The 72,089-nt window shown below is 36.6% G+C and overlaps 1 non-coding gene across 1 annotated transcript in view; it reads right to left on the bottom strand.

Annotated features, from left to right (window-relative positions):
- The window catches only part of LOC18428700 (transcription factor GTE7), a 2,369-nt gene extending 2,166 nt beyond the window's left edge, over positions 1–203 (bottom strand). Inside the window, exon 1 of the transcript XR_016053978.1 lies at positions 1–203. This exon is cut by the window's left edge and continues 1,784 nt beyond it. This is a non-coding gene — a transcript (transcription factor GTE7).
- Between the last annotated feature and the right edge of the window lie 71,886 nt (positions 204–72,089).

Here is a 72,089-nt window from a genome sequence, read left to right on the forward strand (position 1 = left end):
TCGATTGGGCTCGAGGTCTTGACGTAGTTTTGTCGAACTTTGTGATGTTTTATATTTACTAATTGTCAAGCTTCTTGTACAGAGGGCCGGGTTTCAATGCCTTTGGCGATGCACTTTTTTAAGTGCATTTCTCTTCCAAATTCCATTTTAGATATTGATTTTAGTAATAATTTTACCACGGCGATCAATTTTTAAATTTAAAACTAGCACATCTGAATTCTTTTTTGCACTGTTCATCTTACTTCTTCATAGATCCGCATCATTTTACCATTTCCAGAGCTGCAAAAGGATGAATCCATGCAAGAATTGTATTCCCCGTTATTTACGTCGTGTACTACGATTGTGCTCTAAAACCCAAATTCGTGAAAAGCTGACTCGTGTCATCCTAATGCATAAATTACATAAAGGAAGTGGTTTTTACGAGTCCTAGGACTCTTATGCAGGCATGCATCGCCTAGATCCGTTTTTCAGATGGATTTTTAACGAAGTGTACTATCTAATATGGAGACCATGAATTTGGGAAAATAAATAAATAAAAAGAAAGAAAACAAGTAAATTTTAAAACTAAAACTGATAATCTTTTTAAAAAGGTTTTAAGCACATGTATTTATCCTCTCTTGGAGATGCTACAATTCCACATTCATTTTTCAGATGCACTTGTAATTATATTGTGTTGGGAATCGAGATTATACTCTCTTTCGGTGAATCCCCTACGACATTAATACCTTGAAACTAACTCACATATTCCCAAAAAATTGTACATCCAAGGACCCTATATCATGTAATACATTTAAAAAAGAAGAAAGAGATGAAATTAGTAGAAGTAAAATGGGAAATCAAACGGCTTGCGCTTGATTGGTTAGTAGTAGACGTCAAGAAATTTGCTACCTCTCAAGTTGGATTTTTACCCATGAACAGCCAAATAAAATACCCATGAACAGCCAAATAAAATAAAATAAATAACCAATCACCATTAAGCACACAAGTACAAATGTTTCACCCTAAACCAGATTACAGAAAATGTTTTATTATCATAGAATAATTACAAGATTTGAGTAAATATATGGGCTACCTCGCAATCCGTAAAGCGTTATCTTATTTTCCTTTCCACTACTACAAAAGAACTATCAATTCAACCTTTATTGTCCACTCCAGGTCCATGGATCTACCTACAATTGAAAACACTGATGAAACTACCCCAAATACGACACAATGGTAGCTAATATGTTGCCGAAAATCCCCAAACTCTAACCAACATACTGGACCACATGCCCACGGCAATGTCTGTGCTCTCATGGAAGGTTTTGTACCCACGTGTCACAAGGGGAGTGAGTGAGACCGAAGCCTCATGGTGGAGGGCACCGTCCCCTACCTGACCAACTTTAGGTACTCTGCATCTCTCTCTCTCCAAGGCTTTATGAGAAAGCTTCTCTCTTAATTGTGACTTACCTTACATGATCATGTGAAATGGGATAGCAGAGCTGGGATCCTTGGGGCCACCCGTGTACGCCTTCACCTCCACCCCCATGTTGATGTGGAGGTACCTCTCTCTCTCTCTCTCCATGGTTTTTGTGCAAGGCAAAATCAGCTAACCATCCATCCCCATATTGACCTGCTGTTACCATTATTATTCCTATTTATAGATGTATTGAAATTATGGAAACCATGAATTCGTTTGGCCAAAGGAGTGTAAATGTTGGGCATTGGTATTGCATGCACATGGCGAACTCCTTTTGGGATCACTTTATAAAAGTTGCTTGCTTCATGGAAAAATAGGAATTTTACAATTGTGGTACGATCAATTGTATTATTGAATAATTGAAATTGGACATAATGCTTTTATTAAATTAAAATATTAGGAGTTTGGAAAAGTTGTGGATATTCTCCAAAATGAACTTTGTAGACATTCTATTCTCCAATATTTTTAGTATCAAACTCATGACCTGGTTAATATTTTTCTTGCTTTTATCTCTAGTCAAAAAGTCATTGTTTAAAGATAAAACTACCATTCACCTCCTTTACCCTACCCATGAAATCTCTTTTTCTCTCTCTACCGGGACAGGGAGAGAAGGTAGAGGGAGAGGCAAGTAGAGAGAGAAAGAGAGAGAGGGATGGTCAAGAGAGAGAGGACGGGTAGAGTGAGAAAGTGATGAAAATAAAATTAGAGTTTATTTATTTTTTATTTTTAATTAGGGATACGAAGAGATAAGTTGGTAGGATCTGAGTTGAGTGCATGATTTGTTTTGGAAAGGCATATCTTTGTAGTTTAGGACCTGTTTGGATAGGAAGAAATTAGGAATCTTAGATATTTGAAATCCATGGAAATCTATGGATTTTCAATATTAAGGATTTTTGTTATGGATTCTTCAAATCTCTTGTTTGGATAAACTATATACAAAATTCATGGATGATTTGCAATCACTTCTATGTCTATTGTTTAGTAACAAAACTTGATACAATTTCTCTCACTAAAATTTTTATATACTTTCTCTCTCTGAAACTCACAATTTTATATAGTGTATCTATAAAAATTTTGAGATAGTTTCTCCCTCTAAAATTTGATATGGTTTGTCTCTCTAAAATTTAATATACTTTTTATCCAAAATTTAAAATTTGAAATTGTCTATCTAAAATTTTTGAGATAATTTATCTCTCTAAAATTTTAGGTGCTTTATACTATCTAAAATTTAATATATTTTCTCTTTCTAAAATTTTAAGATACTCTTTCTCTAAAACTTAAAACTTGAGATAGTTTCCCTTTTCAATAATTTTGAGATAGTTTCGCTCTCTAAATATTTTTAAGTAGTTTCTCTCTCTAAAATATGATATAACTTTTCTTTCAAATTTTAAGATACTTTCTCCGTCTAAAAGCTAAAATTTGAGATAATTTATCTCTAAAATTTTTGCAATAGTTTTTTTTTCGAAAACGTTTTGTGTACTTTCTCTCTCTAAAATTTGATATAGTTACTTTCTTAAATTTTAAGATGCTTTCTCTCTCTAAAACTTTCAAGTTTGAGATAGTTTCTCTCTCTAAAATTTTGAAATCGTTTCTTTATTTAAAATTTGATATAGTGTCTCTCTAAACTTTGATATACTCTCTCTCTGTAAAGTTTAGAATTTAAGATACTTTATCTCTCTAAAACTTAAATTTTGAGATAGTTTCTCTCGTTAAATTTTTTTGAAATAGTTTCTCGCTCTAAAACTTTTATGTACTTTCTCTATTTAAAATTTGATATAGTTTATCTCTTGAAAATTTTAATATACTTTTTCTCTCTAAAACATAAATTTTGCGATAGTTTCTCTTCAAAAAATTTGAAATAGTTTCTCTCTCTAAAAATTTTAGGTGGTTTCTCTCTCTAAAATTTTCTATAATTTCTACTTATAAAAGTTTAATATATTTTCTCCTTCTAAAATTCAAAATTTGAGATATTTTCTTTCTAAACCACAAAATTCGAGATAGTTTCTCTCTCTAAAAACCGAGATATTTCTCTCCCTAAATTTTGTTTTTATCGTTTCTCTTTCTAAAATTTATAATAGTTTCCCTCTAAAAGTTTAAGAATACTTTCTTTCTCTACAATTTTAAGAATACTTTCTCTCTCTAAAACTTAAGATTTGATATACTCTCTCTAAATTTTTTGAGAGTTTCTATTTCTAAAAGTTTTTAGGTACTCTCTAAAAATTTGATATGGTTTCTCTCTCTAAAAATTAAAATATGAGATCTTTTCTCTCTTCAAAATTTTTGAAATAGTTTCTCTCTAAAAAAAAGATAGTTTCTCTCTCTAAAAATTTACATGTACTTTCTCTCTCTGAAATATGGCAGTTTATCTCTAAAACTTAAAATTTGAGATAGTTTCACTCTCTAAAATTTTGAGATAGTTTATCTCTAAAATTTTGAGATAGTTTATCTCTCTAAAAAAATTTGGTACTTTCTCTCTTTAAAATTTGAACCGACTTTCTCTTTCTAAAATTTTAACATACTTTCTCTCTCTAAAAGTTAAAATTTGAGATAGTTTCTCTCTCTAAAATTTTGAAATAGTTAATCTCTCTAACAAAATTTGGTACTTTCTCTCTCTAAAATTTTAACATACTTTCTCTCTCTAAAATTAACATACTTTCTCTCTCTAAAATTTTAATATACTTTCTCTATCTAAAAGTTAAATTTGAGATAGTTTTTCTCTCTAATAATTTTTAGATAGTTTCTATCTTTAAAAAATTTAGGTACATTCTCTTTCCAAAATTTTCATACCTACCAATTACTCCCTATGTTTCCGGTCGAGGAAGCCAATGAGTTAAATCCATGGGCCTTAGAAATGCAAAAGAACAGGTTTTGGTGTGGAAATGAAATCATGGAAAAGAAAGTCTTATTTCCATGATTTTGATTTTCTTGATTTTAAGTATCCAAGTCATTGAACAATCCAAAAGGTGGATTTTGACAATATCCAATATATTAGGAATCTATGTACCCAAACAGGCCCTTAGGGAATAACATATAGATAAGGTAAATATCTTTTGATTTAGGAAATAATAAGTGGTAGTTATCTTTTACTCTTAGAAAGGCTAATGTGAAAGTTATAAGAAGAGAAAATAGGGATGGTACGTGAGAGAGAAAATAGGGAGTAGAGATAAAATATGGGAAAGTATGTAGAAGAGAGAATTATCTTTGTGGGTTTTTTTTTTTTTTTCTAAAGTTTATTTAAAATGGGATGTTTCTTCATAATAATTGAGAATGATCAGATATTAAAATTGAATAAAATTTGGTCTCGTGAAAAGATCGCCTTTGGGGTGGATTCCCTTGCACACCCTAGGTATATACTCTCATTGATGGTGGATTCCCTTGTAGACCGTGAGAGAAGGTATAATCTTTCGGGAAAGGTTTCTATACTTCCCCTATAGCATAGAAGATCTATGCTTCCCTTACCTTTGAGCCGTTCAATTTTAATCAAGAGAGTCACTCATTGTTTGATCTTAGATCCGATGTCTCAAAATATTTTATTTTTAGTTTTTTTATACAAATTTTATGAATATGAAATTTGGTATGTGTCATCTTCTCATTGGGGCGCACCTATAAAAAATATTAAAAATAATTTTTTGATAAAATATAATGACCAAAATACCCTTTGAATCTTTCAGGGGTATTTTGATCGTTTTATTTTATTGAATTTGTTTTTATATATATTTTTGCTAGTGCGAGTTTAATAGAGAATTGGGCATCCAAAATTTGGTGTAAAAATAGTTTATAGAAAAAAATTAAAAATAAAATAGTGTAGAGATCTTACATTGTGATATTGGCAACCTTAGCCCTCCATTCAGAATGGACGGTTGGATAAGGGGAAATATATAAGTTTTATCCTGTAGGGGAAGCATATAAAGCTTGCCCTAATCTCTCACCTACTGTTTTTTTTATTATAATTATTTTTTTCCTACATAAATTGAGATCAGAGCTCTAAGATGTTTAATCTAGTTATGGGGAGCTTCGATCAAAGATCTGATAAAATCAAAGAAGACCTAATAGAGAGTATTAACAAAGTATTACAAAAACGTCTATGAGATGTATTTCATAGATTGCAATTGGAATCAGAGTAACAAGAATACGAAGAGGTAGAGCCAAAAGACGACGACGATAACCCCAATGTGCAACAAGAATATGGAGAGGTAGATCTCGATATAGACGACAAAGATAACCCCAATCTGCAATAAATTTTAAAAATCAAAGATATGTGCAGTATTTGAAATCCAAACAAGTGAGTATATAGGAGAAATTAAGATTGAGCCTAAGATCATTGTGTTCTACTTCGAGATAAGCACAAAACATTCAATGAATTATCTTAACGAAAAAAATGAAGAAAAAGAATCGAGGCGCATGGTGGGACTACATCACTAACTTTCGAGAACGCCCCTAAAAGATTTGAGTTAGATAAGGTCGACGTAGAGCTTCTCCCGACTCGGGGAGAATGATGCAAATAAAAATTGAAGATTATCTATTTTTTTATTTTTAATTAGGGATTGGAAGAGATAAGTTGGGAGGGCCTGAGTTGGGTGTGTGATTTGTTTTGGAAAGGTATATCTTTTTAGTTTAGAAAATAACATATAGATAAGGTAAATATCTTTTGGTTTAGGAAATAATAAGTGGTACTTATTTTTTACTCTCAAAAAGGCTAATGTAGGAAAGGGGTTGGGTCAGGGTGGTAGCAACCCTACACCCAGTTATCACATCATGGTATCCATCCCTACCGTTGACACCCCCAATTAATTCTTTCAAAATGTAACTCCCCAATCTATTGAAAACAAGGGTAGGGTTAAAAAAAAAAAAAGCTAATGTGAAAGTTAGAAAGAGAGAAAATAGGGATGGTACGTGAGAGAGAGAAAAAGTAAGAGATAAAATAGAGAGGAGAGAGATAATACGAAGGAGAGATAAAATAAGGGAAAGTACCTAGAAGAGAAAATTATCTTTGTGGGTTTTTTTCTTCTAAAGTTTATTTAAAGGGAGATGTTCTTTCATTATAATTAGAGAATGATCAGATATTGAAATTGAATAAAATTTGGTCTTGTGAAAATATCGTTTTTGGGGTGGATTCCCTTACAGACACTGAGAAAGGGTATAATCTCTCATCTACTATTTTATTTTTATTATAATTATATTTTTCCCTGCATTAGAAAGAGAGAGATTTAATGGGTAGGGTAAATGAGAAAAATGGTAGCTTAATTTTTAAAACAATGACTTTTTGACTAAGGGGTCAAGCAAAAAAAGAAACAACTGAGTCATGGATGTGATATTGAAAGTATTGAGTATCCATAATTTATCTTAGAGTTTTTGATAAAGGTGAAAATTTACCAGCAGCCAACAACCGGTAAATATAGCTGCGTTTAGAGAGAGAAATATAAATTCTGAAAAAAACTGTAAGAAAGTGACACAAACATGGGGATCCGAGTCCTCCATGCACCACAAGAATAAGAGAAGATGAAAAGAAGAACAAAAAGCGAAACTCTCTCTCTCTCTATCTCTCTCTCTATTCCTTTTTTTTTTTTTTTGATTTAACCAAAAATCATCATCTTTAGAATCGGATGTCCACCCCATTTATACTACTTTCTAAACTTCCTAGTCTTTCTTTTCCTTTTCTAATAGATAACTATAAAAATTCCCATCCTATGTCAACCTTCCTACATGTTTCATATCCATGGATAAGAACGGACTTCACCATTTAACAACAGATAACAACTCATTTAAATTGAACGGACTTTATATAAAAAAAACCTTGCTAGAAAAAAACAGACTTTATTAAACTAACCTAAAAACCCAGAGTAATCATATTTCTAATAAAAAAAATACATACCCATAAAATCAAAGAAAAAATTAAGTCCCCTAAAATTTAAAAATAAAAATATTGAATCTATCCATCTCTTGATTTACATCATTTTTCTATATGGTTGGAGAAAACTTGTCCTTAAGTTTTGATAAACCTAAAAAGGATTATGCGTGAATCCTGTAACCTTCGTCAAACTGAATATTGTAAGCGCAATCATGGGACTTATGGGTTACTGCAGTAATAAAAATACATCGATTGTGCATTGAAACTGAAAAACCCTCAAAGAAAGGATCACCGTATGCCGATAGAATATATTCTTCCACATAAACTTGTTGAAATTGAATCATTTCATACATGTAACCATGTTAAAATTGTTTATGCTTAGCCTTAAAATATAACAAAAAAGCATTATGCGGAATTTTGCGCTTTGGAAGAAGGCTTAATCCTAGTTGATCAGCTACAGTGCTACCCTATTCACATTGAAAGTGACTCAGCATTGCTTGTTAATGTTATTTATGAACGCTAGTGACCTCCATGGAAGTTACATACGGTGGCAGTAAATTGTCGACAACGTCTCTCTAAGTGTGGGTGGTCAATTTCCCACATTTTTCGTGAAGCCAATTTGGTGGCTGATATTCTTGCAAAGAGGGTTACATCTTATCAAAGAGCTACTGTTTGGAGTTCTCGTCCACCGGATTTTATTTTCCTTGCTTTAACTCATAATTTGGCATAGGTGCCCTATTCTAGGGTTTTACGGTAATGAGCTGTAAACTTTCTATTTCTTAAATGAAAAACGGGTAGGGAGCTTTCTCCTCCACTGATTTACCCAAAAAAAACAAAAAAAAAAAACTTTCGGTGATTGAACCAACTTCACCTGTTGATTCTTCTTTGAGTCATTCATCTTTTTCTTCATCTGATGTTAATTCAACCACGAAATCTTAATCATCATCGTAGATCGGATCTCTTGCAAGATCTTTTTCTTCATTTATGTATGTATCAAAAATTGGTGGCAAATCCTAATCTACAACTTGCTGATTTTCAGTATGACCTAACTCAAAATCAATCTTGCTCTCCTTCAAATCATGTAGATCAATTAAATCCTATTATCTATTCTCCTGAACATGAAGCTCTCAATGCGAAGCATGTGCATACAATGGGTTCTCCAAAGCAGCTTCTCACTCACGACCATCATTATAGTGTATTGGGGCTAGGTTTTGTGCCAACCGCTGGGTCAGCTTCTCAATTTGCCTCTTCAAGTCTTATATCTCAATGTTTTAGATGACTTGTTCTCGCTGGATGGGCTCATTTCCAGTACCTGGCACCACATCAACGGCCCATAATTCCATATCGACAACGCTAGGATCTGACAGGAATCGATTGACGTTCTGATATCACCTGATGTAAAACCGGAAAATGCAGTTCGTTTAGAGAAAAAAAAAACTGAAAAAAAATCGCAAAAAGATGATGTAAACATGGGGATTCGAGTCCTCCGCCACACACCACATGAACCAGAGGAGACGAAAAGAAAAACAGAACCCAAAAGCTCTCTCTCTCTACGCTAAATCATCATCTTTATAATGGGACGTCCAAAACCTCCTAACTTTTCTGTCCTTTCGTTTCTAATAGATAATTGCAAAAATTCCTATCCTATGTCAACCTTCCTACTCCATGTTTCGTATGCGTGGATAAGAACAAACTTCACCATTTGAAAAACAGATAACAACTTTTTTCTGGGTGAGTTAAAAAATAAAATAAAACAAAAAATAACAACTCATTCAAACCAAAAAGAAAGAGTGAGGGACTGCATTATAAAAAACAATCTGCAAGAAAAAACAAAGTTTGTTATATTAACCTAAAAACTCATACGAATTATATTTCTAATAATTAACCCCTAATAAAAACTAAAAAAATAAAAATACACCCATAAAGAAAAAATTAAGTCCCCTAAAAATTTAAAACAAAAATATTGAATCTATCAATCTATGGATCTGCATCAATTTTGGATCTAGTAATACAAATACGCTTCTACATATCACACATCACTTGGTATTTTTTAGATAATATTTCACTTCCATCACTGTTTTGTTGGTTTTATTTTTTTTCTTAATTGCAACTTGTGTCCCTCTATTTGAATAGGGGTGGTAACGGGTTGAGTCTGGCCAGACCCGGACCTTGACCCGAATAGTATTCGGGTCATGTTTTGGTCAGGTATAAAAATTGGACCCTGAAAGAACTACTCATGTGATCTAGTCGGAGTGTATATTCCTTTTTATTTTTTCAATTTGTTTTTTTTTTTTTCACGGCTTATACAAGTAGTCCTTTTACAATGAAACAACTTCAAACATAAAGAAAAGAATACAACTAGGATCCCTAGAACTTGAAGCCATTCAAAACCTTTTTTTCAATAACAAAAAACCAACACAACCTATGTTTAGAAATAAAAGACAACAAATAAATATGCCAGAAACAAATGAAGGTGTCGAAGATTACCTCAACCGGGCTTCTTACACTCCACCCCGAGTCACCAGCTTCCGATGATGCGGGATCGATGGTCAACCTTCAATCTCAACCGGGAAAGCTAGTCTAGGCCAAGCCAAACAAATCGAACATGAACCCCTTCTCAATCACAAAATTCAACCATAGGTGAACCCCCCTTTGGTAAACTAGTTTAGAGATAGCTTCTCTTCTACCATACCCTAAACCATTGGCCCCATCATAAGAAGAGAGAACTCCAAAAGATCAAGAGAGCGGTGTGCCCCTTAGTTTTCATAAGGGAGAAAGAGTGAAACTTTCCAAGAGTGAGATTTCTAAGAGTGGGGCGTGCCCCCAATATGGGTATGAGAGAGAGATACGGAAAGGTGGTGTACATAATATTTGGTAGGGTGCTCCCCTTTTTATAGTGTATTAAGGGTTTTAAGGTGTCTTCATTTGAGATTGAATATGCATCATTGATCTTGGGTGGCTTGTGGAGTGAGAGATATGAGCTGTCAATGGTTTACCTCTTCATTTGAGATTGAATATGTATCATTGATCTTGGGTGACTTGTGGAGTGAGAGATATGAGCTGTCCATTTCTTAGATAGGCCATCAAGATCATATAGAAGGTACTAGATCCATTATCGTGCACTTCCTAAACCATTTTTTCATAATTAATTCAAATAAGAAATTAATATATGATAATATTATGCTTTCTTATTTTATGCTCGACCCTTCACACACATATAAAAAATTGATTCAAATTTTTCTCTAGGCACAAGCTTTCCCAAACACATCTGTCTTTTTCCTCAAGCCAAGAGCTTGAGCTCTTCCAATTAGAAAGTCCTCAAGGTGGGCGATGCCATCTTAGGTGGCACACAATGGGTCACACCCAATTGTCATGGTGGGCCCATAAAATCATATTTGAATATTTAAATTAATATAAAATCAATATCTCTCTTTTTACAAATCCAAATTTGATAAATAAAATATCTAGAGATTTTGAAAAATTCAAGTAAATATTATAAAATCATATAACAAACATAATTAAATATTTTGATGTTAAAATGATCCATATGGTCTAGGAACAAATATATACGAGGGCACTCCACTTTCTCTTGTAGACTACGTCCACACTTACTTTCTCAAACCGACCCATCGTTGCCCATGACCCACAGTCCATGTAGGAGATCATTACCGAGTCGCCAAAGTCTAGCCAATGGGCAAGGGGTTGTAGGCCCAGTCTATGGATTTTAGGTTCTCTCTTATAGATAAAACCAAGGTCACCCGGACCTAGAGCAATTTATTGCTCGATGGTACATAAGAGTTATCTCTCGCACATGCATACGCTTCACCCTGAAAGGTGGTTAGCTTTTTCGAAAATAACTATCGTTGTGCATGCCGTGTGATGGTACGCGGATGAGGCTTTGACCCCTTCTCTGAAGGCCTCCATCACACATAAGGGTGACTTAGTTTCTCGGCTCACTCTTCCGGGCTTACTCCGACCTCATCAAGGGATGACTCATCATAATCCTTATCGGTTTGTTTTTTATGCCCAGGGAACATGAGTTTTTTCCAACCAAACTGACCTAACTCGTTAAGCTTAGTTCGGTATTAGCAAACATAATTTGCTTAATATGGTCTACATGGGACCACACTCCCATTAAGTTCATGTTCCACTGTATAAATTTATTTACAAGCACTTATAACGCCTTTAATGGACACACCGAAGCAACTAAAAAGAATCGTGGGATTGTGGCAGCTCCCACTCAATTAGTGGACATATAACATATATATTATCAGCATTCTAATGCCTATATCATGAGGCAATATAGTAAGTCTTATGCAATAAGTAATTCAATACATGTTGGTTTCACAATATGCAAAATCTTCCTGAACCACAAAAGTTCAACCACACTAGTCTTATTGGTAATAAATCAATACAAACCAAGTTATCTAATCAAGCACAACATGTGTCAAGGAAGCTTAGTAAAATGACCTTCTTACAACATTCCTATCGTTCAAGGTCTTAGGTAATCGAGGGTTCGAAATAACTAAACTATGGGTCAAGGCACATGGGTATTTAAAAACTAGTGCATGAATAAATGATAGCTTTCTCCCAAGTTTACAAATACCTTGAAGACACAAGGTTTTTCTCTCTAATAAAAAAAATATTGACTTGTTATGTATGTATTCACAAGCAATAGTTAGACAATAGTATGGCGATTTAGAATGATTTTTCATAAAGACTTAGTAGACCTTGCAAGACTGTGGGGTTTTTTCGAAACCATATTCTTAGATTTAGGCTTTTCTCAAATCATCCAATTTAATTTTAAATTACATGCTTAGTCTTCAAAAAATCATTTTACCACATCCACCTGTAATTGCCTATCAAGTCATGTTTACAACCACAACAACAAATTATAAAGTTAATTTTATTTAAAATAAAACATGACTAAAGAATGGTTATCAAAACCTGATAAAATACTTCTTATTGGTAAATATGGATACTTTATTAAACGATCAACATCACAAGCAATACATTATATTACTGGACATTATTGGAAGGATGGTCACTAAGACTGAATTCCATCGGAACATTCCGTTCATACTTACATATTTGAATGTGCCAAAACCCATCTCGCGTGTTTCATATTTAGGATCATAATCCTTGATCAAGCCACATCTCTATGTGTATCACTACCTTAAGTAGTTCATACTCAAGCACAATGAAGAATAAAAACACAGGGTATTCATAAATCGGTTCTCGCAAATATGTTAGCACCTATCACCCAATAACCAATTAAGTATATGAAATATAAAATAAAATGTTACTGAATCATCTTTCCCTATATGATCTTACCATATAATGTGGGATGGATTTCATACCCAAAAACTATGTAGTATAACACCTAGGCTGTCTTGATTTTTTGCTTTTATTCGTTCACAAACTTTTGGGATCTTAGAAGAATACGCAACTGATGGAGAATTTATTGGTAATCAGTTTTACATGTCACGAACTACCCATCTCTTCGGCACTTGGATTCTCCCTTTCTCGCACCGCAAAGAAGTACTCTTCTTCATCCCATCATTCTAAATATTGCAAATTCGATGCTGCCACTGATCATTAGAGTTTTTATGCTGCTACCAAGTCTTTCTATAAATCTTTTCATTTTGAAGAAACCAAGATGCTTTTATAGGTATTGCGTTTCTTCTTCTTTCTGTTATTCTTAGATCCAATACTCTTCACATAGAGTGTTATATCTTTCTAACTTTGTATTACCTTTTTCTGAAGTTTTACTATGATAAACCATATTCAATGGCACACTATAAAACTATTAAATGAGCTCCAAAAAGGTCTCCATTATGAGGAATCTAAAGATGTTGCTTAACATACCACACCTTTTAATTTACTGCAGAATAGAACATAAGCATCCTATGATAAAAATATAATATCTCTCAACTCATAAAAAGTTTTCCTTTTAATCCTTTACAATGTTAAAATAGACTAAAAAATATAAAGTGGTGCTTAGTTTTATCCCTAAATAATACCATTTAGTAGGTCTACGATTTGGTGGCACTTACATAACAATACAATCTTTTCAGTAGAAAATCAAGTTGCACACCTCTCAATAAAATATTTGTTTCTCTCAATTCACAAATTATTTCTTCGTGAAATATTTTTTGTTGAAAACTATACTAAAACATAAAGTATAAAATCATGGTTTGAATCCCAAATAATAAATTTCTTCGTAGCAATAAATAAGTGACACTCACATCACAAAAAAAATCATACTATAGAATTCTAGGATGAATACTATTTAAAAAAATTATCTTTTCTCTCCACCCACAAGGATTTTCCTTTTGAAACATATTTTGTTTTAAAGTAGACACAAAATAGCAAAAAATATATTTCTCAGGCCTCATATCATTCTGTTAAGTAGCCTTGATAAATATTTACATCTCAAAAAAAACACACCAAATTGTAGAAAATTTAATATGACATCTCTTCAGTCCAAATTTTTTTATTCTATATTCCCATGGATATTTCTCTCTAAGATAAATTTTATTAGAAACTAGAGTCATAATAGCAGTTTAAAAACTTAGTGTGGGCCATAAAATATTATGATAAGATTGAAACTAAAATCATTGTTTCCAAATCATTGAAACAATTTTCATTACAAAAAACGACACTTGTGTACCCTTCAATAAAATGAAAATATCTTTCAAACCACAATGGTTTTCTACATGAAATTATTTTTGCTTAAATATCGATGCAATTTGATAAGTTACAGTCAAACTCTAGCAAAAAATTAAATCATATGATTGGTAGAAATATTCTTGACACTCAATAGACAGTTCTTGGATTTTGTAGGGTCAAAACTGACATCCTTCATTCATGAGTCCATAACTCTTAATTCCACCAGGATTTCCCACTGAAAGTTTGTAGGTATATCCTACTTTTAAAAACACATAATATAACTGAAGTCTGCAGTATAAAAAATATCTCATTATTTTCTTCATATCATTGTTCCAAAATACAATAGAATACACATTATGCAGAGTGTCATTTTGGTGTTTGAATATTTCAATAATTCTTTCGAAGGTCTATTACTTGATCACAAAGCTCATTAGCCTACTTATATCTCATTCCCATCATACTAAAATAGTGGATTAAATATATCATTTTCAACTCACCAAAATAATGAATCAAAATAATCTTGCTTTGATACAAATGAAAGAAGGACTCGTATGATCTAGCAGGAGTATATATATATATATATATATATACTATACGCCCATGTGCGTACCGTTACAGTAAATGCCTAATTATATATATATATATATTATACGCCCATGTGCGTACCGCTACAGTAAATGCCTAATTATATATATATATATATGGAAGATGCTACGGTACCTCCATGTGTGTACCGCTACAGTAAACGCCCAACGGTCCATATCGAATCTGGGCCGATCTAACAGTCACGTTTGTCTGATATTATTTGAATTTTAGTTTATTTCTAAAATACAAATCACATGAAATTATAGAAGTATTATTCTCATCAAGGATCTCCTAATAAAAATATAAAAGTAATAATTCGTGATAACAAAATTGACCAAAATGCCCCCGAAAAATTTTGAGGATATTTTGGTAAAGTTTTCTATGTGAAACAGTTTTTTGATATTTTTTGTAGATTCGCCTGTTTTTAAGGAACACACCCTAAAATTTCAAGTGATTTGGATTTTTAGAAAAAAAACTAAAACTCAAATACTACCAGACAACCATGATCGTCAGATCGACCCAAATTCAATCTAGCCCATTGGACATTTATTGTAACAGTACATACATGGGCGTACATTATATATATATATATATATATATATATATATATATATATATATATATATATATATATGGAAGATGCTAGGGTGGGCTCCCAAGAAAAATGAGACCAATGGCCAAGATTGAATCTGGGCCGATCTAATGATCACGGATGCCCAATAGTGTTTGAATTTTAATTTATTTTCTACAAATCCAAATCATTTGAAATTTAAAAAATGTATTTATAAACAATAGGTGAATACTCGAAAAATATTAAAAAAATATTTTACATAAAAAAAAAACCAAAATACCCCTATAAATTTTCGGGGGTGTTTTGGTTATTTTTAATTTTGCGGATTATTTGTTTTTATATTTTTATTAGGTGCGGATTTATGAGAAGAATATTTACCTAAAATTTTAAGTGATTTGGATTTGTAAAAAAAAGCTTAAAATTAAAATACTCTCGGTCATCAGATCGGCCCAGATTCAATCTCGGCCATTGGGCTTTACTATTCTGTGAGCTAGTGGGCTCACCCTAGCATCTTCCATATATATATATATATATATATATATATATATATATATATATTATTTTTTATTTTTTTTTTCACGGCTAAGAATACTTACAAATAGTCTTTTTACATTAAAATAACTTCAAAAATAAAGAAAAGACACAACCTATATTTGGGAATAAAAGATACAATAAATAAATATGTAAGAAACAAAAGAGGGTACTAGATATTACCTCAACTGGGCTTCTTATACAACTACACCGAGTCACTACTTTTCGATGGCGCAGGATCAATGGTCAACCTTCAATTTGAATCACGAAAGCAAGCTTACGACAAGCGAAACCAATGGAACATGAACCCATTTTCAATTAAAAAACTCAACCATAACTGAACCCCCGTTTGATAACCTAGTTGAGAGATAGCTTCTCTCCTACCATACCATAAACCCTTAGCTCCATCATAAGATGAGAGATGGGAGAACTCCAAGAGATCAAGAGAGTGGGGCGTGGCTCTTAGTTTTCATAAGGGAGAGAGAGTGAAACTTTTCAAGGGAGAGAGATTTCTAAGAGTGCAGTGTCCCCCCTATGTGGGTACGAGAGAGATAGATGGAAAGTTGGTGTAGAGAATATTGAGTAGGGTGGTTCTCTTTATATAAAGTAACGAGGGTTTTAGGGTTTCTTAGGATTTTCTATAACTTATATCTTCATGTGAGATTGAATATGCCCCATTGATCTTCGGTGACTAGTGGGGTGAGAGATATGAGTCATCCATTCCATAGATAGGCCATCAAGATCATATGGAATGTGCTAGAACCATTATCCCCACTTCCTAAACCATTTTTCCATTAATGAATTCAGATTAAAAATTAATATGTGATAATATTATGCTTTCTTATTTTATGCTCAAGCCTTCTCACACATACCAAAAAGTGATTCAAAATTTTCTCAAAGCATAAGCTTTCCAAAACACAATCTTTCTTTTCCCTCAAGCTAAGAGCTTGAGCTCTTCAAATTAGAAACTCCTCAAAATGGGGCATGCCACCCTTGATGGCACACAATGGGCCCCACCCAATTGTCATGGATATTTAAAATAATATTTATAGTTTTAGAAATTCATAAAATCATATTTGGATATTTAAATTAATGTAAAATCAATATATCTACTTTTACAAATCCAAATTTGATTAATAAAATATCGAAAGATTTAGAAAAATTCAAATAACAATTCTAAAATCCTATAACAAATATAATTAAATATTTTTATGAGAAAAATATCCATATGGTCTAGGAACAAATATTTACTGGGGCATTCCACCTTCTACTGTGGACTACGATCCACACTTACTTTCTCAAACTGACATAGCGTCGCTCATGACCCATGGTCCATGCAGGGGATCATTAGTGGGTCACCAAAGACTAGCTGATTGGCAAGGGGTCATAGTTCCAGTTTATGGATTTCAAGTTCTCTCCTAGAGACAAAAACAAAGTCACCTAGACCTGATGCAATCCATTGCTCGATGGTACATAGGGGTTATCACTCACACATGCACACGCTTCATCTTGAAATGTGGTTTGCTTATTCGAAAATGGCTATTATTGTGCATGTCGTGGGATGATACGCGGATGATCCTTTGACCCCATCTCTAAAGACCTCATCACACAAAAGAGTTACACTGTCCCTCGGCTCACTCTTCTGGGCATACTATGATATCATCAAGGGATGACCCATTATAACCTTATCGTTTTGTTTTCTATGCCCAGGTAACATGAGTTTTTCCCAATCGGATTGGTCTAGATCGTAAAGCTCAGTCCGGTATCAGCAAATATAATTTGCTTAGTATGGTTCACATGGGACCACACTCCCACTAAGTTCATGTTACACTATATAAATTCATTTATTAGCACTCTTAAGGCCTTTAATGGCCACAAACACCCAATAGACCCATACCCGTACCCATCGCATCCCTGTTCTGGTCGAGTACATTGCCACCGTATGACTGTGATCATATGGTTTTTCTTTTCACCCTGTTTTTACTATTAAGGTCGGGTCTACCCATCAAGTCTCAAGTTTGATCGGGTCTATTGCCACCCGTACAGTTCAATAAGTTGGTTATTTTTATTTTAAAAGAATGACCTATCAAAACCCGAAAAAGTTTTGCAACATAGATATTCACAACAAATTGGACTCTCATATTGCAGATAAATTGTATTCTCATGTTGTAAAAGAAACTCAACTTCTCGAGCTCCAACATGCTTTTTGGTTATAACAGTTTCACTTTTTTTTTTTCTCGAGGAAGTATAAACCTGTCAGGTTATGACAATCCAATTTAGAATGGCAAAGGCCAATCGATTTTCGACAAGTACTTTAGATACTGAAGGCCATGATATATTGCATCTTTATTCTTGTAAAGAAATAATGACTTATCAGATGCCGAAAGGCATTATTTTGGAAAACGATATGCACAATTGGTTGTATTCCTCATAAAACAAAACCTATCAGAGTCCACTAGGCCCTTAGGCACAGGAACGTAGACCCCATGACAAATTCGTTTTTTTAACTCGAGGAGGAAAGAAACTACTTGTGCTACCTCCCTTCATTATTAGTTTTTTCTAGATACCCATAGTTAGAGACGAGCATAAGTCTATTGGACTATGAGAGTTCCAATTATAGGAAGAAAAACATGTCAAATTCCAAGATGCACTTCAAAATTACAAGACCACAATAGGTTGCAAGATTATTTTTCAAAGAAAACTTGACCATCAGGATGTCAAAAGATTAGTTTAGATGAAGGTTTATTAATTAAGACTTTAGGCTCGAAATTGAATGTCACAAGATGACATGCTATTGACTTCCTAGATGGGATTGACATAGGCTGATAGGTTTATGCTAGGTTAATACAGACAAAAATAAAGCATTTGGGAAATAATGTTTGGAGCTCGAACTTTTTTTCTTTTTTCTTTTCATCTATGACCATGTCAATACAGTGTTCAAAAAATAGAACTGGGCTTGGAAACCGGGAAAGGACCCGTCCGAGTAATCAGTAAATTGGCCGGTTCAACCAGCTTAACTAAGCAAGTCCCGATTGGACCAAAAAGTGTTTAAAAAAAGAACAAAATACAAAACAAATCTAAAAAAATATGAAAACTATATTTAAAGTATGATTAAACAAAGTACACCTAAATGAAGTAGAAAAGCAATGAAATAAATTGGATTTTAAAAAATCAGTTTGTGCGAGCGGTATTTTTAAAAATTTTCAAAAAAGATGGTAAAACTTAGAAATAAGCATTCATCTCGAAAACACTTTCCAGTCATTGCCAAAATGATAAAAAAAACATTAAAAAAACCTATTACAAACAAATCCCTTATTTTTTGTTTTCTTTTAAAAAAAACTGACTGGACCACCAAAACCAAATTAGCTAGTGCCCGATTTCATTTGGGCTCCGGTTCCGAGTTGGACAGGCCGAGCATACGAACACTGTGTTAACACGACCCATCTAGATTATGTCTGTCAAAAGGTCTCTCAGGCCTACATCTCAATTTGCTTTAGAATAACAAGTACATCAACTTGTTGGAATAATGAAACAGTTTCGATATTTTTAATTAGAAAAATAAAACATCGGCAATGGAAGGATATGTTGTAGCTAAAATCTCATGTGGTTTAAAAAAACCGCTAATCAAGAACGATGTAGTGTAGGATATTGAAGCAATGAAATGAATCTTTCTCAGAATGTTTGAATGGATCCAATTTAGTGCACTTTGGCTTAAACCAAATGAAACCTACCTTAAAATATTGTTACCCATTTCAACAATTGCATAAAATGTAATACATGGTTCCGGGATGTTTTGCGGATACTTTGACAGCAAAAAAACTGGCTGAAATTCAGGATTGTTCCCCCCATTTTCTCCATATACAGTCTACACTAGCGTATCAACCAGGGCCATTTCTATGTCGACTCTAAATCTGTCCACAGATAAATCTCTCGCTCTCTCTCTGTTATATTTCCCTATTGTATCTCTAGCCTCATCTTGTTCAATTAGCAATTTTCTCTTCTTGCTATAGATCTCTCTCCATTACATGTGACAATTACCTTTTCCTGTGATGAGTAATATGAAAGGACTTTATGATAAAGCACAGTGTATATATTTTAAAAAAAAAATTTATCACTACACTAACAAGATCACTTACAATGTCAAATTATAATCAAACCACTCTTGAAATAAATAAAATTGATTCTCAATTGTTGTATCTTCAAATATAATTCTTTATTCAAGAAACAAAAAGTAGACTTTAATATTTTATGGGAAGCGAAGTAAATATTTAAAAAGGTAAAATTGCCAGAGATTACTTCAACCGGGCATAGTACACCCCATGCCGAGTCTCCGCCTACCGATGGTGCTCAGTATCTATGATCGGTATGTTGATTTTCTTACTATGGCAAAAATCGACTAAATGACTTAATCTTGATCAAGCCTCATAGCTTGATTTTAGAGAGATAATAGATGAATATGAAGAGAGTGGGAGAGATCTACTAGCAAAGGGTTCCACGCCTTTACCACCCATAAAGAACAGAAGTGATGCGTGCCACCAAAACGTAATACAACTTAGAGAGAGAAAAAAAAAAAAAAATTGGTACATGCCTCCCTTTGGTAATCCAAAGCCCTTTCCAGAGAGAGCTAAATTTTTGGGTAGGGAGAGAGAATTGTTAAAAAAAGAAGAGAATACGTATCTCATTATGAGGGGAGACCTCATTTTATAGATTTTCTATGCCATAGATTTTGCTTCAATTCGTAGGGTCAAATCTCAACCGTCGATCTTAGGAGACTTGTGGGATAAGAGATTTGAGCCATCAAACTCTTTGATCCACTATGAAGATTCTAAGAGATGAGTTAGAGCCTTATCCCCCTTTTCCTAAATCTATTCTGATCAAATATGGAAAACTTATATTTTAATATATCCCTATTATATCAACCAATCTTGATTGAAAGATTTAGTAAATATTTCAAATATTCAACCTTATCACATAAGTTGGCTATACCTAAAAAGATAAGTCAACCAACAAGATAAACATTATTCCCAAGAATGTTACGTGAATGAGTGAGGCGTCGCCACCAAGCCCAAGAATGTTACGTGAATGAGTGAGGCGTGCCCCCCTCTTGGTGGCGATGTGTGGGCCCCACCTAATCCACATCTTTTTAAATTTTGGGCCCTATATTTTATAAAGGTCCCGCATATTTTTAGAAAATATTTTATTTCATATTTAGAATTTTTAAATCTTATATTTTATTTAAAACATTGAAAAATTAATTTATCTTAGTTTATAAATCCAAATGATAAAAATAAAATATCAAAAGATTCACAAAAATTCAAATAAACATTCTAAAAATTACATAATATAAAATTAATTAAAATTAATTAATTTTAATGGGAATCAGATACGTTAGATCGATGAAATTATCAATACATCGGAGCATTCCATTTTCAATTGTGAATCACGATCTGCCTAGCTTTGTCAAACTGACCCAGCAGTTCCCATGACCCACAGTCCATTGTGGGGGCTCATGATTGGACCACCAAAGTCAGCCAATAGACTAGGGGACGCAATCCCAGTTTATGGATTTCAGGTTCTCTCCTAAAGACAAAAATCATGGTCCTCCAAACCATGAAGCAACCATGATTCTATGGTGAATGTGGGTAATCTCTCGCACATGTACACGCTTCACCTTTATTGGTGAATCTCAAAATGGCTATCTATATACATGCTGTATGATGATATAATGATGATATTTTAACGTTGTCTCTAAAGGCTATTCATCACGGGCAAGGGCGACACAGTCCCTTGGCTCTCATCTGGGCATACTCCGACCTCATCAAGGAATAACCCACTAAACTCTTCTCGGTAGATCCCTATGCCCAGGTATATTGGATTTTTTCAAACCTCGACTGGCCTAGCTCGTCCAGCCTAGCCCGAGTATCAACAAATAACATTTACCTAGTATGGTCTACAAAAGGACCACACTCCCACTGAGTTTATGTTCCACTATATAAAATGCTCACGCAAGCTCTCATAAGGCCTTTAAAGGTCACATAAACCCAACATAATAAGCCCAGGCCCACCTGTTACTAACCGTTTCCTGTGATAAGGAATAGATTTGGACTCGGACAAGTTCCTCGATCTCGACTTATGGGGGAGGTTGAGTACTAAGTCTCGAGTTTTTATATATATAATGGGTTATGTTAGGGTGCGCACACTATAGAGCATTTTATAGTTGTACTCAACAAATTTTGGACATTTATATGTGTTTGTTTTGTACATAGAGTCTTTTTAATGTAAGGGTGTTTTTTCTGTTATTAGGAGGGGTTTAACATCACCTACATGGAGTACACTAATGCCATTTAATGCTTTATATAGGTGATGTTACAGTCTATGTGGATGATGTCATATTCCTCCTCATGCTATGTAGAAATATCTAAATTTTGTTGAGTACAATTATAAATTGTTCTATAATGAGAGTACCCTAACATAACCCATATATAATTCATACGCAGCTATAATCACATGAGGTTTCGCTGACTTATTTGTTATTGTGCTTCAAATCTTTATTTTATTTAGCACTGACTTATATGTTATTATGCATCGAATCACTATCTCATTTGGCTCAAAATGATGTGCAATAGACAAGATATGATACCACTTGTTGAGCCCCATATCGTTTTACAAGTACATTACTTTAGTACTTGTGATAAGAGCAGGTATCTTATTATATAGGGAAATTATTGCAAATATGTTTATATTTTGCAAAATTGGAAAAAAAACCTCAAACTTTCAAAAACCTCGACTACACACTTTCTCACTATTTTTTAGGTTTTTTTGGATGAAATGCCGTTCATGGTAGTCTTTCTACCATAATATATATTGCAAGTTTTACGGTAATTAAAACACCGTAAAACTTTTAAGTAATACTACAGTACTTTTAGTACCATAAAACTTTCGCTATGAAAACTTTGGTCATGACTGTGAAGCCAATTGTGGTACTTTAAGTACCCTAAAAACTAAAACCCATTATACGACATTTTAAGTACCGTAAAAACTAATCCATGTTATACGACACTTAAAATGCCGTGATCTCTTTTCTCCTTTTTTTTATATTTATCTCTTTCATCTCTAATTTTATCTCTTGTTTCTCTCTAATTCTTTTTAATATGTATCTCTTCTTTCTCTGTTTAATTCCTTTTTATCTCTATTTTCTCTCTCTAATTCTTTTTTCTTCCTAACTGGGATATTTTGCTGTGTCCAAATTCGGCTCGTCTGAGTAATCAAACACTGACTTCGGCTATGCAAAATAGAGGACATGATCTATCTAAGGAAACGATGATGAGATTGTAGAGAGAGAAAGAAGAGATAAAAAAGAATGAGATAGATAAAGAAGAGATAAATATTAAAAAGAATTAAAGAGAAAAAGAATAAATAAACATAAAAAGAATTAGAGTTGAAAGAGATAAATATTATCTAAAAAAAGATGATGATAAATATTTTATAAGGAAACCATGATGAGATTGTAGAGAGAAAGAAGAGATAAATATTAAAAAGAATTAGAGAGAAAAAGAAGATATAAATATTAAAAGAATTAGAGAGAGAAAGAAGAGATAAATATTAAAAAGAATTAGAAAAAAAGAAGAAGAGATAAACATTAAAAAGAATTAGAGAGAGAAAGAAGAGATAAAATTAGAGATGAAAGACGTAAATATATAAGGAGAAAAGGGTTTACGGCATTTTAACTGCCGTATAACATGAGTTAGTTTTTACGGTACTTAAAATGCCGTATAATGGGTTTTAGTTTTTACGGTACTTAAAGTATCGTAATTGGCTTCACGGATTACGAAACTTAAAATACCACAATATTACTTAAAAGTTTTACGGTATTTTAATTACTGTAAAACTTGCAATATATATTACAGTCGAAAGACTACTGTGAAGGGAATTTTTGTTAAAAAAAAAAGAAAATAGTGACAAAGGGTGTAAACGAGGTTTGTGAAAGTTTGGGTTTTTTTTTTTTTCCAATTTTGTGAAAATATAGGTATATTTGTGATAATTTCCCTATTATATATATATACCTTATTTCCATTTATTAATCTCTCTTTTTTTTTTTCCTTTTTTTTTTTTTTTTTAACATGACATGAACTCGGCAGAGTTACTCGGACTTGGTCAAAGAACTCGCCTTGGCCATGATCTTTTAAACATGAATCATAGGATCTACCAATAAACTCGGATTCTAAATACTTAGTGAATGATCTACCGTGCCTTGGAAATGCATCTTGAGATAGACTTAAGTCTACAGGGTTCTAGGTTAGAGAGAAAGAGCGCTCTAAGTTGGAGAGGAGTGTGTGTGAGAGAAGGCAATGTTTTAGAGAGAGTGCGAGAGTCATCCATTTTATGATGAGACAATTGAAGGCAACCACCCATTTTCATTGAACAATGAGAGAGAGAAGGGGAAGATTGAGTAGAGGATTTTTCATTGAAATGAAGAAAAGGTTTCATAAGGGTTGTACAAATGGGTGACAACAGAAACGAAGTGATTCTTACGTATTCCAGTGGAGGAAGATGGTGAAGCAAAGGAGAGAGAGTTGAAGGCTTTGGGTGAGAGAGTGGGAGATAATGGTAGACGTACTTAATTGTTAGTGGTTTAAGAATCCTTGAATATTAAATCCTTCTAAAATCATAGCTTTAATTGGTTAGAAATAATCATGGTTTTTTCTCTCTCCTCATTTCCACGAAGGAAATTAGGAGAGAGAAGGTGCCCCTTGATAAAGAATGCCAGGACAAAAAACGTTTCTTTAAAAAAAAATAAAAATAGTTCCTCTTAAAGAAAGAAGCCAAGCGAGAGAAAGATCCTCTTAAAGAAAGAAGGAAACAAGAGATAAAGATTTTTGTAGAGAAAGAACGAAACCTGGAAGGAAAAATATCCTATTGAAGAAAGAACAAAGGAAACTCAGAGACAGCTCCAAACATGTAAGATCTCTTCTCGATGTTGCTCTTTGACATTGAAAGAGAAATAGAAGAAAGGGATTGGTGATTTATATTCATCGGTGTGATTGGGAGATCATTGTTTTCTTATAATTCTCATTGTTTAGTGCGTTTGTTTACCTCTTTGCCTCTTTGTGTAGACACCGAGTTTGGAATTGGCAATTTTCCATGAAATCCTAAGGCATAGAAAATGCCCCTTAAACCATAGAAAAAGCCCTAGAAAAGCCTATATACACCCCTGGGCCAACACTAGAACAATGTACTAAAGACCACTCTAAGCCGTAGTAATATAAACCCATCGTCCAGCCAAAATATCTAAGAATTAACCACCTCTGATACAAGGTGGTCACAATTAATCTTGACCATCGGACGTGAAATTGGATGGCTATAGTTATTCCATTGACCAAGCTCAAATTTCAAAAGAAATTTTCTCGAACTTTATGACATAGCCAAGCTGTAACAATCCAAAAATTTCAAAAAAAAAAAAAAAAAAAAAAAGGAAGAGAAAAGATGCTTTTAATAGGTGATGGTCTATTTGAGTATGATGGTCCTTGGGGACCATCACAATTTTCAAAAAGTTTTACTTGGTTTAACTTTTGCTTGCCTGCTTTTGCTTGCTTGCTTTTGCTTGCTGCTTGCAGCTGGCAACGTCCTTTAGCGGACATGGTTTTCGTATGTTAAAAGCAGACGCTTAACGCGACACCTCAGATATGAGGTAGAGTGTAATAAAATATTATAATAATACGTTCTAAGAATTTAAATAGGGGAGGTGAGCACTCCTACCCTAGAAAATTTTGAGATCTCCCTCTCTCTCTAGCCGAATTTCATCGAAGTTCCCTCTCAAATATTTGTGGGTAAGTGACATCGTCTTCCCGAAAATTAGTCTATTTTTAATAAATAGTGATATTTCCATCTAGGATCTTTATTTTATCAGTTTTATGTGTAAGTGACCTCATTGTCTCGAAAAATAATCCATTCTTTTTAAAAATAAAATGAAATAATTATTTCTGCTTATTATCATGAATTTTAGGAACGATAAATTTTATGCGCACACGACCTCATTATCTTGAAAAATAATCTTTTTAATAAAAATTGTGATATTTTATCTGTGTTAGAAATTTTGAATGTTGTAAATTAGAAAAATAAATTTATTTATTTTTCTTGTCTATTGTTAGAAATAAATGTGATATTTCTGCTTTTAGTAAAATTGTGATATTTCTTTCTACTGTTTTGAATATTTAGACATTGTAAAATTCATGTGCAAATGACTGCCTTATTATTTAAAAATTGATATTTTTGCAATTGATTATACTATTGTTGTGAAATGTTTATTTGTGGATTGATATCCCATAAATTGTGATAATTCCGTATTCTTGAATTTCTATAAGAGTTTTTCTATACATATTAAATTGGCAATTATGCTAGAATGCCTTTACAAATTGCTACCTTTCTAAATTTGAGCCCAAAATATTTGATTGGTTATTTTTGAAATGTTATAGAGAGTGACTGTTATTAATGGTTTAAGTGAAATTCATATTAATGATTTCAGTGATATGTTGAGTACATGATATTGCTGCTTTCGAATGTTTAAAGAGATTTATAAATAATTTAAGTATGCAAGTGGACTCATCCGGTTCGCCGGTGAGGTATAAGTGGACCTATCTGGGACGACGGTAGAAATTAAGTGGACTCATCCGGTACGCCGGTGAGGTATAAGTGGACCTGCAGGGATTAAGTGGACCTATCTGGGACGCCGATAGGGATTAAGTGGACCCATTAGGACGCTGATGGGGTATATAGGTGACCTACTTGAGACGCCAGTAGGGTATTTTGTGAAATCCTTTGAATTATGTACTGCCGTTAAAAGTGTTATAAGCATTTCAATTACTCGGATTATACTTAATTATGCATTTATTGAAAGTGAAACTGTTGATGCATTTCTGTTAATAGATCTCATTTTGAAAAATATTGATATCTTTCAAACATGATTATTTTTGGGATTATGATGATCACTTACTGAGTAGCCAAACTCATCAAACTATGGTAAACATTTTTCAGGATAACTGCGGATTCATTTTGAGTGCTAGTCAAGGGCAACTTTGGAAGATACTGTAGTTGTGTCTAAGCTTTTTTTTTGTTACTTTGTAAGACCTCGTCAGTGTAAATTTGTCCTATCAATAGATGTTTATACGTTTTGCCTGTCACATCTCAGAAATAACAGTATTGTAAATTCTTGGGGTGTGACAATTATGGTATCAGAGCCAATTTTGATACTGGATAGAAGGGTGCAAGTGTTGCGTAACAAGGAGATTCCTTTGGTCCGTGTATTATGGCAGTATCATTCAAGAGAAGAGTCGACTTGGGAACGAGAAGACGAAATCAGAGAAAAATACCCCTATCTTTTTCAGTAATCAAGTACAAGAATTTAGAGGACTAAATTTCTTTAAGGGGGGAAGAATGTAACAATCCAAAAATTTTAAAAAAAAAAAAAAAAAAAAAAAAAGAAGAGAAAAGATGCTTTTAATAGGTGATCGTCTGTTTGAGTATGATGGTCCTTGGGGACCATCACTATTTTCAAAAAGTTTTACTTGGTTTAACTTTTGCTTGCCTGTTTTTGCTTGCCTGCTTTTGCTTGCTTGCTGCTTGCAGCTGGCAACGTCCTTTAGCGGACGTGGTTTTCGTATGTTAAAAGTAGAAGCTTAACGCGACACCTCAGGTATGAGGTAGAGCATAATAAAAAATTATAATAATACGTTCTAAGAATTTAAATAGGGGAGGTGAGCACTCCTACCCTAGAAAATTTTGAGATCTCTCTCTCTCTCTAGCCAAAATTTGTCGAAGTTCCCTCTCAAATATTTGTGGGTAAGTGACATCGTCTTCCCGAAAATTAGTCTATTTTTAATAAATAGTGATATTTCCGTCTAGGATCTTTATTTTATCAGTTTTATGTGTAAGTGACCTCATTGTCTCGAAAAATAATCCATTCTTTTTAAAAATAAAATGAAATAATTATTTCTGCTTATTATCATGAATTTTAGGCACGATAAATTTTATGTGCACACGACCTCATTATCTTGAAAAATAATCTTTTTAATAAAAATTGTGATATTTTATCTATGTTAGAAATTTTGAATGCTGTAAATTAGAAAAATAAATTTATTTATTTTTCTTATCTATTGTTAGAAATAAATGTGATATTTCTGCTTTTAGTAAAATTGTGATATTTCTTTCTACTGTTTTGAATATTTAGACATTGTAAAATTCATGTGCAAATGACTGCCTTATTATTTAAAAATTGATATTTTTGCAATTGATTATACTATTGTTGTGAAATGTTTATTTGTGGATTGATATCCCATAAATTGTGATAATTCCGTATTCTTGAATTTCTATAAGAGTTTTTCTATACATATTAAATTGGCAATTATGCTAGAATGCCTTTACAAATTGCTACCTTTCTAAATTTGAGCCCAAAATATTTGATTGGTTATTTTTGAAATGTTATAGAGAGTAACTGTTATTAATGGTTTAAGTGAAATTCATATTAATGATTTCAGTGATATGTTGAGTACATGATATTGCTGCTTTCGAATGTTTAAAGAGATTTAGAAATAATTTAAGTATGCAAGTGGACTCATCTGGTTCGCCGGTGAGGTATAAGTGGGCCTATCTGGGACGCCGGTAGGGATTAAGTGGACTCATCCGGTACGCCGGTGAGGTATAAGTGGACCTGCAGGGATTAAGTGGAATTATCTGGGATGCCGATAGGGATTAAGTGGACCCATCAGGACGCTGATGGGGTATATAGGTGACCTACTTGGGACGCCAGTAGGGTATTTTGTGAAATCCTTTGAATTATGTACTGCCGTTAAAAGTGTTATAAGCATTTCAATTACTCGGATTATACTTAATTATGCATTTATTGAAAGTGAAACTGTTGATGCATTTCTGTTAATAGGTCTCATTTTGGAAAATATTGATATCTTTAGAACATGATTATTTTTGGGATTATGATGATCACTTACTGAGTAGTCAAACTCATCAAACTATGGTAAACATTTTTCAGGATAACTGCGGATTCAATTTGAGTGCTAGTCAATGACAACTTTGGAAGATACTGTAGTTGTGTCTAAGCTTTTTTTTTGTTACTTTGTAAGACCTCGTTAGTGTAAATTTGTCCTATCAATAGATGTATATATGTTTTGCCTGTCACATCTCAAGAATAACAGTATTGTAAATTCTTGGGGTGTGACACAAGCTATCAAATTTCACATCAAATGGTTTAACTAATTGTGACTTCCTTGTGTCAGAGGTATATGGCCTTATTGTATACAATCCCATAACCAGATCCCATGAATTCTCAGATTTTCTTGTAAGAAAGATGGAATATATTATGAAAATTGTCAACCCAAGCGATTATGATGGATTTATATATATTGGAGTACCAAGAGGATTAAGAGTTACGTCTTAGACGGGGTCGGTTGTTATTTTTATGCCTCATGACTGAGTGATGGGACATGGCAATACCATTTATATATGACCTTGATGACAAAAAACCTTGTAAGAGAAGGCTAGGGCCAATAGAGGACATTGGCTTAAATCATGACTCCTAGAGCCTTCTCATCGCATGTGTATATATAGTCGCAATGTATGGGAAGCTGCTTTACTAATGTTCCACTGGTTAGAACTATGCACATGTGCCATAAGAGGAACCCCGACACCTTGTGTGTGTTCTCTACAGGGTGCATATGAAGTCCACTTATACTTGGGGATTCAGAGTTGCAAATCGGTTTGACTTTGATAGTTGAGATCATGAGTCCATGATTATATATTGCGGGTCATGAGTTTGTTGAGTCATACCGAGAAATTGGCTTTGGATTCTAGGTCTAGCCTAGTGGAGTGCTCCGTTTCGTAATTTGACTCTAAGGATCTTAATTTCCCTTGTAAATATGTTTTATCAAGGCCAAAATGATATGGTTTAATGAAAAATCATTAAAATGAATTTTATGGATTTATGGAGTCTTTTCTATATTTTTTTCTAGGCAAAAAAGTCATTTGTTTCAAAATTGTTTGAAAGAAATGACAAACATGAACAGTCCCCTGGGACCCACAGAGAGATGACACGGGGATGATATCAACCCCACATAGTGATCCATGTATTTTGATTGTTTATTCATTTAACTTAATGCTATTGAATTGTGATGTTTTATGAAATATTATGTTTTTGGAAAAAAAACATTTTGGCACATGTTTAATCCTAAAATAAGGGGTTTTGCGTACATATGTGGAGAGTTCTAGAAGGGGTATAGGGTTTGTAATTTTTAGCGTAACCCTAAGAGTATATTGTAAATATGTAATTAACCACCTAAGCTTATGTGGCATAATTTCATTAGCCCCACATGCTCTTATAAACTACAGGGAACTTTTAGAATTTATTTTTTGCTGGAACTTTTTACAAATGACTTACGGTATACCCTCCATCTTGGTTTTAATTTTATTCAATGTAAAGAGCATGGGTATTTTGATACAAGGGAAATTGGAGTGAATTAAAGGAGGACATAGGTATTTAAATCCATTCCACACATCTTAATAGCATGATAGTAGTAGATAGTGGGCTAAGATCATGCCTCTATTTATAGCCATTGGTAGATGAGCAAGATTCATCCATCTAGAAAACGTCTCCACACTTGAGACGAAAATCACATATGAGTTCACCTCATACAATTTTCCCTCCAAAAATGGCATGCCACCCTCTCTCTATCCTTATTCTTCTTTTTTTCTTTCTCTACAATCCTCCTTTATGTTAAAGTGAAAGAAAAACACCATTGAAAGTCTTATACTACTCTATTAATGGTGGTACAAAGCTTATGTTGCAAGCCATAAATGATTAAGTCTTTAAGCCTTCAACATTGAGTACGATCTTTCATATTTCTATTTATTTGTCATGTCTCTCCTTTCTATATATTCACAATTGCAGCAACATTTTATCATCTTTGTTGATTACATATTTGATTGATATTTATCTAAGTTTTTCATGATCATATTAATCACTTAGATCATCTTCTTGACCTTTTGAATTTCACAAGAGGGGAAAATGCCAAAATTTTGTGAATCAAATTGTGAACTCAATTAAACTGCTTTGGTGTTTTAAGAGCCCGATTATGTCCATGACTTTTCCACTTGATTTGATCTTTATATATCTGCAAATCCTTCGATGTTTTGAGTGTGTTCAGGTAGATGCCTAGCTTCCCACATATTAGATGATGAATTGGCTTGATTTTGAAATATGCCTTTACATGTCACTCAATAAGACATAACTAAGACTCAAGGCCGTAAACCAGGCACCTGAGAGCTCCGATTAACTTCCCATGGTCATGTTGCATTGCACACTTGAGAATATGCATGTTGATATAATGAAAATCTTGTTTTGATGATTTTTTAGGAATTCATTGATGTATAATTTTACTTTGCGATTTGGAATAGTGCTGAATTTTCATAAGCATATTATACATGAATAGTTTGATGTTCTCCTTTGTGAATTGTTTTGTTCATGTACAAGAGACCCTAATTGAGTTAGATTCTTTCAATTAAGTGTATTTAACAGTCAATAGATCACTTTAGTTACAATGACTTTCCTGAAATTTGTTTTTACAAGTTGTAATTTTAAGATGTATTGAAAATTTTTATGTTGTATTACCTTGGCTTTTTTTAGGTTGTAGTTCAAATCAAGAGAATTGGTTTCTATACACTCGCATTGAGGACCACAGATAAACAACTTTGATAAATCAAATTTTCAACATGACCAAATAAAAAAACAACTCAACGTCCTAATATGAATTCATCCAAAAACAAGGTGTCATGATCAATTTGATCAAACAAATAATCATCTGGAAAATCCGGTCATTTACCAGCATTTCTACTTAACTCTGACAAACTACGGTGATAAAAAATTCAAACCAATCTTATGAGGATTGTATAGCTCACTTTTCTAAATTGTAGAGATTTACTTGGACTTTCCTAGTTTGCAAACATTGATCTAAAATGATTTGGCCATATCTACGTTCCTGTTGGTAAATATTCACTTGGTCATATTTGTAACCTTCTAGTTTGTAGAGATTTATTATTTATCATCCCCTCAATCAAGCGATATTGTTGTATATTTTTGAACTAGTTGTAGATTGTTATATATAGCTCAATATCAATAGAGAAAAGCACCAAATTCTCACATCTATTTCCCATTTACAAATTTTACATGGTATCAAAGCAGTAGAGTCCATAGCAAACCTGCTTATCAAATCTCTTCTTCACCTTCAAGCCACGGCACACAATGGAAACGGTGCAAACTCGCAATCAGGTAATGAGTCTCAGTTTTCACTTAAAAGTAGCAATGCTTCTTCCTTCGACTTCTCTTCCCCTTATTATCTCCATCACTCTGCCAATCCTAGAGCCGTACTTGTCTTTAAACCTCTTTTTGGAGGCAACTACAACACGTGGAGAATAGCCATTACCGTGGCTCTAAGAGCAAAAAATAAGTTGTTCTTTGTAGATGGTTCATTTTCCAAACTATCCGAACCACTTACTATTGTCAAGACTTGGGAGAGATGCATCCACATGGTGGTTTTGTGGTTACTCAATGTACTTTTCAAAGATCTTGTAGATAGTGTTGCATATGCGAACACTGCATATGAAATTTGGATAGATCTCGAGGCCATGTTTTCTCAAAGAAATGATCCAAAGATCTATAATCTCAAAAGGAAGCTCTCTACGACCCAACAAGGGCAGTCCTCAGTGGCCTCTTACTTTACTTCTATGAAGGCCATATAGGACAAACTAGCCTCGTACGCGCAAATTCCTGCATGCACTTGTGGATCGTTTAAGGAGATGCAGACCCAACAACAACTCGAACAAGTGTACCAACTCCTAATGGGACTGAGTGACTCTTTTGGGATCGATCATAGTCAAATATTGGTTATGGACCCTCTTCCCAATATCAGCAAAGTTTACTCCTTAATCCTGTAAGAAGAACAACTAAAGGAGTTGCAAATTTATCAAGCTTTGCAAGAAGAAGAAGCTGCTCTTGCAGCTCATTCAAATTTGGAGAAGAGAGGGCGCTATGGCAGAAAGATTCGAGCCCATTTTGTGAGCATTGTGGTCGTGAAGCCCACTTCAAAGCAAAGTGTTACCAGTTAGTGGGGTATCCTACAGGGCATCCTAAGGCCAAGAATTAGCCACATGCTCACAACTCAGCTATTCAATCAACCAACCATGACCAGCAGAACATCAACACTAGTTCGGGTGTAGAGTTCGGTTCATCCAAGATGAACTTTCCTTCCTTAACCCCGAGCCACTGTCCACAGTTGATGTCCATACTGAATGTTGAAACCCAACCCATTATTGCAAATTTTACAGGTATGGAAGTTTGTCTCTCCATTCCCAAAACAATGATGACTCATAGATCATTGATTCCGGAGCATCCAACCACTTTACTTGTTGCACTTCTAGGCTGTCAACTTGTGTTACAAATCATAATGGTAAACCTGTTTGCAGGCCTAATGGTAGCACTACTTCCATTACTCATGTAGGCCAATCCAACTTGAGACCAACTATTTGCCTAGATAAGGTTTTTTGTGTTCCAGCTTGCAATTACAATATTCTCTAAGCAAGCAAATTAACTAGTTCCATGAACTGTGTTGCTATCTTTTTCCCTATCTTTTATGTCTTTCAGAACCTAAGCACGAGGAAGCTGATTGGAGTCAGTGAGGTGCGAGGCGGTTTATATCACTTCGTTTCTGGTGTCCCTGATAATCTCATTGCCTTGCCTGCCATTCAGAGTCATTTTGTTGAGTTATGGCATAAGAGGCTGGGGCATCCTTCTCGAGACCGGATGTCTAGTTTTCATTTTTCAAATTTAACCTTGTCTCCATGTTCTATTTCTTTTTGTGAAGCATGTAATTTGGCTAAACAGACTAGAGTCAATTTCCCTTCTAATATGAATATAAAGAACATTTTAACTTAATCTATTGTGCTATATGGAGTAGGTACTCCACTCCATCCCACTCAAGAGCACATTATTTCTTGAATATTGCAGACAACTGTTCACGATGCACATGTGTTTACTTGATGAGGTTCAAATCCGATACTAACCATTTTTTAGATGTTCTTTTTGCAAATGTTACAAACCCAGTTCAATTGTCGTGTTCAACAGATTCGAACCGACAATGGAGCAGAGTCCTTATCTCATGCCATTCAAACCCTTTTCCAGGAACGTGGGATTCTCCACCAGCGAACATGCATACATACACCCCAACATAATGGCATTGTTGAGCGCGAACACCGTCACTTACTTGAACTGGCACGTGCTTTGCACTTCCAGGCCCATCTTCCCATTAAATTTTGGGGTGAATGTATTTTAACTACAACATAGTTGATAAATAAAATTCCCACACCCACATTGTTTGGCAAATCTCCGCATGAAGTATTGTCTAAAGCTTAGCCATCTGACGAACACTAATATGTTTTTGGATGCCTCTGTTATGCTTTTAATAGTGATATTCATAAACAAAAATTTGATCCAAGGTTTAAGCAATGTGTTTTTGTTGGATATCCTCATGGTCAGAATGGCTACCGTGTCTTTGACTTGCAAAAGTAGACCATTTTCACTAGTCGAGATGTGATCTTTCATGAAGATGAGTTCCCATTTCAAGACAAAAATATGGAACATGAGACCATTCCCACGGTTCTTCTCATGCCTGTTGTGGGCAATGACACTTTTGAAGTTCCATCTTTTAAACTTACCTACTCATGAGTCACTTGCCCCAGTTCCATCCCTCCCAGTTGAAACCATGATACCTGCTACCCCTGTTCCCGCTCTTACCCCGTGCGTTGTTCAGAATGTGTCAGTCGACATCCCACTCGTCTTAATGATTACCTGTGTTTCCAAGCTCACACACACTCAACTCTCACTGATACAGCTTGTAAGGAACACAATTTTCTCCCAGTCCAGTGGCGCGTTAGGCGATGGAGGGTAAGTCAAGGGCCTAGCACCGTTTCGACTAGCGCCGGCTATGAAGTAAGGAAGGAAGAGCAACGCCACGTGAGTGAGGACTATCGCCGGCTGTGTAAGAAGACCTAGCGCCAGTTGTGTAAGAAGACCTAGTGTCGGTTGTATAAGAGGCCCAGTGCCATCTGGGAAATGAGAGTAAGAGAGCAACGCTGCACGTGAAAGAGACACCACCGCAAGTGTTAGTCTAGAGTGGGAGTTAACTGATGGAGTAGGATAGTCCATGAGGGACTACCTCTTCTTTTTCCCTTTTTCTCCCTTTTCTCTTTTTCTCTCCAAGTGGCATCCTTTGCTTGCCACCTCACCTTCCCGCATGCCACTTGGAGGTGGCTTGTTGCCACCTCTCCTCCCCTTCTCTCACTACCCATTTAACCCCTCCACCACTCCTCATCTCTCTCTCTCTCTCTCTCTAAGGCAAGTGAAGAACTAAAAAGGAGCTCCCCTTTTAGCTCACTATTAGAACAGCCACTTTAGAAGTTGGAAAAGGCTGTAGGAGAAGGTTTTGGAGGCACATTACACCCTAGGTAAGTGGATTTCTACCTTGTAGGCATTTGTGTGTAAGGTTGACTGTGATTTAAGAATGTGTTTGTGTATGAATGAAGTTATGTTCACTGTTATGCTGGAAATTTTCCAGCCACATGAATTGCAGTTGCATGACCGCAATAACCATCAAAATCTATCTTGTGTTTCATAAAAAGTCTGTAACTTTGTGTTCTTAAGTATTCTTTTGAAAGTGGAAGGGTTATGGGCCATTTTGGGTATCATATTAAGTAGTATTGTGACTGTGCTGTAAATTTCTAAGAAGTTTTCATGTTCTTTCCATCCACTTTTGACCTTGAAATGAGATCCAATTGCCCTCAAACTACTGCCATTTGAAATATTTCTGAGTCTATTTCATTATTCATGTTCACATCTTGTTCTAAATCTTTATGTATGTAAAGCTATACTTCAAAACTTGCCAGTAGATCACTGTAGACAGTTTTGGAGAAAATACAAAACATATGTCTCTAATGTCACGAGCTTTAACCAACCAAATGAGGTCCGTTTTCTTCCAAACTACTACTATTTGAAATATTTATGAGTAATCTTAAATTCGCAGGTTTAGCACTTTTGGAAATTCTACATAATTTGAGAGTTATACAATTAATTTCGACAGTATCTCACTGTAGGCAGTTCTGCAAAAGCTCAGAACTGATGCCTCTATTGCCACGGGCTTTGACTAATCAAAAAGGATATGTTTTCTTTAAACCACTGCCTCTTAAAAGATCTCTGTATGTGCTTGGAATCACATGTTAACCATATTTAGAAATTTCTTTTGGTTTGGGATATATTGAACGACTTCTTAAAGCCATATCAATGTCTTCATTGCACAGCAGATTTCAAATGAAATGTCATTTATTATGTGATATGGACACTATTATTCTGTGAATCTGATACTGTTATCCTATGATATGGACACTGTTATTCTGTGAAACTGATACTGTTATTCAGCGAATCTGATACTGTTATTCAGCCATATGGACACTGTTATTCTGTAAATCTGATATTGTTAAAGATGTGATGCTATTACTGACATTCTGTGAGACTGACACTATCATCCCATGATACTAACACTATCACTCTGTGATACTGATAGTGCTATTATATGATATTAACACGACCATTATGCTATATGAATACTGTTATATGTGCCATGAAATCTACGCAATGGGTCCTCCATTAGTAGTGGATACTGTGTTTCTGTTATTTTTGGTACTGACTGCTACGCAATGGGTCCTCCATTGGTAGTGGGATATATTGTACCTTGACCCATATGATAGGAGTAGAGTCGAGAGATGACTGTGAGTAATAGGGTGGGTCACGCCCTCAAAATTGTCATGGGCATTACGCATTGGGTCCTCCAATGTTAGTGTTACGCCCTCTCGCCTGAGGGCACAAGTGAGGGTCGTATCTTGCAAGGCTTCAGCCTATCGAAAGACCCAAAATGCCCTGGGGATTGTGTGCGTGAGTGATGAAATTACGAAGTGGATTTACCCACTTGTCATTGTCCTCCCTCTTGAGAGAGTGTAGAAGTCCCAAGTTCAAGATTGGCTTAACCTGACCGATGTGGCTTCTACTTCAAGAGTAAATAGATCTATTTGCTTATTTTATTTAAGCATTCTGCATGAACATTTAACTGTAACTGTGATTGCTATATCAAGAACAAGTGGTATTCTATAAACTGAATGTTACTCTCTCTATACAGTAATGTATGAACCTTGATGTGAGATCTTATTCTGTGATGCCAGTATGATTTCTGATGAACCATAGACCATGTTATGTATACGCATATAGGCAGAAATACAAGGGTAGTCTACTTACTGGGCTTTGAGCTCATTCCATCTACTTTCATCTGTGTAGAGTGGTAGCATTTGGTTATGGGAGTTGAGCTGTAGAGTGGTGGCTGCACGCGTTGGAAGTTTCAGATCTGTCAGGGTTTGTTCTACTTAGTAGGTGTTTGGTGGTGTGCTCACTGTTTTGTTTATTACGATGTACTTTAATGTCAGTCTTGTTAGCCTTGAACTTTATTGTAAAGAATTTTGGATTTTGAATGAAAATGTAATGGTTTTAATTTATTCAGTTTTCAGTGCTTGATGGATGAGCTTTTACTTATTTCTTGTGGTTTGCTTTGATTCCGTACTCTAAATACGTGTAGATTCCACTCCCACATGGGTACGTGACCTCCGGTTGGGATCCCGCGCTTTGTCACCCTCCGGTATGGGATGACAGGGGTCAAGGGGCGGGGTCGTGACATTTATGATATTAGAGCAGCTAAGATAGGATTCTTGGCCTAAGAAGTTTAGAAGTGTCTTTAGAATAGTTTTGGGTAGATTAGTAACTGAGTGTTTGTGTCTTAGGGTGAAGATGCCAAGGACGAGGGGCAATAAAACAAGATCCAGTAATGGAAACATCGAGGCCCTTGGTGAGTTTTTCAGGACCTTGTGGGCCATGACACAGATGATGAAGGAAGCTATGACGGCCTCATCTATGCCCGCCCGCCACCAAAATGACAGCAACTTTATTGAAAAGTTTAGGAGATTGGCTCCTCCGACCTTCTTAGGGCTTGGGGGAGTAGAGAAAGCTAAGAGATTAAAAAGGCAAGTAGAGAAGATCTTTGAGGTATTGCAATGTACAGAAGAACATAAGGTCAGATTGGTGACCTTTATGTTAGAAGGAGACACTGAGCACTGGTGGAGCTCAGTGAAGCAGTTCTGGGAAGAGCCGGGACAGAAGCAAGTTTGGAAAATTTCCTAGAAGCTTTCAATGAGAAGTACTTTCCTGATTCTGTATGGGAAAGAAAATAACTAGAATTTATTGAGTTGCAACAGGGGAATTTAACTGTGGAACAATATGCAACCAAGTTTGCTGAGCTATCGAGGTATGTGTCACATATCATCAATACTGAGGTGCGGAAGGCAAGTAAATTTGAGAGGGGTCTTTGATCATAAATAAGGGGGAGAGTGATATCAGCAAATCTGAAAGTTTTCTCCCCTTTGATGGACTTGGTGATGAAAATTGAGAGGGACTGTGAAGAGTCCTTGATTGGAGGAAACTGAAGAATGGGATCAACCCAGTTTGGAAGTTTGGGAAGGAAAGCTCGACCACCTCCAAGGAGGAACTATAGGGGAAGAGAAAATCAGAGGGGCAAGAAGATTCAAAAGATATTGCCAGGCGATATAAGGGAGAGCCGGTGCCCAACGTGCCTACATTGCGGGAAGGACAACCATTCGACGGTTGAGTGCCGAAGGATGACAGGGACATGCTTTATGTGTGGCAAGCCAGGCCCCCAGATTAGAGATTATAGAAAACCGACCAAAGACTCAAGGTCGGGTGTTTGCTCTTACCGAGCAAGAAGCTAACACATCAACTTCAGTTATCCGATGTACGCTCTCCATTTGTGGCATTGAAGCAAAAATCCTAGTTGATCCTGGATCTACACACTCTTTTGTTGCACCACACTTTGCATGCCACATAAATGCTAGACCTTCCTTACTTGACTAGATTTTGGTAGTATGTACACGTATGGGGGAATCTATAGAAACTGATACTGTTTATAAACAATGTGGGGTTTTTGCTTGAAGGGTGTGAATTGCTTATAGATATAATATTGTTAGATATCCAAGACTTTGATGTTATTTTGGGCATGGACTGGCTATCCACACACCATGCTACTGTAGATTGTCGTGATAAGACCGTAACTCTTAGACACCCAAACCAGCCTGAGTTGAACTTTATTGGCATCAAGCATGTTCCCCCCTACATTTTATTTTGGCTATTCAGGCTTTCCATTTACTGGCTAAAAGATGTGTTGGGTATTTAGCTTAGGTGGTAGAAAATCGGGAGGACCGATCCAAGTTGGAAGAAATACCGGTGCTGCGGGAATATTCGGAGGTCTTTCCTGAAGAGTTAACCTCTCTGCCCCTGGTCAGGGAAATAGAATTCGAGATAGATGTGGCCCCTGACACTGTACCCATCTCTAAAGCCCCTTATAGGATAACCCTAGCAGGACTAAACGAGTTAAAAGAGCAATTACAAGAGTTGTTGGAGAAGGGACTTATTCGACATAGTGTGTCGCCTTAGGGTGCACTTGTCTTATTTGTTAAAAAGAAGGATGGGTCTTTGAAGCTATGTATAGACTATCGACAGCTGAACCAGGTTACTGTGAAAAATAATTACTCCTTGCCTAGAACTGATGACATTTTTTATCAACTCCAAGGAGCCCAAGTACTTTCTAAGATTGACCTTCAGTCAAGTTACCATCAGCTACGAGTTAAGGAAGAATATGCAGTTAAGCCCTCATTCAAGACTTGTTATGGTCACTATGAGTTCTTAATAATGCCTTTCGGGCTAACTAAAGCCCCGATTGTCTTCATGGATCTGATGAACAAGGTTTTTAAACCCTTCCTGGATGATTTTGTAGTAGTCTTTATAAATGACATTCTGGTATATTCAAGGAATTTGGAAGCGCATTAACAACATTTGAGGATGGTCCTCCAGACTGTAAAGACAAAGAATTTATATGCTAAGCTCGGGAAAAGCGAGTTTTGGCTTTCAAGTGTGGCCTTCCTCGGGCATGTTATTTCTAAGGACAGGGTCGCTATTGACCCTGGTAAGATTTACTTAAGTGGGAAAGGTTGATAAATGTAACGAAAATCCGTAGTTTTTTGGGTTTGGAAGGATAGTGCTACCCCAAACTCGCCTAACTTAGAAGGGGGAAAAATTTATATGGTCAGATGATTGTGAGAAGAGTTTTCAAGAATTAAAGAAGAGATTGACTACAACCCCAATATTAACCTTACCCGAAGGAAATGAAGGCTTTGTGGTCTACATTGATGCTTCCTATAAGGGACTTGGGTGTGTATTAATGCAGCATGGGAAAGTTATAGCCTATGCCTCCTGACAATTAAAGCCGCATGAGAAAATTTATCCGACTCATGACTTAGAGCTCACGGTTGTGGTCTTTGCCTTGAAGGTGTGGAGACACTATCTCTATGGAGCACTGTTTAAGATATTTACCGACCGTAAGAGCCTCAAGTATTTATCTTCGCAGAAAGAGTTGAATACGAGGCAAAGGAGGTGGATGGACCTGCTAAACGATTATGACTGCACCATCAATTATCAACCAGGCAAGACAAATGTAGTAGCTGACGCTTTGAGTCGAAAACCTTTAATATCAGTAGCACATCTGACGGCCCGAGAAATGAAACTGATAGAAGATGCAGCGGAGTGGTGCCCCTCACTACCCCTTAGTAATGAGGTAGGGGTAACTACGAGTATTAAGGTGGAACCTCAACTCTTCTAGCAGATTTAGGTAGCACAAAAGATAAACCCCAACTTATAAAAATTTTGGAGGACTTAAAGGGGGAAAGAAAGGAGGATTTTTCTCTTGACAGTGATGAGTTATTAAGATTTAGATAACGGGTACATGTCCCAAGTGATGAGAATATAAAGAGGGCTATTTTAGAGGAAGCACACCACTCCCGTTATACTGTACACCCAAGAAGCACAAAAACGTATCAAGATTTAAAGAAGACTTTCTGGTGGAATAACATGAAGAGAGATGCGGCACAATTCGTTTCCAAATGTCTAACCTGTCAATTAGTAAAGGCTGAACACCAGACACCTGTTAGGCTGTTACAACCCTTACCTGTGCTAGAATGAAAGTGGGAACACATCACTATGGACTTTGTGTCCGGGTTGCCGAGATCAGGCATTGGGCACGACAGTATTTGGGTTATCGTAGACTCATTAACTAAGGCTACACATTTCTTAGCGCTCCGCACTACCAATACCGTAGATAAGCTGGCTCAACTATATGTCAAGGAGATAGTAAGGCTGCATGGAGTACTTGTTAGTATTGTGTCCGATAGGGACTCTAGATTTACTTCAAGGTTTTGGTGCAGTCTGCAATCAACTTTGAGGACAACACTCACCTTTAGTACTGCTCTTCACCCCCAGACCGATGGCCAGTCACCATTCAGACCTTAGAAGATATGTTAAGGGCCTGTGTTGCGGACTTAAAAGGAAACTGGGACGATCACTTACCTTTAATAGAATTTACATACAACAATAGTTTTCAAGCCAGTATTCAAATGGCACATTTTGAATCTTTATATGGGAGAAAGTGCAGATCGCCAGTGTATTGGAACAAAGTTGGCGAAAGGAGCCTTTTAGGGGCAGATATTGTTCAAGTAACATCAGAAAAGATCGCTCTAATTCGAGAAAGGCTGAAAACAGCTCAAGGTCGGCAAAAGAGTTATGTAGATAATTGCCGAAAGGACCTTGAATTTGAAGTAGGTTATTGGGTATTCTTGAAAGTGTCGCCAACAAAGGGAATTATGAGATTCGACAAGAAAGGGAAGCTAAGTCCGCAATTCACTGGACCTTTTCAAATATTAGAAAGAATCAGAGTCGTGGCATAACGACTGGCCTTACCACCCAAGTTGGCCAATATTCATGATGTTTTCCATATTTCATTATTAAGAAAGTATCAACCCGATCCATCCCACGGCTTAAAGGACCACGATTTTCTCCAAGTCCAGTGGCGTGCTAGGTGATGGAGGGTAAGTCAGAGGCCTAGCGCTGTTTAGACTAGCGTCGACTATGAAGTAAGGAAGGAAGAGCAATGCCATGTGCGTGAGGACTATCACTGACTGTGTAAGAAGACCTAGCGTTCGCTATGTAAGAAGACCTAGCGCCGGCTGTATAAGAAGACCTAGGCCAGTTGTGAAAGAAGGCCCAACGTCGCTTAGGAAATGAGAGCAAGAGAGCAACGGCGCACTTGAAAGAGGCACCGCTGCAAGTGTTAGTATAGAGTGGGATTTGACCGCCGGGACTGATGGAGCAGGGTAGTCCATGAGGGACTACCTCGTCTTTTTCTCTTTTTCTCCCCTTTTTCTTTTTTCTCTCCAAGTGGCATCCTTTGCTTGCCACCTCACCTTCTCTCATGCCACTTGGAGGTGGCTTGATGCCACCTCTCCTCCCCTTCTCTCACTACGCATTTAACCCCTCCACCACTCCTCATCTCCCCCTCTCTCTCTAGGGCAAGTGAAGAACTAAGAAGGAGCTCCCCTTTTAGCTCACTATTATATTAGCCACTTTAGGAGTTGAAGAAGGATATAGGAGAAGGTTTTGGAAGCACATTACACCCTAGTTAAGTGGATTTCTACCTTGTAGGCCTTTGTGTGTAAGGTTAACTTGTGATTTTAGAATGTGTTTGTGCATGCTATTAATAGCATGAATGAAATTATGTTCACTGTTATGTTGTGAATTTTCCATCCATGTGAATTGTATTTTCATAACCACAATAACCATTAAAATCTGTCTTATGTTTCATAGAAAGTCTGTAACTTTGTGTTCTTAAGTATTCTTTGTGAAGTGGAAGGGTTATGGGCCATTTGGGATATCATATTAAGTAGTATTGTGACTGTGTTGCAAAATTCCAAGAAGTTTTCATGTTCTTGCCATCAATGTTTGACCTATTGAAGAAGTCCCAATTAGCCTCAAACCACCTCCATTGGAAACATTTCTAAGTCTATTTCAATATTCATGTTCACCACTTGTTCTGATTCTGTATGTATGTAAAGCTATACTTCGAAACTTGCCAGTAGGTCACTGTGGACAGTTTTAGTAAAAACACAGAACTGATGTCTCTGATGTCACGAGATTTGACCAATCAAATGAGGTCCGTTTCTTCCAAACCATCACTATTTGAAATATTTATGAGTAATCTTTAATTCACATGTTTAGCACTTTTCTAAATTCTGTCTAATTTGAGAGTTGTACGATTAACTACGATAGTATCTCACTATAGGTAGTTCTGCAAAAGCTCAGATATGATGCCTCTGTTGCCACAAGCTTTGACTGAAAAGAGTACATGTTTTCTTTCAAACCACCGCCTCTTAAAAGATCTCTGCGTGTCCTTGGAATCACATGTTTACCATATTTCAAAATTCCTTCTGGTTTGGTAGATATTGAACTAAGTTTTAAAGACATGTCACTGTCTTCACTGCACAACAGATTTTAGATGAAATGTCTCTTGAACTTTTGAGGGGTGAAACAAGGTTCAATTTCTTTCAAACTACCACCATTTGAAAGATGGTGTGTCTAGTGTAAATTTAGTTTTTGGAACTGTCTTTGAATTTCTTACTAATCAAAAGTTATAACCCTATTTACGACCTGATGTCACGGCATGAAATTACAGCTGTAACACTTATTATTTTATATGGACATTGTTATTGTGTGAATCTGATACTGTTATTTTGTGAATCTGATACTGTTATTCTGTGATATGGACACTGTTATTCTATGAATTTGATACTGTTATTCTGTAATATGGACACTGTTATTCTATGAATCTGATATTGTTAAAGATGTGATGCTATTACTGGCATTCTGTGAGACTAACACTATCATCTTGTGATACTGACACTATCACTCTGTGATATTGATACTGTTATTCTATGATATTAACATGTAATACTAATACTGTCTAATTCTGTTATATGAATATTGTGATATGTGCCATGAACGCTATGCAATGGGTCCTCCATTGATAGTGGACTTTTTGTTCGGCCTTATGAATACTTATATCTAATTGCTATGAAATGGGTCATCCATTGGTAGTGGATACTGTATTTCTATTATTTGTAGCACTGACCATTGTGCAATGGGTAGTGTGATTTACTGTATTGGAGTGGACTTATATGGTAGTGGGATTTACTGTACCTCGACTAATATGGTAGGAGCGGAGTCGAGAGATGACTAGTAATAAGGTGGGTCGTGCCCCCCAAATTGTCATGGGCATTAAGCATTAGGTCCTCTAATGGTAGTGTAACACCCTCTTGCTTGAGGGCACAAGAGTGGGTCGTGTCTTGCAAGGCCTCAGCTTATTGAAAGCCCCAAAGAGCGTTGGGGATTGTGTACATGAGTGAGGATATTACGAAGTGGATTTACCCACTTTTCATTGTCCAACCTCCTGAGTATGGGTAGAAGTACCAAGTTCAGGATTGGTTTAGCCTGACCGATGTGGCTTCTACTTCAGAAGTAAATAGCTTTGTTTAACTGTTTTATTTAAGCATTCTGCATGAACATTTAACTGTAACTGTGATTTCTATATCAAGAACAAGTAGTATTCTGTAAATTGAATGTTACTCTCTCTATACAACAATGTTTGAACCTTGATGTGAGATCTTATTCTGTGATGCCAGTAGGATTTCTGATGAACCATAGATGATGTTATTATGTATACGCATATAGGCAGGAATACAAAGGATAATGGTCTACTTACAGGGCTTTGAGCTCATTCCATCTACTTTCATCTGTGTAGAGTGATAGCATTTGGCTGTGGGAGTTGAGCTGTAGAGTGGTGGCTGCAGGCGCTGGAAGTTTCAGATCTGTCAGGGTTTCTTCTGCTTAGTAGGTGTTTGGTGGTGTGTCCACTGTGTTGTTTAGTGCAATGTACGTTAATGATAGGCTTGTAAGCCTTGAACTTTATAGTAAAGAATTTTGGAGTTTGAATGAAAACGAAATGGTTTTAATTTATTCTGTTTTCAGTGCTTGATGGATGAGATTTTACTTACTTCTTGTGGTTTTCGTTGATTTCGCACTCTAAGCACGTGTTGGTGCCACTCCCACCTGAGTAACGTACGTGACCTCTAGTTGTAATCCCGCACTCTGCCGCCCTCCTGTATGGGACAGTAGGGGTGTGGGGGCGGGGTCGTGATACGGCTTCATTCAGGCAACCTCCATCAGGCATTGTTCCTCCTCGTAAACCTTATTCCATTTCCCATTTTATTTTAGATTCCAACTTTTCTTCATCTCGCCGTGTTTTTTTTATAAACATTTATTTTAATAATGAGCCACGGACTTATACACAAGCTGTCAAACACTCCCACTAGCGTGATGCTATGGAAACTGAGCTTAAGGCTCTTGATCTCAACAACATTTGGATTATTCATTTCTTGCCACCCGGGAAACACCCCATTGACTGTAAACGAGTGTACAAGGTTAAGTACAAGACAGACAACACTATCGATTGCTACAAAGCATGTCTTGTCACAAAAGGCTATACCCAAATGGAAGGGTTGAACTATCATGAGAAATTCCTTCCCATAGCAAAGTTAGTTATTATGAGATGTCTTTTTGCCATAGCTGCTGCAAAGGGCTGGACATTGCTTCAATTAGATGTCAATAATGCATTTTTGCATGGGGATTTGCATGACGAAGTATACATGGAACTTCCACCGGGTCGTCCTCATATGTGGAAGCATCTTGTTTTCCGATTGCAAAAATCTCTATATGGCCTCCTTAAGAAGCCTCTCGAAATTGGTTCAAAAAATTTTCCCAGCTCTCTGTGATGCCTGATTTAAACAATCCGTTGCAGACTATTCTCTGATCACATCTAATGTCGGTCATTCTTTTACAACTGTTTTAGTTTATGTTGATGATGTGATTGTCACTGACAATGATGCCAATGCTATTTCCTCATTGAAAGCATTTTTACAATCTCAGTTTCATCTCAAAGATCATGGATTGGTGAAAGACTTTCTTAGCATCGAGGTCGCATGATCCCTTGGAGGGATCCTTCTCACTCAGAGAAAATACGCCTTGGACATGCTGTCTGAAACTGACTTCTTTGTTGTAAGCCAGTATCCTTCCCCATGGAGGAACATCACAAACTTAATAATGATACAGGTTAATTCTTAATATATCCAAGACAATATTGTCATCTGGTGGGACGACTCATATACCTTACTATTACACAAACCGACATTGCTTATGATGTGTACATCTTGAGCCAGTTCATACACAAACCACAAACACCTCATCTTGAAGCAGCTCATTGTGTTTTACGTTATTTAAAACACACACCCACACAAGGAATTTTACTTTCCTCCACCAACAACTTGCAATTATCCGCATTTTGTGATTCCTACTAGGCAAGTTGTCCGATGACCCGACATTCCACCACTGGATATATAACTTTTCTTGACAACAGTCATATATCATGGCATACTAAGAAGCAAAAGACCATATCTTGTTCTTTTGCAGAAACAAAATATCGTTCCATGGCTACCACTGCTTGTGAGCTCACTTGGCTCAAGTATCTTCTTCTAGACCTGGGCATACGATGCTCGCAACCCATGCTCCTCTATTGTGACAACTAAGCAGCACTACACATAGCTGCAAATTCTGTCTTTCATGAAAAGATGAAACATATTGAGTAGGACTGCCACCTTGTTCAAGAGAAAATTCAAAATGGCCTTCTAAGTACAATGTATCTCTCTACCAAAAATCAACTTGCAGATATTTTCATCAAGGCTCTTGGATTTGACCAATTTCATTATGCAACTTACAGATATTTTCATCAAGGCTCTTGGACTTGACCAATTTCATTATTTACTGCATAAGCTGGGTATCTCATTCCTCCACAACCCAGCTTGAGGAGGAGTATTGAGGATTGTATAGCTCACTTTCCTAATTGTAGAGATTTACTTGGACTTTCTTAGTTTGTAGAGAGTGACTATTTTTCGAAACGACAGATATTCACTCACATATATTTGTAGCATTCTAGAGATTTATTATTCATTGTTCCCTCAATCAAAGGATATTGTTGTATATTTTTATACCATCTCTATATTATATAGCTCAATATCAATAAAGAAAGATACCAAACTATCACATCTCTTTCCCATTTACAAATTTTACAAATCTCTCCAATCCAAAACCCCTTCACCCCTTCCTTTTATACGAGCATCATACTTCCATAAGCCTCACTCATAACAAAATTTGCATCACAAGCATACTTCATCTTATAATCCAAGCGTGAATCAAAGAAATCAACACCTATCCGCTGCTTATCTTTTATCAATCTCTCTGAAACACCATTGTTTCTTACTACAAAAGCTTCCCATTTTTGTCAAGCTTGTTTGATTTGTTGCTGTACGAGGCTTGAAAATTGGGGATCGAAGTTGCATAGACCGAAAAATGGGGGACTTGGGTTTTGTTATTATTGTTATAAAAGAGATAGAGAGGCTTTAATGGGATGGTTGAATGCAAGGAGAAGGGATATGAGAGAGTGAGAGATGATGTTGGACTCTCAATGAAGAAGATATCATAGTTTTGTTGGGTTTCGCTTCAAAGGATGGGCCGAAACCTTGGATATATATATTTTCTAGATTTGGGTTTAAAAACAGAGCTTAAGGCTTGGCAATGGCGCTGTCATATATTCAAGAGATTTGGGATAGGAGGAAGCTTTACCATTTTAGGTGTCAGGTTTTTAGAGAGAGGAGTTTAAGGTATTTAGGTTTTCTAAAGGAGAGAGAGAGAGAGGGGCCATGTTCATCGTTTGGGCTTTTGGGTCCGGTATGGGAGGCCCAGTATATGGCCTGCTCAAACCAAAAGTAAGGGGCCAATTTTTTCCCAGCGCCTGTAGCCCGAAATTGGGTTCTAAACTGCCCGAATCTGCCCCCACCCAAAAATCTATGACCCGACACGAACTATTAGCAATCTTATTTTCAGCGAAGGAAGCAAGAGAGAATAAGAATCACTTGGAGAAAGAAACAAGATTTTCAAAGAAGAAGGAAACCAAGAGCGAGAAAGTGCATCCTAAGAAGGAGCCGAAGAAGGAGAAAGAGGTTGAAGAAACAAGAAAGCTGCTATTCTCTTGAAGAAAGAAACCAAAAGAGAGAAAGCTGAACAATGTAAATGTTTTCCTTCTTTGGGTATTTGCATTCTTGTGCTTTATTTTTCATATTTGTCTCATAGTCGTACTTTGTGATATGTTTCTAGTAAGTTAAGTACACGATCTTAATAGGAATCACGACTTGAGGTTCCTGTTTTTGTACGTAAGAGGGTTCTTCTTCCCTAGCATCAAATGCTCTGGGTTAGAGAGAATATGTGATAGATGGTTTTGGTTTAGAGAAATCATGAGAGAGAGCTCTGGGTAAGCAAATATTAGAGTGGTTGTCAGAGAGAGGATAAATAATGAAAGCAACCTGGATGAAATAAAAAGATTATATATAATAAGATTATTTATCTTTATCTATTAAGGTCACAATTACTGATAGTCATCTGATGAAAAATCTGATACTTAAAAGATAGTAAGACTTTTTTTTCCATTTATTATAATTTCTAAAGAATAAATATTTATAGGAGTATGGCATCCATACATGCCTTAGATCGCCTGTCACCTATTTTCTTTCATTCTTGGTTTTGCACTCGAGTCCATGGTTTGAGGTGGCATCCACGTAACCATAACTTTTCTCCTTTTCGCATTCTGTTTTTGTTTGCTAGAGAGTGCAAGGATGCAAAATATTCCTTTAAAATGTAGTTTGACATGCCAGTACATTTTTTTTTCACTAATTTTCTCCTTCCAACACATCGCATAAGGATTTTACGCCCAAAACTAAAGTATCTTTTGTTGAAAGAATAGATCAAGTAGTGGGCTAATGTACTGTTTTAAAACCCGGATTGGAGGGATCATCATCCCTAAAACCCGGATTGGAGGGATCATCATCCCAAAGATCGTTGATCCGTGATTCAGAAAATGTTTCAAAAAGGAAAATAAAATAAAAATTTAGGTATTTATAGAGTGGGGATTTAGGGGACCTAAAAAATACTAGATAAGCTTAAAAAAATGATAAAAAAATACTTTATTTTTTGGGAAATTATAAATAGCCCCAACCTTGAACTTTTTAGACAATCTCCACCAACAAATTTTATTTTTGCAACTTTTACACAAAAAAACACTTTTCTAACAAATACCCCCAAATCAATAGTCATCATTTTTTTTGACAAAAATACCCTCGTCCATACAAGCTCAAGTCATGCCGTGTGAAATGCCCAATGACCAATGGTTAACTGCCGGGCGGCAGTAAATAACTGCCGGACCGTTGTGACCTTTTGCTGGACCATGCTCACATTCTGCCGGACCCAATGCTAGACTTTGCTCCCATTTTGCCAGACCGATGTCACCTTTTGCCAGACGATGCTCACATTCTGCTGGACCCAATGCCAAACTGTGCTTACATTTTGTCGGACCGATATCACCATTTGTCGAACCGTGATCACATTTTTGTCGGATCGAAGTCACCTTTTGCCTGACCACGCTCACATTCTGTCGGACCATGCTTACATTCCACTGGACCACGTGCACACTATGCAAGACCGCCAATTTTGCAAAAATTAAGTCGTGGGTGCTAATTACAATAACTTTTTTTTGGCTTGAGGGGTATTTGATAGAAAAATATATTGTGCGGTAAAAGTTACACAAAAAGAGATTGTTGGGGGGAGGTTGTCAAAAAAGTCCAAGGTTGGGGGTAATTAAAATTTTGTCTTCTTTTTTTGGGTGGGTTGGGCAGGTGTTTAGGGGAAGTGAGGCTAGGACCGCTATCGTCCTGAAACTGATGAATGGCCTGGTTTTAAAGCACTAGGCCCAAGCAGTGTTGTAGAACCCAGATCAGTGGCGGGGTGGATCATTCATCCTATATATCCAGGTCGATTAGCCGGCACCAGAGCCGCCCGTAAAAAGAAATAATATCGCTTCTAATTGGCAAGGCGATATTCCGTTCAATTCATTTCTCGTATTATATAATTCCAGGGAGGCAAAATATTGGTTTGTCTATGAATCTAACCTATTTGAAATTAATCGTCCAATATGATTGGTTTGTATATGAATCTAACACATTTGAAATTAATCGTCCAATTTCTTAACATGTTCTTGTAGTAGTGTTTACCAATATTGTTATGAAGCAACAAAGATAGATTTCATAAACATCACACAACACAACACGATAACATTTCATTTCATTCGTCACAAATCCAAACCCAATATTGTTGGAATGTTGAGCGAGGGTTTCTATATTCCCTGCAGAGATGGATTTCCCACACCAACATACCCACATCGAAATTATTAATATTAATAATAATAATAATAATAATAATAATAATAATAATAATAATAATACTAATAATAATAATAATAATAATAATAATAATAATAATAATAATAATAATAATAATAATAATAATAATAATAATAATAATAATAATAATAATAATATTATTATTATTATTATTATTATTATTATTATTATTATTATTATTATTATTATTATTATTATTATTTGTTTGACAAGGTTGGTTTTTATTACTCAAATTGAGAATTACAAAGTGCTCAGACATCAATTAACTCTTCAGCACTAAAAGAACTTTATGATAAAGCACAATGTATATATTTTAAAAAAAAATTCTTTATTTCTACACCGGCAAGAACATTTACAATGTCCAATTATAATCAAATCACTCTTGAAAAAACTAAAAAATAAAATAAAATCGGTTTTCAATTGCTACATCGTCAAATACAATTCTTTATTCAAGAAACAAAACTAGACCTTTATTGCTTTATGGGAAAACAAGATCAAAACATAAATAAATATTTAAAAAAGGTAAAATTGCCAGAGATTACCTCAATCGGGCTTAGTACACCTCAAGCCAAGTCTCCTCCTTCCAATGGTGCTCGGGATCTGTGATTAGTATGTTAATTTTCATACTATAGTAAATATTCACTCAATCAATGGCTTAATCTTGATCAAGCCTCTTAGCTTGATTTTAGAGAGATGAGAGATGGATTTCAAGAGAGAGAGAGATCTACTAGCAAGGGGTTTTACCCCTTTGCCATCAACAACTAAAACACCACTTAGGCTTAACTGTGCCACCCAAAGAGAATTCTCCAAAGAGAAAAGGACACCCAAAACAACTTCGAGAGAGAGAGATAAAATTGGGGCATGCCTGCCTCCCTTTGGTAATCCAGAGAGAGCTATTTGGGTAGGGTGAGAGAATACGTATGTAATTTTTTGAAGGGGAGACCTCATTTTATAGATTTTTTATGCCATAGATTTTGTTTCAATTTGTAGGGTCAAATCTCAACTGTCAATCTAGGGAGACTTGTGGGGTAAAAGATTTGAGCCATCTATCTCTTTGATCCACCATCAAGATTCAAAGAGATGAGCTAGAGCCTTATCTTCAATTTCCTAAATATATTCCCATCAAATAAAAAAAAATTATATTTTGATATATCAAATCCTTAATTATTTGATCAATCAATCTTGATTCACAACCTTATTTGAGAAGAAAATAAACCAACCAAGAGGGGATAAACATTCTTCCCAAGAATGTTACGTGAATGGGTGGAGGTGTGCCACTTGTGCGCCCCACCTAATCCACATCTTTTTTTAATTTTTGGACTCCATATTTTATGGAGGTCCCAAATATTTTGAGAAAATATTTTATATTATATTTATAATTTTTAAATGTTATATTTTACTTAAAATATTGGAAATTAATTTCTCTTCATTTATAAATCCAAATGGCAATCAGAAGACTCATAAAAATTCAAATAAACATTCTAAAAATCACATACCATAAAATTAATTAATTTTGAGGGGAATCAGATCTAGAAAATTATCAATACATAGGAGCAATCCACTTTCAACTGCGAATCATGATTCGCCTAACTTTCTCAAATTGACCCAGCAGTTCCCATAACTCACAGTCAATTTCAGGGGTTCATGGTTGGACCACCAAAATCAGCCAATAGACTATGGGACGCAATCTCAGTTTATGGATTTCAGGTTCTCCCCTAGAGATAAAAATATTGGTCCTCTTGACCATGATGCAACCATGACTCTATGGTGCATAGGGGTTATCTCTCGCACATGTACATGCTTCACCTTCATTGGCAAATCTCTAAACGGCTATTTATGTACACCCTCATTGGCAAATCTCAAAACGACTATCTATTTATATGTCTTGTGATGATATAACGACGAGGTTTTAGCCTTGTATCTAAGGGCTATTAATCAGGCGCAAGGTTTAATCTACTAAACCCTTCTCAGTTAGTCCCTATGCCTAGGTATCTTGGGTTTTTACAAACATCGGCTGGCTTAGATTGTCGAGCCTAGTTCGAGTATGAACAAATAACATTTGCCTAATATGGTCCACAAAAGGACCACACACCCATTGAGTTTATGGTTCATTTATTTTACACAGTCTCTCATAAGGCTTTTAAAGACCACATAAACCCAACATCTCCCACTTGGCCTTTGGAGGCCTTACAATCTCTATTCCTTACTTTTTCTTATTCCCATCTCCCTTACATGCTTTGTAAATGCATTTGGAGCTAGTCCTTTTGTGAATGGATCAGCTATCATCACCTCGGTAGGTATGTAGTTGATGTCAATCTCTCCGTAATGCACCTCATCGCGCAGATGATAGAAGAAGGGTTTTATATGCTTGAAATTTTTATAGAATCTGGGCTCTTAGATAGACGTATAGCGGCCGTATTGTCGCAGTAGAGTCTCACAGCCCCACACTGTATTGGCTTGAAATCAAGTTGCTTGAGATATTTCTTAATCCATACAGCCTCTTTGGCTGCCGAACAATATGCCACATATTCTGATTCTATAGTGGAGAATGCTACTACATCTTGTTTCTTTGACTTCAAAGAAATAGTCCCTCCTCCATGCACGAACACATCCAGATGTTGACTTCATATCATCTGGATCCACTTGATAGCTTACATCGGAATATCCTTCAAGAGCGATTTGTTATCCTGCCCCACATGTAAATGCGTAGTTCACAATCCCTTTCAAGTATCTCAAAATTCTCTTAATTGCTTTCTAGTGTTCCACTCCTAGATTGCATTGGAACCGGCTAACCATGCTCATGATGAAAGACAAGTCAGGTATTGTCCCTGTCATTGCATACATATGGGATCCCACTGCATTTCTATATGGTGCTCTCTCTATAATTTTCATTTCCTTTACATCATCATCACTGGGGCACATTTTATTACTAAGCTGCGTTTTATTGTCAATCGGGGTTGTCATGGGCTTACATTTATCCATATCAAACTTTTCCATCACCTTCTTACAATAGGTCGTTTGAAAAAGTTGAATGGTTCTCTTCTCTTTGTTTCTTACAATCTTTATGCCCAACATATCTGAAGCTTCCCCAAGATCCTTTATATCAAAGTGTTGTGCAAGGAATTTCTTAGTTTCCAACACGAGGTTTATTAAGCTACTAATTATCAGCATATCATCCACATATAGAGAGATGAATACGATATCACTCCCACTGATCTTTTTATAGATACAAAAGTCTTCTTGGTTAGGGATAAATCCTGTTAAAGACATAGTCTCTTGGATTTAAGGTACCATTGGCACGATGCTTATTTTAGGTCATAGAGGGATTTATTAAGTTTGCATACTAAGTTTCATTTTCCATTTTCTTCAAATCCCTCAGGTTGTTTCATATAAATTTCTTCCTCTAAATCCCCATTTAGGAAGACTGCCTTTACATCCATTTGATGGACTTCAAAGTCAAAATAGGCTGCTACGGCTATAAGGATTCTAATGGATTGAAACTTGACAACTGGTGAAAAAGTTTCCTCATAGTCTATTCCTTCATTTTAGTTAAATCCCTTGGCTACTAGTCTAGCCATGTATTTTTCTAGTTTCCCTTCTGAGTTAAGTTTCTTCTTGAAAATCCACTTGCATCCTATAGCTTTTCAGTCTCGAGGTAAAGGTACTAATTCCCAAACATGATTTTGATTAATGGAGGAGTATTCATCGCTCATGGCTTCTACTCAATATTTCTTTTCAGAACAGGTTATGGCTTCTCAATAAGTCTCAGGCTCATTATCTGGTTCATCCTCAATCCCATCGTAGTATTCTCCCAGGTAGGTAAAATATTGAAGGCATTGAGGTGGTCTTGTAACTCGGTTACTCTTTCTTGGTTCGGGAAGTTTAAATTCTATTTGAGGTTAGAGTTGAGGTTCAAGTTCTGGTTCTTGATTCTCAACCTTGTCACTAGCCATTTCATAGTTCTTGATTCTCAACCTTGTCACTAGCCATTTCATAGATCAGCTTGCTTGTGATTAATTCTTGCTTCAAGGAATTCATCCTCAAAGAAATAGGCATCTTACCATTCGATGACCGCCCCATTTTTTAGGTTATAGAATCAATACCCCTTACCATGGTCAGGGTAGCCAATTAAGATAGTCTTGATAGTTTTGGGATCAAGTTTTGTCTGATTTTGGTATGGGATAAGGGGTTGAGCAACCCCAAACTCTTAGGTGATCAGGGACAGAGTACAACCGGTGAATATTTCATGAGGAGTAAGAGGGGTAGCTTTGGTGGGAGTCCGGCTCAGAATATAACCAGTTGTTAATATTGCTTTCCCCCCAAAAATCTAAGGAAAGTTTTGCATGCCCTATCATACTTCTCACCATTTCTACCAATGTCCTATTTTGTCTCTCGGCAACTCCATTTTGTTTCGGTGTGTAGGGCAGAGTAAATTGATGAATAATCTCATGCTCTACACACAAGTCTTTAAAGAGTTTGAAAGAGTAATCCCCACCTCTATCGGTTATTAGGACTTTGATTTTCAAGTTTCTTTGGTTTTCTACCTCGGCTTTGTAAATCTTGAATTTTTCTAAAGCCTCGCTCATCTTGAGTTCACGAAAAGGGTGCATGTGATCTGATATGTTCGTGCTCTCGCTCATCTTGAGTTCATTGTACTTTTTCATGGCTAATGATTGTTTTATAAGTGACGGATCAACATGCTCCCTTTTATTGACTTATATTCCGATGCAAATGAGTCGACCATCGCACAAAGCAAGATACTTCTTGTTCGCATATTTTTGCGCTTTCAAGTAGCATATTTATCCTTAATATCTCTGGATGAATTGTTAGTTGGACTATGTGGATGACTTTCAACCAAGATCTCATCCAACTCCTCCTTATAAAGAACATATCCTATTTTGCACTTCCAAGAGGAGTAGTTGGACCCATCAAACCTCTCAAATTTTTAGGATCTCGAAGATGAAAGTTCATGCGGCCATCTAGGGAGACTTATGGGGTGAGAGATTTGAGCCATCCATCTCCTCTATCTACCATCAAGATTCAAAGAGATGAGCTAGAACCTTATCCTCCCTTTCGTAAATCTATGCCCATCAAATAAGAAAAGTTTATATTTTAATATATCAAATCCTTAAATATTTGATAAATCAATCTTGATTCAAAGAATTAGTAAATATCTCAAATATTCAACCTTATCATATAAGTAGGCTATACCTAAAAAAAGATAAGCCGACTAAGAGGATAAACATTCTTCCCAAGAATGTTACGTGAATGGGTGGGGGGCGTACCACCCTTTTAGTGGCCAAGTGTGAGCCCCACCTAATCTACATCTTTTTTAAATATTTGGGCCTCATATTTTATGGAGGTCCCAAATAATTTTAGAAAATATTTTATTTCATATTTAGAACTTTTAAATCTTATATTTTATTTAAAACATTGGAAATTAATTTCTCTTCATTTGTAAATCCAAATGATAGAAATAAAATATCAAAAGATTCAAAAAAATTCAAATAAACATTCTAAAAATCACATAACATAAAAATAATTAAAATTAATTAATTATGATGGGAATCGGATCCTCTAGATCTAAGAAATTATCAATACATGGGAGTACTTCACCTTCAACTGCGAATCACGATCCACCTAGCTTACTCAAACTTACCCAGCAGTTCTCGTGACCCACAGTCCACTGCAGTGGTTCATGATTGGACAACCAAAGTCAGCTAATAGACTAGGGGACGCAATTCCAATTTATGGATTTCAGGTTCTCCCTTAGAGACAAAAATCATAGTCCTTCAGAACATGATGCAACCATGATTCTATGGTGCGGAGGGGTAATCTCTCGTACATATACATGCTTCACCCTCATTGAAAAATCTCAAAACGACTATCTATGTACATGCCGTTTGATGATATAACGATGATGTTTTAGCACTGTCTCTAAAGGCTATTCATCACACGCAAGGGCCACATGGTCCCTCGGCTGTCATAGGGGCATATACCGACTTCATTAAAGGCTAACCCACTAAGCCATTCTCGGTTAGATCCCTATGCCCAGGTATCTTGGTTTTTCCAATCCTCGGCTGGCCTAGCTCGTCAAGCCTAGTCTGAGTATCAGCAAATAACATTGGCCTAGTATTGTCCATAAAAGGACCACACTAATACTGAGTTTATGTTTCATTTATTTTACATAGTCTCTCATAAGGCTTTTAAAGGCCACATAAACCCGACAAGCACAACCAAAGACTCCAAACTTGCACCCAGATTAGCAAGAGCATCCGCAATACTATTCGCATAACGATTGTTATGGAAGAAAAATACATTCATCCTATAGTAAACATCCATAACTGCAGCCCATTCGACAACAGACATTAGAAAGGCCGACTACTTTTCTTACACCAATTTATCACATACAAAGAATATTTTTCCATTAAACAACAAATCGTCCCAAACTTCTGCCTGATAACCTTCAAACCTTGCAGAAGTGCACAAAATTTACCCTCATTTGTTGTCGTAACACTATAAGGACCTACAAAGGATAAAATGATACTATGGAAAGAATTTCTAAGTGCACTACCTATCCCTGCCAAACCCAGATTACACAGGAAGCTCCCGTCAAAATCAAGTTTAATATAAACCTTCCACAGGCGGAACGCACCTATCCTTTGGCTTAAGACGCCAAACCACGTTGTTGATCACATTCTTTAAATTCATTCGATATATCCACTTTGGAAATTCCACTACCACATCTACATCTTTAAAAAAAAACTCGAAACCCCTTAAAAGCATGGCAAATTAACCAGGGAAGGTGAAATGGTAAAACATCACCCCGTTTCCTTAAATGCTATACATGCCTAAATCTATCCTTTGCCATTACATAACATTGGAGTGATATATGGAGGTGAAAATAACAATATTCTAAAGTAGGAGCTTCTTCTAGTTCTAGAGCCTAATCAAAATGGAAGTCAAAGTGGAAGAAGACATACTTTCCTAAAAGGACTAGGCATAGTTTACCGTGAAATAAGATCAGAGATAGAGACTAGAGACTAGCGGGAGTAGGTACAATAGCAATATTACAGGAACCTTAAATTTTATGTGTTTTTAGGAATATGGGATTATAGTGCCTCTCAATTTTTTGAAACCGAAACCACTTTTTCAGGTGTGTGTGAAATTTAAAAAGATGTATGTGTGGCTCTCCTTTATAGAATTTGAGAGAGAGAAGAACTCTTTAAGAAAAATAATTGCCCACATTTTTTCTTGCGATGGTTCTTTCATTGTATATATAATGATAATAAATTGGTGTACCACACCTTTTCTATATTGTTACATGTAATATAAATTTTCCTATCCAGTTACATTCTCTTCTCAAAAGAAAAAGACAATATTTCTATTGTGGCATGTCTCCAAAACTTGAATTGTGGAATATTGTTTCTATCACTCCCCCTCAAACTCGGCTGGGGAAGCATTTGAAGCTCGAGTTTGAAGCAAAGATCTCGAAAAATATCTTGTGGCAAAGGCTTGGTCAAGATATCAACGACTTGATTGTAAGAGGAAACAAAACAGGTGCTAAGTAATCCAAGTGGAACATTTTCATGCACAAAATGATAGTATAACTCAATATGCTTTGTCCGTGTATGAAAAACATGCTTAACTGTTATGTAAAGAGCACTAATATTGTCACAGAAAAGTGTTGGTGGCTGAGGAAGTGACAACCCAATTTCTCGAAGAATAAAAGAAAGCCATGTCAATTTTGCAACAGTGGTTACCATAGATCAGTATCCCACTTCAGCATTAGAACGAGCCATAATCGACTGTTTCTTAGAACTCAAAGATATGCAATTAGAACCAAGATTGATATAGAAACCAGTGGTTGAACAACGAGTGCTTAGACACCCAGCCCAATCTGCATTAGAGAAGACATAGAACTCAAGGGAACTAGCATATAAGATTCTTAGACCATAAGATTGTATATCACTGAGACAATGAAAAGTCCACTTAACTGCCTGAAAATATGCAATTTTAGGGGCTTGCATAAATTGACACACTATGTTAACACTATAGGAAAGGTCTGGCCGTGTTATGGTAATGTATTGGAGTACACTAATAATGCTCCGATGAAGAGAAGGATCAGGAAATGAATTAGAATTCCTAGGAATATTATTCTTCATTGCCATTAGTGTTGAAATAGTTTTGGCACCGAGCATTTGAGCACGATTAAGAAGATCCTGGACATATTTTATTTGTGAAAGAAAAATCCCACCTGAAAACTAAGATACCTCTATGCCAAGAAAGTAGTGAAGATGTCCAACATTTTTCATTGCAAATTCCCTACCAAGTTGGGAAATGAACAATTCTAGAAGATCTGAATTATCACCAGTAATAATAATATCATCAATATATAGAAGAAGGATAATAGTGCCTTGAGTAGTTCGATAAATAAATAGAGATGAATCAACTATGCTTCAATCAAATCTCAATGATAATAAATAGGTACTAAATCGATCAAATCAGGCCCGAAGTACTTGTTTGAGACCATATAAAGCTCTTTTTAATTGACATGATTTGAATATTTTGAACTCACAAATCCATGATGCTACTCCATGAATACAGGAAAGAATTCTCACATCAAGCTATTTGATAGGCCAATAGCACACAATATATATTGTTTTTATCAGTGTTTTAAAAAACGCCGAGTCGAACCGGACTCGCCCGGTTCGACTCGGAAATCGCAAAAGTGGATCGAATCGGCTGAAAAATCGGAAATCGTCCGGTTCTAGAGAGAACCGGACGATTCTGTACAGTGACTCGCCGATTTACTGTACGGAATCAGAGAGTCGGAACAGTGAATCGGCGAGTCCGTACGGATTTTTTTTTTTTTTTTTATAATCCATGATAGATTTTTTTGTAATACTTGATCGATTTTTTTGTAATCCATGATCGAATTGTTTTTGTTTTTTTGTAATCCTTGATCGAATTTTTTGTTTTTTTGTAACCCATGATAGAATTTTTTGTAATCCATGATCGGATTTTTTGTAATCCATGATCAAAATGTTTGTTTTTTTTCCTTGTAATCCATGATAGAATTTTTTTTTTTGTAACCCATGATAGAATTTTTTGTAATCATGATCAAATGTTTTGTAATACATGATCGAAATATTTGTTTTTTTTTTTGTAATCCATGATCGAAATGTTTGTTTTTTTTTTTGTAATCCATGAATGAATTTTTTGTTTTTTGCTTTTTTTGTAACCCATGATAGAGTTTTTTGTAATCCATGATTGAATTTCTTGTAATCCATGATCGAATTGTTTTTTTCTTTTTTTGTAATCCACGATTAAATTTTTTGTTTTTTTATGTTTGTTTTTTTTTTGTAATCCATGATCAAATTTTATGTAATCCATGATCGAATTTTATGTAATCCATGATTGAATTTTTTGTAATCCATGATTGAATTTTTTGAAAATTTGTGATTTTTTTTTTTAATCCATGATCGAATTTGTTTTTGTAATCCATGATAGAATTTTTTGAAAATTTGTGATGTTTTTTTTTAATCCATGATCGATTTTTTTGAAAATTTGTTATTTTTTTTTTTAATCCATATTATTCAAAGGGAAAATGAGAGAGATGATGATTCTGAGGCCACCCTATCCCAGCCATATTATTCACATATCAAGTCCCAACAGCAACAGTGTAGGGATGAGCACGACAATGCAGGTGAGCATAAAGGATGGACAATCTTCGGGGATTTTAGATTGGGAACACAACAAAACACTAACACTCAGGGATTTGGGAATAGTCAGACGCCTGCTAATATCGATGATTCGTTTTTAGATCGAATCAATGAATTGTTAAACAAATTCAATCAATGGCACCAGCGTGACCAAGAAGAACAATAACGTCGTCTATCAATGTATTTTTAGATCATATGTTACTAATTTTATGCTTTATTGTAGTCTATGTATATTGATATACTTATTCCATGATAATTATATGTTTATCCTTTTGTGTGATGTAAATTAAATGCTGAATGGCGGTTCATGCAGGGAAAGAACATATCAATATTCGCATATTCATTCAAAAACATGAAAATTCTTAATGGAGTACCTTCATTTCTTATTGAATTCCTAAAAAACAATATTTATAATGAATTTTAATAATTTTTTCAGATTTTTTTGAAGCTTTATTCTGACCGATTCACCCGATTCCCGATCCGGATCGCCGATTCTCCGATCCGGATCCGTTTTTTGGAAGCCCGATCCGGGTCACCGATCCGTTTTTTAAACCATGGGTTTTTATTATTGTTAATCTCGAGAAACGATTTCCATATAAACAAATTCAATTTGGACCACCACAACTTCCAAACTTATTTCGAACTCGAACATGGGTTATCCCTTTGAAAGGGCAATAAAGATAAGGAATATGGAGTTCTCTTTGGACCTCCAAATCAATAACCATCTCGTTGGGAACAAAAAAGAAAAAGACAAATGAGTTGGAGCTTTAAAAAAGTTCAAATTTTCTTGTCGCTCTAATATTAGATATGGATCATCTATTTTCAATGGATGATGGATCGAAGATTTAGAGGTTTTGAGAAAGTCCAAAACAAATATTACTTTTAAGATTATGATTTGACTTAGGAAATACTTTGTGTTTCCCCCACAAGGTGGGGAGACCTTATAGTTCTACTTAAATAATCGGAGGGAACATGGTGTGAATATCATTCAAGATTTGTACTTGTTTTACCCTACAACATGGATGAGGTTTATGACCTGTAGGTAGTGTTCCTATATTGGCACACAAGATGTATAGGGCATTCAAACTCTTCCTTCGCATTACCCAACAACATTGATCTTTGTAATTTCTCTTTCGTAGTACAAAATAATGGGCATTTCATACCACTTAACCATTGATTTCCAGTGGTTACCATCATATTATATTCATACTACGAAAGCCTATGGATTTGTAAAGCCAATAGAGAAAAATCCAGTTCCTAATCACGCTTTCATTCCTAAATGTTTACATCACGTAGACCGAAAGGAAGTTGATCGAGAAAGTAGGTAATGAGAGAGAAATTAAGAAATAACGTGATCATGTTCATGCATTTAAAAGTTTTAAGTCATCAAATTGACATTCCATTACAATCCTTCAAATTAATCACATTGCAATATTTTAAACTCATCAAATCAACCACATTCCATAACATTCCTGAGGTCATATTCTATAACATTCATGACCATCAAGGCTCACTAAATCCATAACAAATATGAACACCACAACCAATCTTCATCTCCAACATTATTGCACACAACTATTCCAAGTCCCATCAATTTGTACACTCCAACTCAGTATCATCTAGCAAGGTTTTTAAGAAACAGATCGATGATCTAGATCATCCATCCAGAAAATTGGGTGGGATCTTAGGATAGGATAATTAGCTAGATCAGTGAGATCCAGCTTTAAAAATTATCAAAAAAAGCTAAAGTTTCTTAAAAAATATTATTTTCTTGAGTTTCTAAAAAAAAAAGGTGGTATTCTATTATGGTTTTTAATCTTATGTCTGAGTGTTCGTTGTCGATTAGATTAACTTCATTATTTATAATCTATCTTCTCCATCTCAGTTATCCAAATGGATAAAGAAATATTTGCCAATAAAACCCATTTCCACACTCAAATTATTTCTCGTGTCTCAGACTCAATCCAAAATATATAAAAGACACATTCTTGTGACATTTTGAATTTAATAGTGAGTGTTTTAGCTAATAGACCCCACACAAAAAAAAAAAAGAAAAAGAAATTGAAACTCTTATATATAAGTATCAAATAAGTAAATAGAATCCAATGTGAAGGTATTCCCAACAAAATCAAATAAATAAAGAGAATCTAGCATTAAGGTATTACCAACAACTAAAAAGAAAGTACACGAAGCCAAAATATTAATTGGGGCAAGGTAGATAGTAAGAGAAGTTGGTGTTATTCTTGATGACAGAGAAAACTCAAAATTCTTGTTTTTTTTTTCTCTTGTACAGAAAAAGCACTATCTGACTGTAGACACCCAGATTTTGGTTGAGGAAACCACAACGGACCAAAACGCCCTCGGTAAACCGCCTTGGTATTCGAACCATTCACACCCACTTTGACCCATCCGTAAACTAGACCCCACAAGCACTTAAAACACTCTGACAGAGCTGAAGGCACTTGTGATTTGAAATATGTCAGAACAGTGATCAAGACTGTCAAAATGAATAGCGACTTAGGAAGAAGAATGATCTGGAGCTAATCCTAGTGGTGTCGACACTATTCCAAATGGTGACAAAAGGAAACCAGAGCACAACATCTAGGAAATGGCTCGAATGGAAAGTGAAGGGCCTGACGCTACTACAAATGGCACTAACGCCCCTTGGAATTCTCCCAGACCAGTTCGCCTCAAAACAATGACAGTCTACAAAAGTGACATAAAGCCGAGTAATAATGTTTGTCAGTACGGACTGACACTTGTCAGACCATACTCACATGCTCTTTGATGACGGCACGAGCATACATGTCGAATTTTGGTAGACTAGGAAGTGTTCTTTCTGCCGTTGAAAGTACGATGTGTCGACATAACTATCAAAAGGCATCACCATTCAAAATGGCATCGAAGGAAGTCAAAGTGGCGCCTGACCTTGATTAGAAGCCCCATAGCGTGACACATGGCCCTTTGGAACATGGAACTATTCCAAGTGGCGATGGTGTTACTACTAGTGGCGCCAAACCTTAGACAAAACCCTCAATGTTGTACCCAATCCATCCACGTGACAAGGAAGCAATTAAGGGTAGCATTTATTACTGGAGGTGGCAATTAATGCTCATTCAAAGAGATCCGACTCTAGTGCTGGTGGCACCGGAGGCATTCAAAATAACGCATAGGGATGGATGGTCAAGATTTACCCCAGAAACGAATCAACTAGTTTGAGCTTGATTTGGCTATAAATAGACCACTTGATCTTAAGTTAATAAAGAAATTTTCGCTTATCAAGAGCGTAAGCTCTGCCCAAGTAAACCTAGAATCAAATCAAAACCTCTACCCAATCTTCAAAACTCGAACTTTTGACCTACTTGACTACTCTTTATCTCAAAGGTGACCCGAATAATTAGACCTTCTAGGTGCTCTTCCTTCTCCATTTATTTGCCCCGTCTTAATCCAGAATACTGGGTTTGACTGGGCGATCACTTAATCTGAACTAGTGCCAACTCTAGGTGCCGGCCTAAGGTCCCATATTTCTTTTCTCTTTGATTTTGTGCATGATATCCATGTTTCCCCTATTTTTCATTAATGAGAATTCATCACTTTCATCAAGCTTTTCTTGCACCAAAGCCATTAAAGTGACCCTTTGTACTTAGTTCCAAAGGGGCACCATCAACCTAGCCCCATCAAGCCATTCTTTTGCTTCGTGGAGTCCCAAAATAGATAAAGGACTCTAGAAACGGCTTCCAAGACAACCCCAGTATTTCTATCTGCTTTGACGGTCTCCTTGTGCTTCTCGGAGTCCCAGAAGTCTGTCATCATTGACAGTGGCGCTAGCTTTATAGCCAATAGCGTCATACTTCTGAGATCCCATGAAGTCTTGTTCGGCCTTCCGACCTTCAATTTTGGCAACTAAGAAGGAGAAGTCTGTTGTTGTTGATAGTAGAACTGGTACCATTGGCACAAGCACTAGAGAGTCATCTTTGTAATCTATTTTTTTTTGTCTCCCTTACCTTATAAAGTAGTTTCTTAGTTTCCTGCATCTTTTTGCCACCTCGACAATCACGAAATAGAGGGTATGTCGCCCTCACTTTGCACCAAGGGTCTCACCTGACTCGAAACACTTCCGACTCGGCATAAGTAGTGTCTCTCACCTGAATCATGACTTGGCTAGTCCGCCACCCAAGGCTCACATTGCTGGGCATCGATGTGCCCGACACTCACTCATTACTGGGGTTCTTAGCCCTTCACTCTCATTGGTCTTTGGTTGAATTGTTGACCCAAGTGCGCATTGCCCGACATCTGTGTGACCGGTATTCACTCATTGCTAGGAGCCCAACCCTTCACATTCATTGCGTCTCGATCGACTTTGTTGACTCGGAGTGCGCATCTGTTGGTACACACCATACCATTCTCTCATTTACTTGTTTGCGCATATCCCTACACGTTTGGCAAATTTTTTTCATGTGCACCTATGTTGTTTGGCACACTTCTTGCATGCACCTGAAAAATTTTTCAAAATAGTTTTTCGAAAAACCAGCATCCGGCCTTCAGGCTTCTAAAGTAGGAACCTAGTTATAGAGGAAGAGCATTGGGAACGCGGTACCACAACAGGAAGAACCCTTGACCTTATGTACATCTTTCTTAGCCTCTAAGAACACCACTACAATACTTGAATCCCATAATCACTTATACGAGAGCTTCGGACCAAAGGTGGGTGGTACACTGTCACCTTACCTCATTTCTCAAAAAGGCACCTATAGGTAGGAACTCTTGCCCCACTTTACCAACTAGAGGTTTAGAGGGGCCCGTGTATTTTCTATTGTTGTTGTGCCTAAGTAGAGAGATGTTCTTGACCCAGGTGCGGGGGCGTGGGATTCAGATATCGAGTCCACCGCCAACTCATACTGAAAGTTGGGTGCATCGACCGGTCGCTTCGTGAGATAGCCCATAGCCTTCCCTTGGGACTATGGGAGTCAACCTCTATTCGAGCCCATTGTCAGACCACCTAGAAATCTTTCCTAGGACAAACTAAGTTACTGAACGGATATAAGGGGGTCAAGTTTATGTTGCTAGGTCCACTCTGAATAGCCAAGGGGTCAGACCGGGCGAAATCATCTAACAGGCTGGAGTATTGCAACCACGATGCCGAATGCAAGACAGGGTTTGTGCTTTCAGTGGTGGACAAGCCGATGATCTAAGCATAGACAATCTCCAAACCACCTGGTTTCCCCCTGGCCTAGTAGGGAGCAATCCCCTAGCATTAATGCAAACTGATCCTCGAACGCTCATTGTAGCCTTAGGGTTGATAGACCATCTCTTAGAACTAGCCCACCTAACCTAAGTGTATCACCAGACACTAGCATGGCCCAAATGCCTCTTGGGGCTGGCTACACCATAGATCTGGATGCATAGCTCAAGATACTCTTCTGACCATAACAAACTCTAGCTTAAGACATGCAACGAACCTTTTAGCTCGACCCAATTCGGAACCTTCTCAGTTTGGTCTAGTGCAACCTGCAAACCGACCCACTTTTGATCCATCTTACCATTTCCACCCTTCACAGTCGAGGGAGAAGCCACATGTTCCTATGGCAGTAGCCTATCCACCAGTGCTCAATCAACACATGTTTACCCAGCCGCTCAACTGCCCAACCGACCACTTTGGGTAGCAACTTCTAGGTACCCTCCACACAAGTGGATGCCAAATAACTATCTTTAGAAAACCAGGTCAAGATCATGAGCAGAGCCTTAGAATGGATGAGAGTTGATGATCCCACCCTCATGGACTCCTATGATGAATCATACTTAGACAACCTAGCCAATCCCGCCATGAACTTTATACTACCACATTTTTTAAATCACTTTAATGGGAAGGGGGATGCCAACCTACATGTGAGGAGTTATTTACTTGCCATCCCTACCCTGTGTGACGAAACAACTAGCCTACAGGTGATGTTTTTCCATAGTCTTGCAAGAGACTCCATCACATGGTACAACAATTTCGTGAGGGACTACCCCAAGGCATCACGTCGAGATATGTTAAAAAAATTCGTGATAGATTATTGGTCCAAGAAACCATGCCATATCTCCATAGCGGAACTAGTGGCTTTGAAGCAAGGATCCAACAAGGCGTTCACTGACTTTTTCGACCAGTTCAATGCTATGCCCGCAAGGGTCACATGATGCCCTCTCTCAGACCTTGCTAAAATCAACATGATACTAAAAAATGCTACCTTGGAGTACAAGACATTTTGTAGTCACGATGGCATCTCTTTGACTTTCCTCATTGTGTCAGATAGGATCACGATATACGAAAGGGCCAAGTCTCAATTGGCTGGTACTAAGCCGTTTGAAAACCAAAGAATTAACGAACTCCCAAGAAAAATAGCTCAAGGGAAGACACAACTAGCTAGGGAGGTGAATCAAATCATATTTCACCAAACATCCCCAGACAATTGGAACCCTCCGACTGATAAAAAACAACAGGGAAAATAAGCTGTGGACAAGAACAAGTACAAGCCATATAATTAGCCAATAAGGCCGCAAAGGCACTTCACAACCCTAAGGCAACCTTTAGCTGAGGTCCTACGCCAACTCCTCAATGAGGGAGACTTAGTGCTTCCTCCCCAAATTCTACCGCCTTATGAGGTAAATGACTAGACCAAATGGTGCGAATGGCATTGGCATTACCACCATGCCACCTAGGATTGCATCTCCTTGAAGAATCAAATCAAAAACCTAATAGAAAAAGGAGTAATCAAGGTGGTTAAGCAAGGCGAGCCCGTTCAAGAGGCAGACCAAAAGATGGGTATATATATTGACCCACTACCAAGTGGGGATCCTCAGCCAAGCAGGCCACCCATGACAATCACGGAGGCCTCGATAGTCGACCTAAAAGGAAAATTGGTTGTCGTGACCGTTCACGAGGCTCCATACATCATAGACCCCTCATGTTCCATTTTCCCCTGCATAATATTGTTATACATCATTTTTGATGTACTTGTATTCCCTAATCGCATAAGGAGCGAGCCATTGACAACATGGTCCAGCTGGTACCAAATATACTACCAGACCATGGGAACACTACAAAATAAGCCAAAAAATGGGAAACCTTGAAAAGAACGTTGGAATGACCTCAGAAAGCACGAAAAGGGTAGTCTATGCTGCTCGAAAGATGCTCACAAAGTTTCATTACATTCCAATGAGATTTGACATGATCAGGGTGAAACTCAATTCTCAAATCCAGCTCCTGTCGTGTTGAAAATAGACCTTGTAACTACAACGCCATTTTTTGTGCTTCAAAACAATACCAGACTATCGCCATTTGATCCAGAGTATCGAAAAACCCCCAAGGACCAAATTTGGGCTTAATCAGACCTTTCAGGACCGTTCTAGGCTCCAATTAGCACAAATCGCTAGTTTAGATTCAGAACAAGCTCAAAATCGGTCACGAGCTAAACCTCGATGGCCCGATCATTTCATGGCATGGTCCGAGATGAGAGAACTTCTAGAAAGAAGGTGGGTCCAAAAGCATGAAAATTAGAATTTTTGAAAGAGGGCATCTCGTACTTTGAGAGGAAATAACCTGAGATCCGGGCATCAAATCGATGCAAATATGGGTCCGTTGTGACCACATCAAGGAGAGGTACAGTTTGGTATAATATTTGCATTCAACTAAAGGCCGGATAACACAAATTTCAAGGTTGAAGATGAAAATACTTTTCTGGTCACCGGAATCCCATTTTCCATGACTTCTCAAATTTGGAATGTACTCAAATGTAGATCAAATCGGACAAAACTTAGTGCAGAGTGATCATGGAAATGTCCTCTTCAAATCAAGATCAAATAGAGGATTTGGAACACCATGAATCACACTATATTGGCGATCAAAAGCTATAGACTTGGCCGGATTTTCACCCTTCAGGAAAAGTTCATTTCAAGGCGATCAAGGGACATCAAAATGTTCAGAATTGATCAAGCATAATTCTATGACAATGGATTGTCCCAACCACTATTAAAAGAGCCCAAAAATGCTCTAGAAGTCTACCAATGGCGAGAGGCCCCTCGAGCAGGGATGGTTTCATCTTTGGCCCAAAAGATTTTGAAGGGGTATTTTGGTCATTTTATTTGAAAATGGGATTTTATGTTAATTCATTTAATGTGTAATTTTCAGCAAATTAGCTTAGTTTTGAGTGTTCCACCCATTTTCGAGGGTTGCCTTATACAAACAAGCTTAGATCAATTGTAAAGGGGTTGGATTACTCGTTAATAAAATTGAGGCATTAGCTTGCGTTTAATCTACTTTGCTTCTAATTCCTATATCCAATAGAGAATAAAGATGAAAAGTTTAGAGAGAGAAGTTACCCTTAGCCTTGGCACCCGAGCCAACCCCGTTGTCTACTCGCACCAACTGTAAGTCGTAGTTGACCTGCGGTCCCGTCTTTCTCTCTGTGCCTTTCTCATTTTCATTGCGTGCTCCTGTTTGAAGGTATTTTTCAACACTTGTATCCCCGATGCAAAAAAGGAGAGAGTAGTTTGCACCCTAAGCCCGTAGGTACCAAAATGCCTGCGGACCACGAAAGCATAAGTCAATAAACCCTGCTTCAGAAGTAAAATTTCCAAAGGTCCCAAGATGGCCCAAGACTGATCATAAATGTGGCTAAGGGTCTCTTAAGAACACCTGCCATGTTTCATCATGATCAGACGACATTAAGACAGTGAAGATACGGAAACAGTTTTGGAAAAATTGGCCTCTAGCGCCTTGAAAATGGACTTTATAACTACAACCCCATCACCAGAGTTTCAAACGACTATTAGACCACTGCCATTGGATTTGAAACATTTAAAAATCCCCCAAGGATCAAGTTTCAGCTTGATCAGACTTTTCTGGACCAAGTTATAGCCAAATTATCCTAAACGAATATGTCGCACACTATTATGGTGCACCCTCAGTAAACCAGTTTCTATTAATGGCAACTAATTTTTTTTATTTTGAGCTCAACTTTGGACACTCGTATCTTCTTCATCCTGAGACAGAATGAGCCCAAATTTTCGGAGCATGTTCGTCTCGTCGGTCCAATCGATTTGATATGTGGCACGCCCCACGATGTTGCCTGACTCGAGAGAAAACCTAGAGAGAAAATTACGATTTGAGGCAAGGTTGCAGAATTCAGCAAGTGTGCACCTTGATCGAGCAGCCGCATCACGACGCTCGCAGTCGGATCGGCTTGCAACCAGTCCTGTTGCGACCACAGCATCAAGGGCTTCACACAAGCCGAACCTCGCGCATGATGGATGGTCAGATTTACTGCACGACAAGGATAAATTTGCTGGACTTTTCGATCAACGAAAACCAAATTCCGACCAAATTATCTAGTTTGGAAAATTGTCGTTCGAGCCCCAAATCGAGCTACGTTCATTGCCAAATGCTCATGACGACATGATCATCGAAATACAATGAAGAAATCATGGAAAAACAATGAGAAATAGGCATGATCTTGAACTAACAATTGCAGGTTTCTCGTAATTTTCACACCTCGAGATGGGTATCAAAATGATCGTCTCCCTGAGCCAAGCAAGAAAACAATAATATTTTTGCTAAACAGAGGCTAGAAAGACCCTGAACAGGCCACGAAAGATCGCAACAGTTGCATGGCCATGACATGGACTGAATTAGAATTTTAGCAATTATGGGTGAGGGGCAAAATCTTCATTTTGGTCCTATTTTCTTATTTTTAATTAGTTCATTTTAATGCTATTTTTAGTCAATTAGGTTAGAAATTTGGCATCCACCCATGTTTGGATTGAAATTCTGTAAATATACGTGATGAACACATGTAAAAGGGCCCTTTTTCACTCAATAAAATTTGGGTCAAGTTTTACTTCCATGGAGAGAGAAAGAGAAGAGAGAAAACTTCAACTAGTACCCCTAGCTCCATTGAGGTAACCTTCTCTCTTTCGCTCTCCTCATATCTTCTCTTTCTTTTCTCTCTCCTCATCATCTTTCTTTTCTCTCTCTTCTCTTTCCTTTCTCTCTTTTCTTATTTCCTTTCTCTCTCTTCTTCTTTCCTTTATCTCTCCTCTCTTTCCTTTCTCTCTTTTCTTCCTTCCTTTCTGCCTCTTCTTCTTCCTTTTTTTTTTTTTTCCTTTCTCTATCTTAACTAGGGATGGCAGCCTGAGCCCTTCCCCGAGTGGCGGGCTCAGTTGCTGCCCCTGTTTTTATTCTTCTCTCCCCTACTGAGATGACAATCTTGCTGTCGTCCAAAATTTTCTTTCTTTTCTTTCTCTTGTTTTCTCTCTCACTAGGACGACAGTCATGCCGTCGTCCCAAAATTTTATTCTCTCTCTCATTGGGACGACAGACAATGCTGTCGTCCCAAACCTTTCCTCTCTCACTCTAGGACGGCAGACAATGCTGCCATCCCCTACTCATCTTTTTCCTCTGGGACGACAGATAGTGTCGCCGTCCCATGTTTTCTCTCTTCTTCTCTCTTTCTCCCTAAGATGGCAGGGGGAACCCATTGTGCCCAACTTCTCTTCTCTTTCTCTTTCTTCTCTTCTTCTATCCTCTCTTTCTCTCTCTTCTCTTCTTCTCTCTTCTTTCTCTCTCTTCCTTCTCTCTTTTCCTTCTCCCTTATATTTCACTCTCGTCTCTTCTCCCTTTTGGAAGGTCTAGAGAAAGCCAAGCTAGCCTTCACTCCTCTCGCTTTGTATCTTCTCTTTCATTCTTCTCTCTTTTCTCTCTCTGAAGGACTAGGTGAAAGCCAGACTAACCTTCATTTCCTTTTTCTCTCTCTCTTCTTCTCTACTCCTTCTCATTATCTTTCTCCACTCTCATGGCCGATAATATAAGCTACCATCCATGTCTTTCTCTTTCCTCCTCTCTCATGGACAGCAGCATAAGCCACCGTCTACGTCTTCTTTTATCTCTTTCTCTTTCTTTCTCTCTTTGTATCTCTCCTCTCTCATGGACAGCTGTATAAGCCGCTGTCCATGTCTTTCTCTTTCCTCCTCTCTCATGAACGACAACATAAGCTGCCGTCCACATCTTCTTTTGTCTCTTTCTCTCTCTCCTCTTGCATGGATGGCATCATAAGCCGTCGTCCACTTTACATGGTTCCTGCCCACGTCCGCTTTACATGGTTCCCGAGAGAGCGATCTCTGGTCCTAGGCTCGACGCGAACCCGGAGCTACGCCACCAAGTCATCCCGACCCAAAGGCGAGATCAAGACATCTAACCAGTCTCGTCTTTCTCTTTGCGCCTTTCTTATTTTCATTGCATGATAAGTTTCGGAGCCGCAGCTCCATCGACCTTGTCTCTCTTTCAGTGTCTCTCTCTCTCTCTCTCTCTCTCTCTCTCGCTCGAGTAGTAATTCAAAACCGCAGCAGGTCTTGTCTTTCTCTCTACACCTTTCTCACTGTCATTGAGAGACAAGGTTCGGAGCCGCAACACCTGCGACCATGTCTCTCTTTCATCACCTCTCTCTCTCTCTCTTTGCCTCGAGTAGTAATTCGGAACTGCAGTAGACTTGCGGTCTTGTCTTTCTCTCTATGCCCTTTCTCACTTTCATTGTGTGAGAAGTTTCAGAGCCGTAGCACCTACAACCCTATCTCTCTCTTAGTGGCTTTCTCCCCTCATATCGATATTCATCACTAGCTTAATTTGATACCTTTTAGAGCAGCCTCAAGATTCTCAAACACTCAGATCACCGATCTTACTTCCTCTCCGCACAATGGAGTCGAGTCGCAAGAGATATACACCCTCTTGCCCTCATTCACTTAGGTGGAGTCATCCTGAGTAAGTATTCGAGAGAGTTTGGACTTTCTAGCCTATTTGATCGTCATGTTTTGTAGCGTTTGCGTGAATAGAGGGACCTCTGTCAATCTCTCCTTTTATCTTTCATTTTGCCAGCCAATCCTTGTTCAAGGGGTATTTTCAAGTGCACATTGCAAGTCCTGGAGTGAAAAGAATGAGACGATGCATTAAAGTTTGAAGAGAATCCGTGTCCAAACTGTGCTGGCAGACAGCCAAAGGGCTTCGTGAATGTTCTAAGAGGGTAACTGCCTGGGTGTATCCGCGAACCTGCAAACGACGAGGTAAACATCAAAAACACATTCTTGTCGATAAAATCTCTCTTATTATTGGTTCTTGTCCACATAAAGAAGAGTGCAAGCGTACACTTAAAACATGTTCCGCATGCCCAC

The sequence above is a fragment of the Amborella trichopoda genome, chromosome 4 (assembly GCF_054954075.1).
Source record: "Amborella trichopoda isolate Santa Cruz 75 chromosome 4, AtrichopodaSantaCruz75HAP2 v2.0, whole genome shotgun sequence".
In the NCBI taxonomy this organism is placed as follows: Eukaryota; Viridiplantae; Streptophyta; class Magnoliopsida; order Amborellales; family Amborellaceae; genus Amborella; species Amborella trichopoda.